This window comes from Mytilus trossulus, chromosome 2, assembly GCF_036588685.1.
Source record: "Mytilus trossulus isolate FHL-02 chromosome 2, PNRI_Mtr1.1.1.hap1, whole genome shotgun sequence".
NCBI lineage: Eukaryota > Metazoa > Mollusca > Bivalvia > Mytilida > Mytilidae > Mytilus > Mytilus trossulus.
In genome coordinates this window covers 50,902,380-50,964,112 of record NC_086374.1, presented here as the reverse complement: position 1 = coordinate 50,964,112, position 61,733 = coordinate 50,902,380, and the positions used below count along the sequence as shown (strand labels likewise).

Here is a 61,733-nt window from a genome sequence, read left to right as displayed (position 1 = left end):
CTCTTTTGTAGGGCGCCGGTTGCGTACGCTCCTACGGAGTTTAATGGGAGTTGAGGTCACACCCTTTGTTACCTGGACCTCTTTGCAAGTTTTGCATACTTATTCCCCTAGTTCTTCACCATCTTGCGGTGAAATACCCACACACCTCCCATGAAACCATTCGGTGCACCCGTCGCACCCAATCATAAAATCCCCTATATCTGGGCCCCTGCAGATGCAGTACATTTCTTCCTGAGAGCTTAAAAGGTCGGGTTCAAAATTATGTACCCCTGACGGTTTCCCCTCTATGCTCTGAGCAGGTCTACATATTTCAGTGCCCTCCCCACTTTGCCCTGCGTCTGAATCTTGTAAGGGGTCTGGTGCGGGTGGATTATCATCCTGGGTTTGTTTAGGGGATTGTTTAGGGTTTTGTTCTTGGTTATCTAAGGTATTCTTCTCTACCCCTTCGTTTCCCTGTTCCAGTCTCTTCTTTTCCTTAACTAACCAAGGAGGGAGTACGCGATCTTTACAGATCTTTAACCTATCGTGATTGGCGGTTACTAACGACTTTATATCTTCACCTTGTACAAGTATGCGGAGACCCTCTGAAACACAATTCCGGGGCCCTTCCATACAGGACAGAGCTTCTTGCATTTCCCCGGGGTTGTGGCAGTGTCCAATTGGTACACTAAGTCCCCTACATTGTACTGGCGTAGATTAACCCTCAAATCATAATCCCTCTTACTTCTAAGTTGGCTCGTCTTTATGTTTAGTCTGGCAACTTCATGAGCTGCCTGCATAGCCTCGACTAATTCTGCTACATACCCATCCAAATCTGGAGGGCTTCCATCCCTGGGGGGTCTAAACATCAACTCGGCCGGAGTGTTAACTTCCCGCCCTAGCATAAGCTTATTAGCCGTAAACCCCGTTGTTCTATTAACTGATGCCCTTATTTCTCCCGCCAATTGGGCAATGTTCTCGTCCCACGCCCTTTGAGTAGTTCCCACAAAGCACCTAACTGCGGCCATTAGAGTTCGATTGAACCGTTCAACCTGTCCATTAGCACAAGGACGATATGGGGTTGTTCGGGCCTTATGAATGTGCAGTAATTCACACACAGCCCTGAACAGTTGACTTTCAAAGTTTCTACCCTGATCGGTAAAGATTTCAAACGGGTACCCAAAGCGACAGAAAAACTCATTGACCGCTGCCCTTGCAGTCACTTCGGCAGTCTGCGATGGAAGGGGGACACACTCAACCCATTTGCTAAATTGGTCCACCATCATGAGCACATTCTCATTCCCCCTCTCAGTCTTGGGGAGGGGTCCGATAAAATCCAGATGGACTCTCTCCATCGGATAACCCGAGTGGTACAGGGTTTGTGGACACCTAGCAGACCTCGTAGCCTTCTTGTTCTGGCTGCACTGTCTACAACTTGCTACAAATCACTCAACATCCGCCCCAGCCCGTGCCAATAGTAACTTTGTTTTATTTTTTCCCTTGTCCGCTCGGCACCTTGGTGTCCCGCGGACGGAATGTCATGACACAACTAAAGAATCTCATTCCTCCATTCTATTGGAACAACTAAACGAGGGTTTTCTCCTTTCGTAGGAATGAGAATCACCTCTCCACTGTTTGTCAACGTGAATCTAGACCTATTCACCCAATAAAACTTTGCATGTGGACTACTTCTGAAAATGTCTCCTTGCGGTGGGTCACCTTCACCCTTCAGCCCTTTTACCAACCACTTAAGTTCTGGGTCCTTACCCTGACTCTCACAAATCTCATCCACTGCGTATTTCCCCAAACCAACGCCATATTCACCCTGAATGACACAAATGGACATTTCCCCTGTATCTGGAGAAACAACCACATTCCCGTCTGCCACAAGTATCATTACCCTAGAAACATGAATTTCATCCAAATCTTGACCTCGGCTATTGGCCTGGCCCTGAACCATCATGACTTCCGGTGCGGGTATAACCTTGGTAGCAAGAGGTACAACATAATCTACCTCCTCCGCAAACCCAGACCACTGCCTATGGGCTTTTGCACAGTATTTGCAACCTTTACATGGGAGATTGGACAATTCTACTTCCGTAGAGAACCCCGGGCATGGTAGTTCTGTCGGGATTCTGGAAAGTCCATCAGCGTTTCCATGTTTTACACCCTGCCTGTGTTGGACAGTCATATGGTACTGGCTGAGTTCTTCCATCCACCTAGCCAATTGTCCCTCTGGGTTCTTGAACCTAAGGAGCCATGTGAGACTCGAATGATCAGTTCGGACTACAAATGGACGTCCCGCCAAATAATGACGAAACTGGCGGGTAAACCTCACAATAGCCAATAGTTCTTTCCGTGTTGTACAATAGCGTTGCTGCTCTGGGGCCAGTGTTAAACTTGAATACGCTACAACTCTTTCTTTTCCTTCCTGGACCTGTATCAGCTCGGCTCCCAAACTTTTATCGGAGGCATCACAGTCCAAGATGAAGGGATCTGTGGCATTCGGTAGAGCGAGCACGGGGGCTGAGGTCAAGGCCATTTTCAATTTGTCAAAGGACTCTTGCTGTTCAGTTTCCCACCTGAATGGTCTTTTACCTGTGACCTCTTGGAGGGGGACAGCTATTTTTGAATATGCATGAATAAAGGATCGATGGTAATTAGCAAAGCCCAAGAACCTCTCGATATCTTTACTATTGTTAGGGGTAGGCCAATTTTTTACATCCTCAATATAGCCTGGACCTATCTCCATACCGCCTTCTCCTACTACTCTCCCTAGACACTCCACTTCCTTCTGAAACAATTCACATTTTTTTGGTTTTAGTTTCAGCCCAAATTCCCGGAATCTTTGCAACACCGCCCTAAGATTGGCGAAGTGGGCCTCAAGATTTTGACCTAATACCAAGATATCGTCTAAGAACGCCAAGACTATGTCCCATGTAAGCCCCCGTAGGACCAGATTCACAACTCGTGCGTACGTAGCCGGACTGTTGCATAAACCAAATGCCATCCTGGCAAATTCAAACAGCCCATACTTTGAAATGAACGCGGTCTTAGACCGATCTTGTTCCCTAATCTTAACCTGCCAATATGCAGAATTAGCGTCAAGTTTTGAATACCACTGATTTCCCGCCAAAGTATCTAGACATTCCCCAATCAGGGGTAAGGGGTACACATCTTTGATCGTACAGGAATTAACGGCTCTGTAATCAATGCACCACCTGACCCCACCATCTTTCTTTCGAACTAAGACCGGGGCAGAGCACCACTCTGACACTGAAGGTTGGATCACCCCTGCCTCGAGCATTCGCTTCAAGTGTGCTTCCTCCTCTTGAGCAAACCCCACAGGCGTTCGCCTCATTCTCTGCTTAATAGGCGGGTGGTCCCCTGTATCAATGTGGTGTTCAATGAGGGAGAAGTTGCCCAAGTCAAATTCATTGGCCGCAAAAACATCGCCAAAGTCCGACAACAGAGAAGCTAACTGTTTTTTGGCCATCTGTATCTAGATTGGCTTTTGACTTGTCAAACAGATCTTTCAAATGATTGGGCACACCCGCTTCAACCAATGAGTGACCATCCCCTTCAACTTTGCAAACCCAGGGGTCATTTGGGTCATTTTGGGCCAATTCCAACTCCGTGTCCGGAAGTATTTCAACTTCAATCGCCCGGGCTATCATCTCATTCTCTGGAATTGTCACGTGCTTATCCGAAATATTCATCAAACAAATAATAGGATGACGTCCCGGGGCCTGTAAAGTTCTTGGGACTAACAGTTCATCATGGGTGCAGGCCTCAACAACGTATCCTGATAACTCATCACTGAGGTTACACAATACCCTCATAACTGAATTCGGGGGCACAGTGACCGTCTTATCCAAGAGTACATTAGCTTCACGGGGGACTTGTCCCACCGCGCCAGATGTCATGGGGATTACTTCATCTCCGATTTTCAAATGCCCTTCTAACATATCCAATGCCACCCCCTCTTCTCTTAACAGATCAAAGCCCAAAAGCATGTCATCTGAGATTGGAGCTACATAAATATTTGCTTCCATCACTCGTGCACCCAACTGAATTTCAGTGGGTCCCACAATGAATCCATTCATTTGCATACCCCTACCCGCCGTGTGCATAATGACCTCCTTAAGAACTGGGGGAACAACCTTCAGGGACTTGTACACTTCCTCTGAAATAAGTGTCACCTCTGCAGCAGTGTCTACAACTGCAAACAAACTCTGCCCTTGAACCTTTACAGGCACCCTGAAAACTGAACCAGAACGAAGTCGACAGACTGTAACCACGCCCTCTTCATTCTCAGGGTCACCTTTTCTGTCTTGCATACCTTTCACCAGAGTGTTATCTAGGTCACTAGCTGAGGTTTCATCACCAGGTTCCCTAGTTGCTTCGCTATATCCAGGGGGAGGGTAATTTTCAATTTCAGAAACCCCATCCCCTGTAGAGTCTGACCAATTTCCAGACTGTTCAGTATTTGGACCAATTTTTCCCCATTCAGTCGACTTGCATGTGCTGTCAAAGAAATGTTCCTCAGGGTCTTCATTTCCAGTAGACTCTGGCTCACGTGCCCCGACGTCATATGAACCCTTTACCTGCTCTGAAACCTGTGGGGTATCTTGATGGACACACATAACCTCGTTCACACTATCACATGAAGAGCCTATTTCGCAAATTAGATCTGAATGTTCGGCTTCAATTGATTCGTCGTCATCATGGAGACTGACAGAGGGATCTAAATTCATGTATTCCCCTGTATCTAAATGCTGGGCAAATGAAATGTACTTTGCTGGAAGAGTACCCTCCTCATTCCCTGAACACAAAATAAGTCCACTGTGGGACCAGAAAAACTTGTAACCGTCCTGCTGCGCCTCCTTTATATCCACTTGAACGATAACTTCCCAATGAGGCTTCATTCTTTCTGGGACTTGGGTACTAAAATGAATGTGAACCCGGCCCATCTTATTGATTCCCATGCCAACTATCCCATCCCATCCCACCATACTGGTGCAGTGGTATGCTTTTGTTACCTCACCCTGCTTAATCAATAACAGGTCAGAATTATGTATGGGGATGGAGTGACCATGATTTGCCTTAATCTTTAGTCGACCTGTTATATCATCAGTTGACAATCTAAACCGATTGTTGTCGTCAAATCTTACCACCCTACAAATATCTTCGTCCGAGTACCCCTTTAAACCAGGTTGACAACTTAAGATTTCATCAACAAACAGGTACCCATCCGATTGTACATCATAATTGTATTTCTGGGCCCCATGCCTTAATGTATAGGCTAAAGTTTTAGACAAGTGGCGATCTGCCTGACGAGGGGCAACGCCCACTCCCTCATCCCCTGTTGAGTTTGAGTCAGATCCCACATTACCCCCTAGACTCCCTTCCTCCATACTACTTTCAAAAGCATCCCCTTCCCCTGTCGAGCTTCCCTTAACTTTAGGGGGCATATATGTAGGAAGCATTGGTTCCAGTAACTTTACATCAGATAAGGGTTCAGTCCCACTATCAACAATGTTGCCTCTAGATGTTACATCTATGGCTGGAACACCCTTGTCTGTGGGGTTCTCTACTACTTTCCTTACCCAACTATTTGTGGTTTCGCCCTTATTGAGACCTGTATCTATTTGGAACTGTCTCTGGTCTCCCGAGCAGCTCCGTTCATGTTTAAAGCCTCCTTTGAGGCAGATCTAACCTGGTCTGCGAACGTCACAGCTTTTTCTCTATTCCTCATGGGACAATCCCTCTTCATATGCCCAGGACGGTCACAATGAAAGCAATTTCCCCGTGACCCGGGGGATGGACTGCGGGAAGGCGACCTCCGAAGTCAACATTGCGTAGTATTCGCTGGCCTTACCCTCTAAGCACCAACAAATTTGATCCTTACACTCTTGAGGGGACCATTCATATACCTCTGCGTACCGTGAAAATTTCACATAAAAGGCTTTCCAATTTGATTTTCCATCATACTTCAAAGTTTTGGGTGCATGGTCAACTTTTTTATGTGGCTGGGACCCCTGCACCCTTGGCCTTGTTTGAATCCCTGATGGCAGCCCTGGATTGTATGGTGTGAAACCTACGTGTACCTTGTTTTGTGTTGCATTTGCCTGTAACTGGTTAGGATCTATGCCATACCTATAATCTTGCCCCCTGTCATTTTGTCCTGACTGTGGGGCCATATTGGGCCTGACTTGGGCTGAGCCTTCCTCATATGGGGTACCTGAATACTGCACCCTTGCCCGCATGGGCTGTTGCCTTACACGGTAAGGTGTTGTAGTTCTACTGCTTACCTGTGTATTCATCTGACCCACCTCATAATAGTTTATGGGTTGGGCTTCATTTAAATGTGGGAGTGGGGTCCTTATATTATTTTGATCCCTGTGTCCTCTTGTTTTCTGGCTGGCCCTCCCTTGTTGGTGTTTTTCATACCTACTTCTTGGCGTCTCACCAGGTCTCCACGAGGTCTGATCCCCACCATCTTGATGGTATGGTGCTGGGGAGAAGCCCTGGGACTCATCAAGATTAGCCCCGGGCTGATATGGACAACCATTACCTTGTTGTTGGTATCCAGTATTTGAATTTTGGGATGGTGGATACCACTCTGCTTTTATATTACCTGTGTACCCCTTTTCATACTCTTGGGTCTGGGACCTGTACCTGTTGTCCCTTTTGGCGGTGTTTAATTGAGGCTTACATTTGTATGGGGTATCCTGCCTGCCATATGCCCCCTGAGGCTCATTATCCCATGGGACACTGTCATCATCTGATTCTCCTAAAAAGGCTGAATTCATAAGACCAGGGTCCCCTGGGGTCTGTATGTCTGGCCACCCTTGTTCCTGTTTTACTTGAAAGGGGGGTCCCCTCATTGATGGTGTTCTCCCCATGGCCACCCTGTCTACCCTTTGCACCATTTCATCATACTCCCTACGGTCATGAGTGGTTTGGCCGTGGGGAGGGGGGCCTTGGTGGTAATTGACAGACCTAGAAAAGTCTACCCGGTCAAGGAGGTTGAATGTTACCCTCAAATAACTAATTCCGGATAGGTCATCCTCTCTGATGAACCCTTTCCCCTCTCTTATATCTATTATATGTTCCGCTATGCGGGGCCCTACCCCTGGGAGTGTCAACAACTCTTGGTAGGAGCACTGGTTTATAATTACCCGTGTCATTGTTTACCTTGTGGGCAAGTGTTAAAACAAATTTATTGATTTAAAAAAAATAAGTAATAACACACAACACTTGCTTACCTGCTGGTATATATCATGTATATGGGTGGGCAATTATTAGGACAAGTTTATTTTATTTCAAAGTAAACAACAATAATTATACACAAAGACAATTTGCAGTCGGTTGTTTATTGCAATAACTGTGATTTTCCGCCTTGTTTGACAAGTGGATGGCGTCAACAAGTACCTGATACTACTATCGGTGATGTTAAATAAGTTTAATTGGGCCTCAGTGTCGCGTACACTTGGCAAATTCAAAATTTTGTTGAAAAAGACAAAACAATGTTGTTTACCGGGAATTACTTCCGGTGATGCACTTCGGGACAAAAACTGGATCCACGGGAGGTAATTCTTGGCCCGGGAACCAGTTCAAACTCAAAGTGGAAATTTAAATTAAAAACAATTTCAAAATTGACAAACCGTCAATCGATTTGACCCTTGAATAGCTTTCTACCCCGAAAACTATTCAATTGTCCCTTTTTCCTTTTCTAAATTAAAATTTTCTCATCCCTGGATCAAAACCCGATCCCCTGATGCAGACAACTTTTTCAGAAAGAAAACTCAAAAAATACGTTTTATCAGGGCCCGCTTTTTGCCGCAGCGCCAATGATAGAATGTATGTCTATTAAGTCCGAGTTCGCTGTCAACGATGGCTGTTCCGATCTAAGTTATGTCTTAGATGGAACGGATTTACCGATTTCACTTACAAGGCTGTCTGTTTCTTTTTATGGTAGTTTTCGTTAAGAGAGTGCGCATGCACCGGTATTTCTGGACATCCGGATGAGAACCAGGTAAAACCGGGAACCAGCACTACAACAAAATGTTGGCATAGGTTGAATAATTTGTTACAGATTAAGTGTTATAAAAACATAAATTAATTAGGGGCTAATCAATTTACAACCAGTTTAAACCTACCGTTAAAGTATAAAGTTTAACTTTTTACAAGTACAAGTGAAAATGTAGGTATAATTGTGTGTGTTGAGGATCTCTATTTCATATAGAAACTAGTTAAAAATTAATATAATGAAATGATGAGGAAAAAAAAGAATTTTATCAATTTTTATTTAAGAAGCAATCATATTGTCATATTAAATATATATCAGTGTCATTCTCATGAATAATATAAAATGTATGATTAAAACATTCAATTTTATATAAAATAGTTTTCTTCAAATACGATGACATAATACACTAAAATTTCAGACCATGTTGAGATTTGTTAGTTTCTTAATTTCTTACAACACGACACTATTTATACTCATCATATAGTGTATTTAATAAGCACTGACTCATGTAGAATATCTATAATAAACATACCTGCCAACTTTTGAAAATGCCCATGGGGGTTTTAGCGCGCGACAACAATTTCAAAGTTTAAAATTCTTTGCAACGACTATTTTGCGCGTGCTGTTTTGTAGTCTAGAAAGAGTGTCATATTTGCATGATTTGTAAGATGAGCTTACATCCCTTTTTTTAAGTTTATTTGCATGATTCTAGTTATTATATCAGCAGAAAATATGAACATGTAGCTGTAAGACCAGGAATTATTTTCATGTGTAAGGATACTAAATAGTTGGTGACTTTTCTAATTTAAAATTATACACAAAGAAGGACCTTTATCAGGTTGGGAATAACACATAGGGATATCCCCTCAATGTTAGGACATTTAAAACCACTTTTTAAGTACAAATGAGAACACATTCATATGCATATTATTTGAAGAAACTTTTCTCAAAGAACTATACATCTTATGATTTATCTGGTATTATATGGTCAACACATGTCCAAGAATTTTGATATGTTCTTGGCCTTATATCTTCTTTATTATTCAAAATAATAGGACTCTTCATTTATAAAAGCTGTTCCAAATATAATGTCAGAATTTCCCATTTTAAAGTAAATAAATCTACATTTTTCTATTTTATTTTTTACAAGAGTGACCCCTTGACTTAAAGGGTAGTCCCTCATTTAAGGGATTCCTCATCTTGATGTGGGGGGGGGGGGGGGGGGGGGTCCATGTGAAAAATAATGGATAGTACATTATACTTTAAATGATTGAATACATAAATGAAATTATGTTACAGCAAGTGTATATGTAATGTCAATAAATCAGTGAATAAACTACTATTTATTATCATGATTATATTCATTATAGTACTGCATCATTGAAGTTTGTCAATCAGCCATGCTTTTATTCTTATTCTGTGTAAGAACCTCCTTGCAGTTGAAAAATCATTTGCCATGTTCACGTTTTTACATCAACAAACAGTGGAATACAACACAAGTTCAATATCTAGCATGTTAAAACAATCTTGAGAGAAAACGTTTTTGATTGGCTGATTAATTTGATCATGAGAAACACACAATTTGATGGGCTGAACACGATTTTCCTCCATTGGACACAGTTCAAAATCGGGAACAACAATATTTTTCGTGTAGATTTTCACCAAATCGTGTTTTAGAGGGTTTTTCAGGAACACGATCGTGCAATCGTGACAAAGGGTCAAAATCGTGTAGTACACGCCTAAATCGAGAAAGTAGGCAGGTATGAATAAATGTTCACTTAATTCCATCATATAGATACATGAAGATGTGGTGTCAGTGCCAAAGAGACAACTCTCCATTGAAATAAAAATTTATAAAAGTCCCCATTATAGGTCAATGTACGGCCTTCAACATGGAGCCTTGGCTAACACCGAACAGAAAGCTATAAAGGGCCCCAAAATTACTGGTGTAAAACCATTCAAACGGGAAAACTAACGGGATAATCTATATAAATAACAAGAAACGAGAAATACATACAAATTACATAAACAAACGACAACTACTGTACATAGAATAAGCCAAATTTCACTATTTCGATTGTCTCAAAAGTCATACTATAAGATTTGATGCTGCATCTGCACAATCAACTGGTATTATGTTATCCTTTGGTCTCTTAGTCAAGTTTCACAAAGATATCTCAGGAGTAAGACATGTCATAGGATGATTTTAAGGTATATTCTAGTCCTTAGTGGGATTCACAAAGTGGTCCTAAAGTTTGACATTTTCTAAAGTTGGTCACAAAGTAAGGACTACACAAGCGGTTTCTTATGATGGTCTTAGGATAGTCACAAGTTTGTTTTGATGGAGTTCCAAATTAGAGACACAAAATGTAATTATAAATATCAAAACTCAATATAATAAATGAAAACAAACACAGAGTACCTGAACTTTTTAAACTATTTGATATTTATTATAAAGTTTATATTGAAAAGTTTATTTGATTTTAAAAAAAATCTGTTGGAATTTGGTAAGTTCGTATATGTTGTTGCTTGTTTAAGTATGTTTCATATTAAAGACAACAAAAGAATGAACAAAAATTTTCATAAAGATTTGCACCAATAAAATAGCTTTTTATCTCTTTTTCCTCAAGTATTGTTATATTTAAGTGTTTAATTTCAGAAAGTTAGTCTATTTTTTTCATTATGATTTTTTGATTTTTTTCAACACTATTTGGCTAGTATCCAAGGGTTGAACTTCTATCTAACAATGTTTGTCCTGTTAGATTTTTTCTAATTATTCCATTTTTTACTACAACACAATTTTATAAATACTTTATTTCTGAATCTGAGTTTTCAAAGAGTAATATTTTAATGCTTAAATATACTGACTGTATTTTACCTTTTATTAATTAATAATAGCTATAGCAACACCTATTGTATTTTGTTTGTAGGCATAGGTTGAATATATTTTTATCAAATGTTGGCATAGGTTGAAGACACCGTAAGTGCATGTGCACTGTGACTATAAAATGGTGGATTACTAATTTTATCTCCTAATTATATAGAATGGTTCAAAGTTATATTTTTCTTGATACAGTTCTCTATGGGATTCGATATTTGCATGAAAATGTAAGACGAATGCACTTGTCATGTCTAACATACAATGTAATTGATAATAAGCTGCTAATTGTATAAAAAAAAGTTACAGATTCAGCTATCCTTTGTTAACTTAACTTACAAGTGTGGACACAGATGAGTGTGAATGGTACATTTGCTCTCGTATAATTAGTGCTTGTTTGATAGGCAGTGTTTCAGCATGTTAACTATTTATTATGCCTGACATACTGTACATATTTGTTATTCACATAGGATACTGTGTAAAACTGTTTGAGCAATCATTCTGGAATTCAGATCAGTACAAATAAAGTGCATAGTTTTAGTAAACATTTGGTTCTTTTGTCCATGACTGTTTTAGGATAAACTATTTGCATAAATTTCCAAGATGAAGTTATATTTAACTATATTCCTGAGTCGGACCTCAGGGATCTCAGTGTTTACATTTCTGGAAAAAGGAATTCATTATCACTTTCACTTGCAAGATAATAATCCAAACCAAATTGAATATGAAATAAAATTGAGAATGAATCCAAACCATTGAGCAGACAACGGTGGAAGGCCCCCAATGGGTCTTCAATGCAGCGAGAAACTCCCGCTCTCGGAGGCGTGCTACAGCTGACCCCTAAACAAAAATATATACATGTACTAGTTCACTCAAACCGGAACTGTTTTTGCTGTCGGATTGACGTGTACGACCACATCTGCTTTTATTTCTAGTTGCTATTTGTCATGAAATAGAAACGTGAGCGGGGTGAGAGCCTATTTTCATCTCACGCGTAGCTGTTGATTAGAACTTGCCTCCTCACCTACATCATGTATATAAATCATAAAATAATGAAATGAAAAATCAACTATCATGTTGTTAGACAATCGATTCATTTCATTTTAATCACTCATCGGTAAAGATAATATGTACAGGATATAAAAGAGTACGGAAAATTATAAGCGGGGTAGCATTGCAAGTTAGTCACTGCACCTTTAGTTAGAATTCGTAAATTTCAAAACTTCATAGTGTAATATTGTATTTCTGTATTGATCTTTCAACGGAAATGTTAGCCACGCATTTTTTATTCATTTTTTTTTTACAGTAAAAGCATAAAATTATACTTGGATTATTATGTAATCCCGTATTATAAATGTATATCGATACAGAGTTTTGGTAAAAGATCGCAAAAATCTGCGTCTCGTGTATGTTAATGAATATTTCGTGTTGTATTGACCATAAACATGAGATTTTAGTATCACGTGTAGAAAAAATCGGGTAATAATTGTGTTGAAATTAGTATTGTTTTATAACTTTGATAGAATTCAATAGCTGTTATTTTACGATAAAAAGCAACTAGCTTGCTGACGATCCTTACATAATCCATACATTATATTTCAGTATTGAATAACCCGTAAATATAAATACTATTATATTTAAGCTTAGTAAGATCAAATGCTGTGCCGTCGAATTTAATAAATAAAATATGTTTGAGTGACGACATGGCAGATGTGATAATGACTTTGATTTATCAAAATAAACCATAAATTAGATTTAAATTAAATATTGATCTGGATCTTGTTTTATGGGTTAAGTATGACAACGAGTGCAGGTTAACAAGAACTAAAACCTTATAAAGATCGAAACCCCCAATTTTACAGCAGACACTGGCATCATTGAAGATTTATAAAAGAAAAAAGGTTATATAATTACTTAATGAAGTATCAAGTACCAATGTTACGAATTACTCAAACCTTTGGATTGAAAATCTCTTAATATAATTTTGTTCTCTGCTCTTGTTATAAGAACAGAGGTAAGCGTCGGTCTGTAAGTACTCAAGTTACAACAGAACATGATAACCAGTGATAGAAACATCGTATCTTGGCAGCATGCCAATGGGGACCAAATAATTAGCAAGTTTATAATGCACAGAAGTACATCACATTTTGCCAGCACCAGTCTGTAAAAGGAATGTTCATGCGCATATTGTTGTGGCAAATGTGTTACCAAGACATACAGTTTACTATAGATATCCCATAGAAGGGATTATGTTTCACAAGTAACAAACAGTTAACTTAAGATTAAATAGTATCAATTATATTGCACTAGATTTGCGTAGACAATTAAATGTCACTTCAGTGATGCTCGAGGCCAAAATATTTGAAAATAAGACTCATTTATAAAAAAGGACCAAAAAAATAACCAAGCACGCGGACAAAACATCAGAACTATGAATGGGAGGCTAATTCCTTGATTTAAAATGATTTTCAAAATTTGTTAACATCAAATTATAACTTAAAAAATATCAACGAACAGTAATTCACGTCAGTATGCTGTTACACACTCGGAGACTTAATAGTTCACCAGCAGAGGTATCTAATCAGTAAAACAGTTGTAGTTACTCACCCTGTAATTGAATATCAAACATAAAAATAACGAATTGAAATGGAGAACATGCCAGAGACAACACCCTAACAAGTAATGAATGTAGAAAACTCCATTATCTTGTACATTACTAGTATAAGAGCATGAACCTGAAGCAAGGTTAGGCACTGTACTGTCTCCACAAGGCACTAAGACAAACTTTGTAAACAATTAAATTGAGAATGGAAATAGGGAATTAACCTATCAAATATATATAAAATCAAAAACTCCCTCAAGGATTCATCAGCTGTCAGTTATGGATATATGTGTGTATTACTGCCTGAAGACTGCAAAAGATTAAAATTTGTTTTCCATGAATACGCTAAGCTGTACAGATTCCAAATGCATTGAATATTTGAGAAATTTTGTATTAAAACAAGGGAGCACACGCTGAAATGTTTCGCGTTTTTTACTAATCATTGATATTATGTTGATAGTCCAAAATCAAAATATAAAGCCTTATTACAACTGTCATATAATCTTCACATTAACCAAGAAAACTAAACATTGACCAATGAACAATGAGGTCAAGATCAGATGAACCACGCAAGGCAGGCATGTACAGCTAACAATTCTTCAATACGACAAATAAAGTTGATCTATTTCTTATAGTTTAAGAAAACAGACCAAAACCATATACCTGCCAAATGTCACTATTTGTGGGGGATTTCCCCCATGGAGGCTCCCAAAATTTAATTTTGAAAGAGCAATTTTGTCCACAATTTAAACAAAACAATACATTTTACAATGACTTTCTGCTTATAAAAGTATGAAGAAGCCAAATTTAAATGTATTTGCAGGCCCCCTTGAAGGTTTTTTAGGGCTATGACGGCCATCTTGCACACAAAACCCCCATGGGGATTTTGAAAAGTTGGCAGGTATGACCAAAACACAAAAACTTAACACTGTGAACCGTGAAAATTATGTCAAGGTCAAATGACACCTTCCAGCTAGACATATACACTTAACTTAGTAGTCACTGAACTGAGAAAATGAGGTCAAGGATATTGGACATGTGACAGACGAAAACTTTGTAATCCATATACAAAGATTGAGGCATCCAGGTCTTCCACCTTCTAAAATATAAAACTTTCAAGAAGTTAACTAACTCCATCTCCTCATGATCACTATCCCTGTCAAGCTTTCTGCGACAATGCGACAAAGGTCGCAGACTCGACAAAAAACCATGTTAATTAAAATGAAGACAGTTAGCAATTAACCTAAATGACTGATTAAAACACAATTAGTAAATTCAAAATATCAAAAAAAGTTATATCAAAAGAAATCTACAGTGAATATAATAATGTTACATTAGCTGTATTATTTTATGTCCTACCATTAATCAGTTAAAAATTTCATAGCAGCCCTCCAATTGAAAATAGCAGATTTTTTATTGCTCTTCCTTGCTAGCTGATTATAATTAATGTTTTATGTATATTTTTAAATGTGATAACGCCACCATGCAGTCTGTATTTCAGAGGATCCCCTGCAACTACATAGCGCCACAGGTTTGCTAGCAATGAACAACCATTTTATACATGACGGTGACCAAAAAGCATGTGAGGTGAAAATGTTAGGTCTTTTTTGTTTTGTTTTGATGAACACATTTGAGAATTTTTTTTACGACCTGGCCATATTGTAATCTAGCATATTTAATCAACTGAAATACACAAGCGCTGAAGGCTGTGGTACATTTTTTTTGCGACTAATCTGTATTGAATTCGGCATATATAAAAAATCCTGCCATTGGTCAAGAATGGTGATGTTGAAATGGAGGTGACTTTTTAACTTGCGGTAGACGGCACAGCTTTGTAATCATGTATGCTGGCTTAATCTGCCAAGACTGGATTGTTACCCTTGGCTAGTGAAAAGATGAGCACTATGTAAGATGAGTCTAGATATTCAAATGAGAGTAGAGAAGAGGCAAACAGATCCCTATAAATATCAGATTTTCACCAACAATGGATTTTGATAAGATTAGACAATGGCATAGTATTTGCACTTTTTACTTTGTGGAACAGAAGCACTGAGACCATCCATGGTTTTTGGTCAATGTTGCCTATTTCTGTGTTTTGTTTTGCCTACTGTTGTTTGTCTTTTAGATGTTTTTTTGCTACAGCTTTGTCATTTTGCTTTCAACTTATTAGTTTGAATATTCCTTAGACATCTATCACTCTCTTTTGATCTGGGCACAAATGTATTAAGCCATTTCATTATAAAGTAGATTTTATTGTTGCTAAAAACAAAATTGATTTAAAAATTTTATTCAAACTAAGTTCTAATATTTGGTAAATCTGAATGTAGAACACTCTTTGGTAAAAAAAAATATAAACATAATACAAAATAAGATCCCTGTAAAAGAACCCATATCTAACATCAACTTAAATAATATACTAAAGACTCATTCATACAGATCATTAAACACATAGAATAAATAGGACAGTATTAACCAAACAGATATACTTTCATACTATTCCATCATTTTGTCATGTATATTAGACACTGGTTAAAGAGAATGCATTCCCTGACTGACACTGTTTTTGTCTATGTTATATGATGATGAATAGGTGTGTATCTCATATTTTCCAAGGTGAATGAAAATTAATTTCATTGAAAAGTTGAATTATATTTTTCTTAATTTCTTTTTAAATAAAAGTTATAATGACTCCAACTTTCCACATATTTCATTTGTCCAATGACTATAATCAAACAGCATTATTTTATTCTTTAAAAAAATGTTATTATTAATCTAAAGACATGTAGGCTTAAAAACATTTACAATGCATTTTTGTTATACTTGATATTAAGTTGATCAACACTGATATTCAAACTTGTTTGTGATATTAAAAATATAAATATTTGAAAAAAACTTGATAATAATCTGGCAAGTATTATACACATTAGAGCACTTTCAATGCAATGTTCAATAAAATTAGTATATCCAAGGACCAAAAATCTTTTCAAAATAGTTGTTAATAAGCATTGATTTTTCAAATTTTACAAGACATTGCGCCTGATATAAGTATGAAAAAATCTGGCAAGAAAGGTACATGTCAGAAAACATATAAGACCAGACAATCTGACAGACAGGCACATTCAGGAACCCCTTATATTTCTGCATCAGAAGACTAACAAAATTCGCCAAAAAAAACAAACATATAATAAAAAATCAATACAGGAAAAAATCATTCAACTCTAAAATAACAGTAAAATATATATAATAGATAAAAAAATTAAAAAAATTATCAACAAATAATATCATACTAAAGAATGCTTAACTCATATTTGGTTCTTTAAAAAAAAATAATAAAAGAAGTTGGTCTTCACAAAAATGTCACCTTCTAACATAAAGTATGGGGAAAATTTCTTCTTTATTTATCTTCTACTTTTATATTATTTCATATAGTTCAATCGATTATGTAAAAGAACATTAATTAACATACAACAAGTAAGAAAAGTATATTAATTGACCTACATAAACAGAAAATATAATTAATTGACCTACATAAACAGAAAAATTAATTAAATGACCTACATAATCAGAAAGGTACATTAATTGACCTACATAATCAGAAGATTTTGAACTATCAGAACTGACATATAAATCATTTGTTAATGTGGGAGTACTAACAAAAATCAACAAATTAAAATATCAATAAACAATCTTCCATTTAGAAGGCTGTTCACATTCTTCTTCGGATTCAGAACACAATCTATTAAATGTTGTTTCTGGATCAAATCCTAAAATCTCTCGCTCTTCCTGAATTCTGAATGAAAATGTTGACACATATGTTCCGACAAAATGTCTAAAATAGAAGAATGATGTATTGATTAATGAATGAAAACAATGGTTTCTAGAGTAAGAAAAAAACAATACATTAACACAAGCCAAAACCTGACTTTTAATAGCAAATAAAACAATGTTAAAACACACAGAAATTAAGATTGAACCTTTTATTTTAGGTTGGTTATAAGATTAGTGATTTCAAACACATTGGAGTTTATTGTATTCTCATTTGTTACACATTAAAAATAAAACTAGATCACTGTTATCTACTGAAAAAACAAAAAACACACATCTTTCTTATGCATGTAATAAATGTTACAAGGCACAATGCCTTTAGTTGCTTTAAAAGATTCATCTTTAGTCTATAGATGTATATTAATTATATAATTGTCCTGTATACATATGAAACATTACTCAGATGCCCTAGGGAACTGCATCGTTCAACAACTTTAAATTTACTTTTTAATCAGTTTTAAATCATCTCTTATCAAAAGAAGTCATTTATATCACAAAACATGAAAGTTTTTCTTATATTGAGAGTAAAACTTTTTTTTCAGCCTAGTTCAACATACCTAGCATGGGCTGCTATCCATTGGTCAATTATTGCCACACCTCCATCTTTATATTTTTCTCTGATTTCTTGTGTTGGCTTGTATCGATAAATCTCTGCTTTTTTAAAGAAACCTTTCAGCGTTTCAAAATCTAGAAAATAATAGGGTTATTTTAATTAAATTTTTCCTAAAAGTAATTGTAACTTAGAAATTAAACTGTAATTGCAACCTCATCTCATTTTGACAAGTGCTATTGCCTTGAAATTTAGTACTTAACAAAAGATAATCTTTAATTGTTTCAAGTTTCATGCTTTTAAATCTTTTATTTGATTTTTAGCAAACACTAGAGAAAGATCAAAAGAAGATTAATGAAACCTCAGCAATGATTTTGAGGAGGGACAAAAATTTAAAAATAAAAATTCAAACCTTCAATAATTTTGATTGATTCAGCTGACCAATTACCAAACTAGTCTATGTGTAGATTCAAACTGCTAAAACTTGTATGGAGGTCTAATATTTTATATAAATTCATGTATTCTGAAAAGTACCACATTTTAAGAATTGTTTTCAAAGTCATCAATTATTTAACAGATATTATAATGTTATTTACAGCAGAAAGTGTCTAAATCTTAAAAAATAAAAAGCTTATTTTTCTCGGAACCAACATGTCTAAATATCTCTTCAATAAAAAGTTTAAATTTTAGAACTTTAATCAAAGATTTCTGAAATACTTTCAGTCTAGATGAAATATTTTATCAATATTCTTACCATTTTCATCACAATCTGATGCTATAAATACTTTCTTCAGTTTATTCTTTTTCAGTAATTCTTTAATTTGTTTGGCAGCATATTTGAGACTTGGAACTTGTTCTTTATGTGCATACAGATAATCTTTCCTACGTAGATGTACACTCAAGTATGGACCGCCTTTTGCATCTCCATGATTTTTCTGTAACAATATATAAATCAATGTGATACAAATAAATAAAATTATTATGGTTTTGTTATACTGTGGATGCCCTTGTTTTCTTTCATATCAATTTTCATTCATATTTGAATTTATTGGTTTTGCCAAAAGCTGAATATGACAGCCTAATAAATAGAATTTCTAAAAATATTAGAAGTTTGGGTTCGCTTTTACCCCAAAAATCCAGAAAAATTGATATCCACTGAATACTGGTGAAACTTCAATATGTCACTTCAACAGTTTCATCAGTGTTTTTACACAAATAGCACCGCAATATGGACTGAAAAAGTATCCCATAAAAGTGATATCTACCTGATATCTATCTAAACTTTAAAAACAAGAAAAGATAAATATTGTGTATGCTGCTGATCAGTTATTTCATTGTAAAGTTATCATAAAAATAAACTAAAGGTTTATACTTATATTGTAATATTTCTGGAGCAACAAAGATGGGGTAAATATCAAAAGGGCACCAGCAGAAATTACTTCTGAGGAAATTGTAACATAATTGAGATTGTCTAGTTTATGTATCAAATTGACATAGAAAAAGTTATTTAATGTGAGAGTTATCTTAGGGATTATACTTTTTTTCTTAAAAGGAGTTTCAAGTCTGTCCTAAGTGTTCTCAATATGAAAGCTCCAATGAATGCTTACACATAATATTAAACAAGAGCTGCCTTAATGAGATACTTAGAACATCCTTGAATATCAGTGTCAAGAACAAATATATGATCAATAATAGAGGACAATCATATTCAAACCTTCATTTCTGGCCATTTACTAAGAATTGTTTTATCATTTTCATCAGTAGAATCAAGATATTCTTTTCTAAACTCATCACCAATATCTCTTAAATGCTTTGCAAAAACCATGCTCCTTCTGGCCTGAAAATATAATTTCTTATTCATTTTACAACAATAATGCACTAAATTAAACACTTATATTAACTATACACAATTTTGAATTTTAATCTTAGGAATATTTCACAAAATATATATCTGTATGTTTCCAAGAGTATGTCATTTATTATTTGTTCAATATTAAAATTTGATTATTGGTGTAAAATTGCTTCTCTCAGCACTATATGCTATATTGTGGCAGTAAGTTCTTAATGGTGGGTACAGGAAAACTGGAAAGCCTAGTCAAATAAGGTTGGAGTAAAATGTCGAGTGCAGGGTTGAATTCACAACCTCAGTGCTGACAACTTAGAGATACAGCAGATGAACTACTAAAACCAATATGCCATAAAGTCCCACATATCAAATTTGAGATCAGGAGTTTGTAAAAAGCAAATTCTGGTATTTTCAAACTGTTGCTTAAAATAAATATCCTGAAACCCATTTTTTCCTTTTTATTATTAGTTATGACTTTCATTAAGTTATCTTTGATTGAAAAGTGATGGCTCTTTTTAATGGTTGTCCTTCTAATGCATTTTTGTTTTCTCCCTTTCAAAAGTCTCAAGCAATAACTCCCATAACTACAACTATATTTGAAAAAATGCTTTAAATTTTGAAGACCAATTAATGAGACAGTTTTTTAAGCAAAGCCAAATGGGAATATTCACAGCATCAAAACTTATTTCTTACATCCCAAAATTTGGTGCTATGTTGTCCACTTCTTCCATGAATGAGCTGTTCTGCTCTATCAAGCATGACTGACCTAAGGGAGATAACCAGATATTGGCTGTTTGACAAATTCATCTTAAAAGTATAAATACTGTTATTTCGAATCCTATCATAGTTTCCCACAGATTCACCTGCAAGTTACCTGTCCATTTAAACTTTTGTAAGTTCTATTGTTCCATCTAACAAATACAACAGGTATTGTTCTCTGTATAGTTTATTCACTGGGACCTTTAAATTTCTTGCCAGAGAAATCTATCAGTCACTAATTAATTTACCTGAACAAAAAATTAAACTGTCAATAATAGAAATACATGTACAAATAAGTAATGATAAAACTGCATGTGGTGTTGTATTTATTCAACCAATAACACATTTTCAAATTGTTGGATATAAACACTGATTTAAAAATCAAAAGTTGATTTCTGATCAAATTTCAACATTTTATCTATTAAAATTTGCTATATTTTAGTCTGTTCACAAAAACAACTTTAAAATGAAAATGTTTAAATATAAAAGGTCTTCATAAATGAATTCTTTATAACTGAAGAACCATGAAAAACATGCAGATTCTTTGAAACATAAATGCATACAGTACTTAAAAAAAATCAGAAATAAACTTTTCATAATTTTTAATCAGTGCTTGTATTGAACAGATTGAACATATATTATTGTTATTAAATAAATACTGTATCACATGCAGTTTATGTGAGTTTATACATGTATTTCAATCAACAAAGAAGATATTTTTTTGGTCAGGCAAATTAATCAATGAGTGATAGATTTCTCCTAGAAGAAATTTAAATGTCCAAGTGAATAAACTACACAGAGAGCAATAGCTATTGTATTGATTCAATGGGACAGGTAAACTTGCAAAAGTTTAAATACCTTGGTAAAGAGCAGACCACACTGTGGAAAACTTTCATTTGGTTCGCTATAAAATATCCAGCTGAATAGAAAATTTGATATATTTTATTTGTTTTTTTACTTTAATAAACAAAGAATTTTTTATCTGAATAATAAAATCCAACCATATTTTAAAATACTATGAAGATCAACCTGTCAATTTTTTTTTAACTTTGATGAATGTAATGTTGTTCTAATAAAAAAGTGATTATGGTCAGTCAAAATAATTCATATCATTATCCAATTCAACTGGACATTTCTTAATATTGTTTTCTTTGCACTTACCTTATAATTGCCATAATAAATCAATAAAATATCAAATATATTAATATATGGACTAGATTGTAGTAACTTGTTTGTTAATATCTATAATATGCTGATTTTTATTGACACTTTGAGTACAAATGATAAACACAAATTATAAGTTATTGAAATATTGAAACATAAAAGTCTGTGAGAACATATATTATAGTGATTTATTATGGCAAAAGTAAGAAAAGACAACAAAAGATGATGACAAACCACATGTGGGAAAATGAATATGACTTACAATCCAAAACATAGAACTAAATTCACTGTACTGTCCATGTATAACTTGCTCAGCTCTTTCTAACATTACTGACCTGTAGTGGGATAAAATTACGTCAACACTTAGCTTTTGCCACAATAGAGAAAATTTATCAAATATTGAGATTCAAAAAAGCCTTAAACCTCACCTTTAACCAATTCAATGTGCAGTTTATTAACTTGTCTTGGGTACTAGTATATGTTCCAAAGTGGTAGATTACAACATTGTATACAACATTAATAAAAAAAAACCATTGTTTTGTATTTTCTCAGTTGTTTCAAAGATTTAAACTAAAATGACCAATCCTTACCATTAGATCCTAAAAACTAAATACTAAGATCATCATGATCACAGCAGACCTGTTTTGTGATTCGGTTCTCAGATGAAATTAGTGAGTATGATTGAAAGATGACATTGTCCTGAGACAAGCCTTCAAATTGTTGTTCATTTATTACTTATTTTGTTTTTTTTGTGTTTTAACAACAGATCGTACATTTTTTAGTTGTGGAAGATCTATAAAATAGTTGTTGTGGCACTATTGTGCAAAATGTCAAAAAAATATTTCTAGTGGTCACATCAGCTACGACATGTCCATGATGGGTACAAGACAGAAAAAAGAATTGTAATTGTACTATCGTGGGTTAGTCGTAAGTCGATCATGTGACAGTCGTACAACAGTCCTGCGATAATCGTACGACAACCTGGAGTTGTTTGTGGCTATTTTCAGGTTTTCATGTCATGGGATGCGCGTGTTACTGTCGTGCCACTGTGATGTGACTCTCAAAAAAAGCTCTTGAAACATGCCTGGCTCCATGATTCACATGAATCCAATGAAATCACCGGCAGATTCCCGCTCCAAACCTCACATCAGTGTACTATACTGCCCAAACATCAGGTGCTGTATGATCTTATTGTAGTCTGCTAAGGTGCCTTTTCAGCAGGGTCAAGCATAATCATTCTAATGAAATAGCCATCCTGTTTAACCGGAAGCCGTTATGTTTTTCCAAAGATTCATTCCCACCTAATTGTATTCTTCTAAGATGTTGGTCTACTGCTATTATTATTACATTGTTCAAAAAAGGCGATAGAAATGATTGTGGTAACTATCGTGGCATATCACTTTTATGTGTTATAAGTAAAATTTTTATGGGTATTATTTGTAATAGATTAAAAGTATGGTCAGATTTGAACGAGCATTTAATAGAAGAACAAGCTGGTTTTCGCAGTGGCTATTCCACAATAGATAATATTTTCATACTGTGTAGTATTATTATGAAATATTTATCAAAGAAAAAGGGTGTTCTGTACTGTGCATTCATTGATTTTAGCAAAGCCTTTGATGGCATCAATCGTTCAAAACTTTTTTATATATTGTTAAGTAAAAATTTACATGGCAGAATGATAAAGCTATTGCAAAACATTTATGGCAATGTCAAAGCAAAAGTTAAAACAACTGATGGATTATCAGAAACTTTTACTTGTAATTCTGGTGTGAGACAAGGTTGTACTTTAAGTCCTTGGTTATTTGCAATGTATATAAATGAACTTGCAACTGAAATTGAGAACAGTGGTGGAAATGGCATCTTTATACATGAGAACTTTCATAACGTTATGCTACTACTCTTTGCAGACGATCTTGCACTTATAGCCGATACACCAATTGATCTACAGAGAAGATTAAACAATTTAGAAAAGTATTGCGAAAAGTGGAATATGACTATAAACATGGACAAATCAAATATTGTTGTATTTAAAAATGGAGGTAAATTATCTAAAAACGAGAAGTGGTACTTCAATAATGAACCTTTAAAAGTTGTCAGTTATTATAAATATTTAGGAATATATTTTTCCAATAGACTGAAATGGACTTACTGTTGCAAAACATTACGAATGCAGTGTGAAAAGGCTCTGAACATGATAAAACATTGTATGTGTAAACTTGGAACTAGAGATATAAATCTTGGATTTAAGTTATTTGACTCTATGGTTGCTCCAATTCTTTATTATGGTGCAGAATTATGGGGAACAGAGAAAGTGAAAGACATTGAAACTGTTCAAAATAAATTCTGTAAATGGCTTCTTGGAATGGGCCAAAAGACTAATAATCACATAGCAAGAGGTGAATGTGGCCGTCATGAACTATATATAAATTATGTGTGTAAACCTATTAAGTATTTTCTACACTTACAATGCATGGATGATAACAGACTTCCAAAACTATGCTATCGTATGATGTATAAAATGAATGAAAATGGACGTTTAAATTGGTGTTCTAAAGTGCAAAGACTATTATTTTCAAATGGATTTGGTGTTGTATGGGAAAGTCAAAGTGTTGGAGATGCAAAATTGTTTTTACATTTATTTAAACAGAGACTTACAGATATAAACTTACAATCTTGGTCAGATTATATTGGCAACTCATCAAAGTGTGCTTTTTATTCAAAAGTTAAGGATTATATTTGTATAAATGAAAATATACAGAAACTGTCATATAATCTTAGATATGAAATTTTTTCAATTTTATGTTCAAACCATAAGCTAGCTATTGAACAAGGTAGACATGAAAACCAACCAAGGGAAAATAGGTTGTGTAAAATTTGTAATACAAATGAAATAGAAGATGAATTCCATTTTGTACTTGTTTGTCCAATTTTGGCTGACATAAGGAGAAATTTTTTACCATTATGGTGTCAAAGTAATTGTAACAGAGACACTTTAACTAGTCTTTTTAGAACAGAAAATTTAATTACTTTGAAAAATCTGGCTGTATTTTTGAAAAAAGCTAAATGCTGTAGAGAAGAAGTCTTGTCACTATGACTTGATAAAATGAATATACTTAATAAATAAATAAATAAATTTATTACAAATACAAGTTTATAAAACTTTTTGAAAATTAATAGATATATATATATATATGTTGGTAATATGTGTGTGTTGTATTGTTTAATATATGTTATTATTGAACTGTAGTTGATATTAAATTGTGAATTTATAAATGTACCGTGGGCTGGAGGCCTGTTTTTGTACAATAAACTTGATTTGATTTGATTTGATTGATTTGATTTGTATTCTTCTAAATACAACGAAAATATGTTGCACGACGAACCTTCCACTGCTGTACAACAGACAATCAATGTTGTGTGATCATTGTATCAGGAGTGTCTTGTGACAGTCGTGAGATAGTCGTATGACAGCTGTGCAACGATTGTTTGATTAAAATGCATTATATTAATACCCACGACAATGTGTTTATCGGACGATGATTGTAAGACACTTTCACGACAGCCACAAGACAGTGACACGATAAAAAATTGTAGAGCAAAAAAGGTGCATGTCCAATTTTGGTCCCATCACACACGCCAGTGCTAAAAATATCATACGACTGTGGTGCGATTGTTGTACAACGACCAGAGATGACCCGCTATTTGACCAAATTTCATGTTGTGGCACTGTAGATGTGTCTTAAGTTCGTTGTGACCAGGGCTTTAGTTTGAACTAGCAAATGATTTCCAAATGAATTGCATCAAAGGATATGGAAGTTTTTCACACTATTTCGGTCACTTTGAGATGACTTAAAAGTTGGTGCTCTTTTTTCAAATTGTTAAAATCACACTGGATTCATAGCAACTTACATTTGTACCTAACGTCCAACTTGGATTTATGTAGATAATTAGGTTTTCTTTAGATTATAAACACTTGGTTACAAGATCTATCTATACATATATACAAACAACAATGCACCAACATTTACATTGATATAAATATATGCATAATATATGGTAAAGAACGTAGTTAATGTTCATTCATTATCTGATAAGGGCTAACAGAGATGTGAAAATCATTATGCTTCAAAAACCAGAAGATACATGTATATATCTATATGTACCAGGCTTAAGATTTGTGCTTCAATACTGTAGAATCAGTATCATTTTTATCATGACCTTGAAACAAATAAACTCATTAAAATAGTTTATCAGTCATCTTTCAATTTGAAATAAGTTTTAAAAAAAAAGTTCAGTAAAAAAAGTACATGGTGCCCCGTGTTGAAAATATCACTTTGATTTCTGACCATACAAAAAATCAATTCTGACTAAAAATCGATCACTAGTATGTGAAATGATAAAAAAAGTCATGCAACATGTATATAAGGGAAAAACTGAACAAACTGAAAATCATTTACCTTTCTAAACAATAAATTGTAGATTTTGATTCCACCAGAATTACACATAAAATGTAGGGCCACCTTTCAGAACCCAAGCCTGTTATGCATGTCGACCATCTTTAGCATTTTATGTAAGTTTGAATCCATATTTGCATATGCTCTAACCTAACGAGCATTTCTTCTTTTTCCATTAAATTTTGCAATTCATGGTTTGGTTTTGTAAAAGTCACAGATAGACAAAGAGAGAAACTACACAGTGGTTTCCAGATAAGTTGTAAAGTAACCATGATGAAAAAAGATTCAGTATGGAACAAAAAGCAGTTGACTTCATGCAGTTAAACAAGTTTATAAGTGGCAAAGCTCAGCCTAAGTCAACAAAAATTGCATATCAAAGAAACAAATTGTATACATAGCCAAGACAGAATTATCTCATAAGCTTTATTCTAAAGAAAACTGAAGAGAAAAAATGTGATACAATACCTCTAACAATAAGATTTGATAGAGATTATAGAGGAATCTGATCATTTTTTTAATCAGTTTCCTAAAATTAAAAAAATGGAAATAAAATCATTCTTGAACTTAGAGTTTTTAATTTAGCATTCAAGTGTAGACAAAAAGCTTTGGGGAGACTTTGTCTGATCCATAAAGAGAGAAGAACTTTTTCAGCCCTTACAGTAACAACATGTCCTATGGAGTAACTTTTCATTCTTTATACCTTTACCACTAAATGTAATAGTATATATATATATACACCGGAAACCACTTCTAATTATCCAATGTACATGCACTTTATACAAGAGAATCATACCAAAAATGTTCATTGTACATTCCTATCTTACAAAATTTTACTCACTTCCCAATAAACAGAATTGCCAAATCTATCATGAAGTAGAGTTTCTGCTCTTGTTAACATCACAGACCTAAAATGTAATACTTGTAGAGGCTCATGTCATAGTGACCAGTTAGAGTCACGCATGTCTTATACTAAAATTACTAATGTGATAGAAGGGTCTTGACTGTTGGTGGGATAGTCCTAATATTCCAATCTGCTTCAACGACATCGGACATTTTGACTGAATCCTGAGATTATGGGAATCAACAATGAATACTTGTAATTAAAATAAAAAACAAAGCTGATCATGAATTTTCTTTACCTCCCAAATACTCTTCAAAACAAAACCAAAAGCCATTTACACATGTATTTACATTTTTTTAAAATAACTTTAAAAAAAAAAAACCCAACTTGGTTCTTCATAGAATGGCTTTTTATGAAAAAGAAAAGATATGTTATAAGATGACTCAGTAAAATAAACTACAGACATGACAGACAAAACTATTTGTAAAGAATAATTAGTAATTCAGAAATCATAGTGTCAAAGAGTGCAAATTTAATTTAATTGTAGAAAATATCAGAATGGAATTAAAACTAAACATAATTGATTTTGTAATTCAGGTAGGGTATTTATATGTTGATGAAATTTCAACCAATTATGTCATAAGAAACCATACCAAGGAAAGTTTGTAATTTGTCAGTTCATTAGCTTTTGGTATGTTTGGAAGCTGAGACTATTTTATAATTTCTTCCATTTTCACTCCACACATGTTGTTTTTATGGAACAGCTCTAAGCATAGCAAAATTATACAAACATAGCTACATAGAAAGAGAGATAACTCTTGCTTACCTTGATGTTGTATTTTTCATCAAAAATGATTTCATATTACCAGCCTCACTTTGTACAGAAAGGCAAGCAAACTTTTTGGCATAAACATTCTCATAGCCAAAAAACCATCCTCTCCATTTACCATTTTCATCCTGAAATATAATCATTGTGTGACATCATAGTTTTACTCTTTCATACAAGTACTATCAAATTTGACAAAACATGCATTTTGAACTGAATTTACCAATAACAAGAATGTGTCCTCAGTACACGAATGCCCCACTCGCACTATCATTTTCCATGTTCAGTGGACAGTGAAATTGGGGTAAAAACTCTCATTTGGCATTAAAATTAGAAATATCAAAGGGAACATGTGTACTACATTTGTAAGTTTGAAGTCGATTGGACTTCAACTTCATCAAAAACTACCTTGACCAAAACTTTAACCTGAAGCAGGACAGACAGACAAACGGAAGCACAGACCAGAAAACATAATGCCCCTCTACTATTGTAGGTGGGGCATAAAAATATTTACAGAAACCTGAATGCAAAATTCTAGAGCTATAATTCTTTTTTTTTAACAACAAAACAAAAATATTGATTAAAAAGAGTCATATATATATGGATTTATCAAGATCTTATTTTTTGGCAAATGGAATATATAAATAAACAGAGAAAGTGTCCATTGAACCCATGATTCCAGTACTGCTTGCATATAACTTTAAAACAGTTCATAACTATAGAACTGTTAAAGTAAATTTAAACTTGTCAAGTTGATCTGTGTTTTATGGTAGTGACCATTGTGTATAAGTTTCATAACATTTGGTTTAGGCAAATTACAGAAACTCATACCTGTCAACCTGTGACGATGAAAATGCAGGTCATGACCTGCATTGAAGAATCAAATCTCAGGTCATAACACGTACAAAGTTTTTCGAGCTAAATTTCAGTATTTATGGTACATTTTCTTACAATGTATATCAAAGATACCAAAACATCAATGCATGTTCACTTGGTTCAGTCATTTTAAATCTTATTAATTTTTGTTTCATTGCACTCTTAGAGATTTTTATAAATTTGTGTAACTCAGTCTTGTATCCCTTACTTTTTGTAATCATCAACCACTACCATTTAATATTCTAATGTAGTTTTAGAAAGTGTAAGGTTTCTATCTATTTTGTCTTTAAACAAATTCTTCCATATATATGGAAGTGTTTAACGACCTTGACTGGCTTTTCAGCCCTCCCACGGTCGAAATTCTTCCATTAAAGGGAAATTAGAGAATGATAAAATATAGTAATACAGTAAAAGGAAGTATAAATGTAAAAAATAATTTTCAACTTTTTTTTAAATATTGTATAAAGGTATAAAAATATTGAAAAGTTATTTTTCAATATGTATTTGAATTTTATATTTTTTATGATTTAATCTTTTTCACCCATAAAACTTAATTATAAGGAATAATTTTGAATGGTGACAAATAAGGGGAAGTAACTAGTTAAAATATGTTTGTTTATGTTTATAGTGCAATTTATTTAGGACCTAAAGCTTAGGTAATTGGTGTTAATGAACAGTGTGTTTGACACCAAAGCTGTCAAATGAAGCCATGCACTTAATGGGTCACTTAATTTGACAGTTTACATAGCTAGATGAACTTCCTGTTCATGGAAGATTTACGAATTTGCCGGTATTTCAAAGGAATATTACTTATGAAATCAATCTCAAGGCTAAGAAATACGGGTGAAATCGGGTCATTTTCGGAATTCCGGGTTATTTCAATGACCCGGCGGGTGTCCTGGGTGATCCCTCAGAATTGTGAAAATCTCGGGACACACCCGCAGAAAAAGGGTCAGTTGACAGGTATGGAAACTATAAATCTTGAGACATACATGTACATACTAACAAGGGTAACTCTTAATGCCCTCTTCATTGCAGAAAATAACAAATCTACAAAGAAGTATATATGTACCTCTATAGGAATGTATACCACCTATGATCTATTATTAACATTATTAGTTGCAGGTGAAAGAAACAAACTTTACCTTTTGATAAGGTACTCTATCTATACATTCTCTGATGTCCATTTTCTCTTCCCACTTTCCATTAGTCCATCCTTCTTTGTATCTTTGAAGGTAATAAATTTCGTCCACTACTTCTTCTCCCATTACTATAATTACAATAAGCAAAAAAATGTACAACTAACAAGTATATAAAAATTTGAATGATAAAAATATTAAACATAGATTTATCAATACAAAGCTATAACAGAACAGTAAGAGTTATTCTTCCTTGATGATTTTTTTTTATATGAAAGAGATTTGTTACCTTTAAAAGTTTTGAGCATGTTCTAATTAATACTCTTTCCTTTGCAGGATAAAACTAATAATCATGAACAGTAGATCAGTAATGTTTTAATGTTCCTGAGGAACTTATCTGTTAATATGTGGAATTTCTGCATCTTTTTCTACATCGGATTTTATTCAGGATCCCATTTTCTCATGATCATACTGTTGTGTTATGAATTTCTATTCTAGTGTGAAAAATTGTTACATGTACACTAACTTTTGTAGTGTGTCACAATTCAATGTGCATGATGTTTATGTTATATTGATCAGGTCACAACACTATAATTTTCAAAAAATAAAGAAATATAGCTAATGCAATGTGAATTCAGAAACTTTTCAAATGTATTTATTAAATAGAAAAAAATGTCTTGAGATGCATTATTGGGTTTTCAAAAAAATAAAAAAAATAAAAAACTTTTGAAGTTACAGTTTTTATCAAAAATGTGATACATTATAACATGTATATAACATGTCTAAATAAGCAAAATATTACTGCAATGTTTATTTGATATTGTAAAATTTGAAGAACTAAATACAAACCTGTCAAATAATCTTCAAATTCAATGACAGGGATATGTTCCCTTAGACTTGCAAGGTCAAAGAAAGTTGACCACCTGACCTTGATCTGGTTGAGATCTTGTGACTTCCAATGGTAAAGCCTTCCCCATGGAGGTAGTACAAGAACCCAAGGTTCATCTTCATTTAAAAGTTTTACTAGATTTGCAACTCTCATAAAAACATCACGTCGTAGATTAAACCCTTCTCCTGGGTTAACATCATACAGCAAGTACCTATTAATGAAAACGGTTCAAAAGCTAAAAATACCTGTATTCAAATTAGATGAAGACACCCAGACTCATGGTCATACATGTACATGTATGTACTTGTTTCATGGGTTGGGAAAGTCTTTTAGATATGTCCTATTTTTGGTGCAAAATATATACATTGTAGTAAGCATGCATTTTGTGTCCAGGGATAAATTTTTGTACATGGACACGTATCATGGTACAATGTATGTAGGACTTCAAAAAGAGTACAAATATAACAACTTTATATTTCAATAAATAGTGGATACAGTGCTATTTCTTATACAAGATTTAGGATTCAGACTGACACAGCTGGCCACAATGTCATTTCTTTATCAAACATATAAAAACTAGTGACAACAAGTGGACACAGTCATGACAGTGAAATTTCTATATAAATCTTTGTGAAACAGGGGGCTAGTGAGTCTACAGGTGGACACAACGTAATTAATGTCTTTATCAAACTAATAGAATCTGCTGGCTGCAGCGTACACAGTGTAATTTCTATATATAAAACTTTATGAAAGACGGGCAATAGGGGGGAAAATAAAGCCTTTAAATTAAATCATTATATTCAATATTTATAAGTTATCTTTGTGTCTGTGTGTCCAGCTACAAAATGCATGTCAACTATATTTCGCAGGCAGCACCAGAAACTTGCCACTAATACACCTTATCGCTAATCCCGACTGACCCGGCAGTTTGAACTTTTGACGCATACAACAATCGTTTTCCATTGTGGCGTCAGATATTTTGTTTTATGACGTCAAAATTTTACAGGAACCTGTGTGATATCCGGTAATGGCGGACAAATAGGGATAAGGTGTATGCAAATTCTGTTCCTTGTACTTTAGAGAAAGGCGGGTAAAGCAAAGGGCCAATACATTATTCTTACCCTTGAGCTCCTTTACTAATACAATGTACAAGATACCTTCACAACTTATGAAATAGTCTAAACTACTCTGGACTCAAACAGCTGTTTTGCCAGACAAGCTGGGGCCATGGGAACTGAGTAATCTCAAACTTCTTATGAAACAGATCACTACTGCCTCATATCATGATCTGATGATACGATCTACAGGCACTTGTTTCTATCTATTCGAAGACCCACTGACAACGTATATATTTACGTACGTGTATAGTGGATCTTCCAATGGATGTCATGGATAGAAACAAGTGCCTGTGATACGATTTTTACTCTTACAAAAGTTAGTCTAACCTCACAGATTTTGCCTCTCCAAATTCAACATGTGAATGAGTTTCTGGTTTGAAAATGTCTACTTTTTCATGAGCTTGTGATGCCAATATAAAAATATTTAATAAAACAATGCAGAACTGTGCATTGATATGCATTTTCTAATCCTGTGTTGCCACGAAAGCTTCCTTTCTAAACTGCTTCCGTTTGAAAGGGAGGTAACTCTATTTGAAAAAGTAATATTTCCCGCCATTATTTAAAGTGTTTTACAGATCACTGAGGGGATAGGACCTTTATCGGGACTCCGGGATCGGGTGTTTTCAAGCTCGGGATTTCAGGATTGACCCTTTCGGCATCTGGGAATTCTTTTTTTAATTTCGGGACCTCGGGATTTCGGAATTTCGTGTTTTTAAGGAGGCTCGAGGGTATAAAAATTTCAGAAAAAAATTAAACATTTGTTTTTCTTTACAAATTTTATTTGTTACCATTTGTAATTGTTAGTTTATCATATGGTACAAAAATCATTCAAAACAATCAATTCGTGTTGGCCCCAGATGACTTTTAAAATGTATCAATCATTCCCCAAAAATGCCGGCCTGTGATATGAAAAAAGGAAGACTGAAAAGACCCCCCCCCCCTGAAGATGTCCTGTCCAGAACAGTTTTAGGAGTATGACATGCAGTTAGCATCCCTTATTTCACCGCGTTAAATTATTTTGAAGGATACACACATAAGATTTATTTAATGACTAACTGAATTAGGAAAGTATTCGAATATTAAGCTAGTGAAATCAAAAGACAATTATAAGTAACGTTGGTTCTTTATTAATATTCAATTGTAAATTTAAAATGTTGAAATACCGCAAGTTATTGTATATCTCATAATGACATTTAATGTTTACTTTCCATCACTTAGATATTTAGTCCTCCGAGTAACCTAACTTCGAAGGTAAACTGAAGGATAGAGATAAAAAAAAAAGTAAACTGAAGGATAGAGTAACAGTCGAATAAATTGCATAAATAATACAACTACGATAATCTCCTATACATGCCTATAGCTACTGGAGAAGGAGAACACTTATATCGTGAGAGCCTCTTAAAACGAGATGCGCTGTAAATGAGTGAGTGAGTGAGTGAAAAAGCGAGAGAAAGATAGAAAGAGTGCGAATGAAAGTCATGTTTAATTTGTAGTTACAAGTACGATTCATATGGCTTCAAGGGGTCAGACAATCAAATGACAATACTGGAAGGTCTGAGGTCAAAGTTTTTCGAAAATAGACAGATTGTTCTTTACACTTATAGGTAAAGCTCAAAAGAATATTCAGAATATTTTAGATTTCTTTTGTTTTCTTCCTGTTTTAAGGTTACCTCTGAAAGGAGTGCTCCATGTTTTAAATTGCGATAAGTTTACATTTAGAGCCACAGCAATGATTGGTTACACTAGGTCTTGTATATGATAGTGTTGCATACTAGTATTACATTGTATTACTATTTCGTGAGGGTAAAATATTAATACACAAGTTAACGGATTCATACTATGAAATTAAATACTGAGTGTGTGAATTATTTTGAAGATAATAACTTGTATTCCCATTTAATGTATTGTTTTAGTACACATTCATTCTCTTTTTTCTTAGATTTTGTTTACACATTATCTGAAAAATTGCATTCCCGAATGACAAAAAGATGGACGCCGTTCACAACCCATCATCCAACCGAACCCAATCCACCCACACACATATAGATACATATGTTACCATGCTCACTTCTGTTTTAATCTTACACAAAGTAAACAATGCTTAACGTACCAAAAAGTTTGATTAATCTTAAGATTTGTGTTTGTGAATTTATTGCCGATCATGGTTTAACCATGTTAGAGTTATGCACGTATATTTGTCTCTGACTAAACCAAAAAAAACAACACTCCATCTTTCATTAATTCATCTCTTTCTAGTATTTGTCCATCCTTTATTCTATATTTTGATATCTGAAACTATTTGTTCTAATGGTATGACATATTAGATCAAATCAGTAAAGAACTATTTAAATAAACACAGATATATGCATACGAAAATGCGGGATCCCGACTTATGATTAACAAATAGAGATGAAAATCGCTATATTATGCACATAGATAAATTATTCATAGGCCTCATATATTCTTTGTAAGGATCTAACTGTCTTTATATGGTTGAAATATTGCCAGGGAATTGCATCGAAAATGTCATTAAACATCATCCGAAGTAATAAATCTCGATCCTATACAGTCTTCGTCTGTAAATTAATTGTTTTGATTAACTCGTCTGTAAACAAGAGTCCCAAGTACACGGATGCCCCATCTGCACTATCATTTTCTATGTGCAGTGGACCGTGAAAATGGGATAAAATAATTAATTTGGCATTAAAATTAGAAAGATCATATTATAGGGAACATGTGTACTAAGTTTCTAGTTGATCGGACTTCAACTTCCTCAAAAACTACCTCGAACAAAAACTTTAACCAAACCTTTAACCTGAAATGAGAGGCCGGACGGATGGACGAACGGACGGACGAACGTACAGACGAACGAACGTACGGACGCACAGATCAGAAAACATAATTCTCATAAATGGGGCATAAAAAGCCAACAAAAAAGACGATTTTTTATGTCTACCCATCATAATTTTTGAGGATACAAAATCTGTTTCAAAATCAGATACAATGATATAAATACCTATTATTACTCAGGTACACAAAAGAGCAATATAGAGAAGTTACCGAGTCACGAATGTTTTTTTTCTTTCAATTTCTTACTCTTTTATAAATGAGAATTTAGAATTAGATTGTAAGGAATGACTGTAATATTTCTTTCGAACTACCTTTAAAATGTGGTGCGCACTTTTAAATTTTCTATGTTCTTTCTTTATAGACAGAAAAAATATTACAGTCATCCCTTAAATAAAGATAAAAAAATACCGGAACAAGCCGTTTCATTAAAATCTAACCAGCAATGAATTGTCGTAGTTCTATTTTATCATGCTACTGGATCTTGCATAAAAATCTAACGAAAAATAAATGCACATTTATACCCGAGGGATTAAAGGTATATACACAATACAATACAAATATATGCATATATTTTTTTCTATTAACAATTTTTTTTTATGGTTTCAAATAATTAGCGGATAGAAGATACTATAGAAATGGGTTTCTCCTGGAGATTCCATCTGGTTACTCAAGTTATTTAAAGGCATTGGCTACTTAGCGGATTGATCTATTCATCATGCACTTCAATTCAAAAACATTGTTCTTAAAAAATAAATTAAACCTACTTAATAATCAATTTAATGTTAGACAAAGCAGCTGCGTTTCTGAAGTGTAAGAACGAAATCGCATTGATGTTAGTACGTTAGTACGTTCGCACCTGATGTGCTCCTTCTCTAGATTAAAAAAAAGCAATGCAATATGTCATATCTAAAACATCCATGAAAAGACCACTTCAATGTAACAAATAAGAAACATAAAATAATTGTAAAGTATATAGCAATCTTTACAAGTCGAAAATAATCTCTGCCAAAAGTAACTGACTATTAGTTACAATATTCAACGTCATTTAAGAAAGATTTATGAATGCAAGGTTAACATTTTAAGGTGTACAGTTTTAAAATAATCCGTAGAATTACCAAAAAAAAACGGACTACAATTGTCAAGACAGCGAGAAAAAACTGCATAATCAGAAAAGACAAAATTGAATTCTATACCTCCCCTATAGAGCTGGTCGAATACCCTGTCAATCATTTAGGCTTTGGTAACAAGCTGGCATTGCAGTCAACGGTGGACTATTTTACACGTATATTTGAAATAAATATTGAAACCAAAATAATCCAATGTTGCGTTTTTAAAGTCAATAAGTATATATCATTTATTCAATGAAATATAGATTATGGTTTCAAATACCTCGTTGCAAGTTGATACTTAAAGACGTTGTATTTTTATGCCACACCTCGGGGAATTAACTTTTTCGGTCTGTGCGTCCGTCCATCTATGCCGTTTCAGGTTAAAGTTTTGGTCAAGGTAGTTTTTGATGAAGTTGAAGTTCTAGTAACTTGAAACTTAGTACACACATTCTCTATGATATGATCGTTCTAATTTTAATGCAAAATTAGAATTTGAGCCCACAATTTTACGTTCCATTGAAAATAGAAAATGAAGATTCGAGTGCGACATCTATGCACTATGGAAACATTCTTGTTTCTTTAAGATTCCTTCTGATTCCGGTTTAAAATTTTGTGTATAATTTAATTACAAAACAGTTCTGGTATCAAGCTTATCTAAAGGAATTAACTACAGAAAGCACGAGCATTTGAATTGAGTCCATATGCGTACATATGTTTATGACTGACAAAGAAGATGTTTTGAAAATTGAAATAAACGTTTATGAGAGAGCAACCCATTAACACATTTTCACATCTGAGATTACCATATACAATTATGCTTTTCGCCATGAATCTTCCAGGAACTTTTAAGGAAATGTATCATTTTTATCGTTCGAGGGTCCAGTCTGTATAAGCCAGTCAAGGTCGTTAACATTCCCCAAATCATAATTTTTACTGAACAAACAAAAATTTTGATTTTAAGTAAAGGAACTTGATACATACTACACAATAATTATCATATTTTGTGTAAATATTCAATTTACATTGATTTTTTGTCAACATCCAAATGTGCCAAGACCTTATCTTTGCAAACCGATATATCAATTAGTGTCGGCATTTGATATGAAATATATTGTGAATTTTCTTGACCTTTACATATATAAAGATAGACATGGAGCACTAGGTTATATGTTATAGAAGGTAAGACCAATTAAGATTAATATACGATGTGCGCACTATAAGAAATCGAGTCTTAAATAATATAACAGTTGCAATATACATTTTTAGTATTCGACTCTTATGTTGAAAGAGACGATTTTAGTTTAATAATAATATTCAAAAATAATAACAAATAAGGTGTGGTATGCTTGCCAACGAGACAGCTCTTCACAAGAGACTTAATGACACTGACATTAACAACTTAAGGTTACCGTACGGCCTTCAACAATGAGCAAAGCCTATTATATAGCATACCACATGTATGCTACTAGTAATTGTTTTAAAAGAAAGTCGTGTTTAAAACAAGAATTATCTAAATATTTGTTTCGGTCTAAACGTATGATAATGTAAATAGATCTTTCATATATGTGAATTCTTTGACATTTAAAGCGTTTAAACATTAGGGCTTCCTTATGCTATCAACTTTTCTTTATCATACAGTTTATATTATATTGTTTTTGCATATATATGTTTTAAATTTACTGTGTATTAATTCATATCATCACATCAACTCTAGATGTGAATGAAGACGCGAGTTCAACTCGGATATAGAAAAGTCATAATATTAATTATACATGAAAGTTGAAAAAGTGATCTGATAGAGTTTCAAAATTTTAAAATTGTCGTTTAGTGGCAATTTTCGATTTTGAAAATTATATACGGAATCTACTTCATTTGTACTACAAATATGTTTAACCTTTATAAGACATATTTGCGTGTATATGATTGTGAAACAGGAATACGAATTCTGTCTTTGTGATAAAATACTAGTACAGGACAATCTATAAATACATTTGTGCAATACCATTTCTTATTTAACACAAGACAATGATTGCTAGAAGGAAAAGAATAGCAAGTACCAGAACTCAAATTTCTGTTCTGTTTCAGCAATGGATTGTTTAATGACATATTACCATTAATTTAACATGTCTCTTTTCCTAACGAATCCTAAACTGAACGTATAATTATCAGTTTAGATCGATTTTCTTCAACTCTCTATAGCCATGGTATCTCCAGTAATTTACAGTTTTAACTAATGTCTTGTCAGAACGTCTATCAAAGATGTCACTAGGGGACGTTTAACTTTTACAGCATAAGGAAGTTCAAATACAAGTGCAAAAAAACTTTATTACAATCAACTGTTGTGTCATCACTCTCCTCTGATCTCGTGCACTATGACTTCGGGTTACAACTAAATCAAATATAAAAATAGTATATTTCATCATCTAAACATACACCCACAAACAGGAGAGGGAGAGCGAGAGAGAGGTCAAACGTATATAATTTTATTGAATATACAAAATCAGAAAACTATCAATGAATAAATGATATTATACAAATATTCATGTTACATCTGAACACTGCAACGTCATACACCTGACACCTTCGCAAAAATGCAACCTAGCATGACAGGGTATAGCCGTACATTGTGGTTATTGAATACTACGTTAAACTAAGATTTTGTGTGTGTGTCTTTCTTCTGACTTGGATGGTGAGTTGTCTCTTTTGCGCTCTTACCATATCTTCTTATATCTATGGAACAACTATCTCTCAACAGTAGCAGGATACTTGAGGACTATATATGCATACACTCAGTGTGTTGTACATTCATGCTTCTTATTCCGGAAAGTTACCCCAAAATAAGTGACCATATCTGTTCTTTGTTTAAAGTTTTTGAAACAAATGCCAATTGCGAAAAATAATTCTGCGCAAATGATATCAAACAGATTGCCATTTGTATCTCGCATTATTTGTCAATATATAATTGTCAAATTCCTGGATACAAGCCTTGAAGATAATAAAAATGAACAGTTACTGTACTTCTAAATCAAATGAATGTTGAAACACTTGTATTTATTTTACTTGATACAAGACATATCCAGAAGCGCCAATTAGACGCCAACCGAAGCAATGAAACCTACTAGTCAATTAGCTAAACAGAGTTTTTGACATTAATTTCTTTCTTTCAAGAGCAGAATTGCTTCATAATAAAGATCCATCTCAACAAAAGAACGAGCCTTAAAAGCAGTGTAATGCTAAAAGTGTCTCTAGTGATATTGATTATTTCCAAACTAATGTTATTTAGCAGTTTTTTGTTACTATGACAGTTTGACATTCGTATGGATATAACAAATTTTAAACATTGATTATTACAATAAATTGTAGAAGGTTGATCTTTTATGCTGCGTCTTTTAAAGAAAACCATACTTGTATTTGTCATTCAATATTTTATAAACATTAAAATTGTATACATAATGTTTTCCGATTGAATATGTGAGATTGAGATACTACTCGTAGAAACATACAAACAAATTGCTAGATTTTTTCATTTGCGTGCCCATTTTTAGCAATTTGACATCGACATACGTTTGTGCTTTTGTACCTCGACTTTAACAGTCAGCACAATAGTTAAATTTACGAGAGTGCCTTTTTCTCTTGTAAACTTTTACGTATATTATTACCAGTTATATATAAGGTGTGACCAAACCGTTGGAAACTTTTGCATATTGTATGCCGTATACTCGTTGTTGTGTCCAGTTGTATATTAAATACAAAGGAGATAGATAAATGAATTGATTCCATTATTCAGAAACAAATCCTTAAATGTATACAATATTCAACTTCATTAGGGTAGTTAATATTTCCAGCACATTTACGTTTGTCCCATGAGAGCACATTTCTGGTACAAAGAGCTAAAACATTAGGCTGTACAAATACTCGCACTCAAACGAAGTCTGGCAATTTTAAGATCAATATCAAACGAAAAAGTAATTTAAACACATTGAAGTTTTCCCAAACGTGTTCCAGATATCATCATGAATATTTCTACAAAATACAATGCACTTCCATTTTTTATTCCGTATCATTTATCACCAATATGATGGGGAATGATTAGAAATTTAAAACACAATTTAGTCTGTGTTCAAAGAAGGTTGATTGCAAAGAACAATTTGTTATCAAATGTAAAATTTTTAAAAGCAATTATATATGTAAATATTCAATTTGATACATGATTGTATATGCTAGTTGTCTGTAACTTGTCGTCTGGTAAAATCAATTACGTTGAGAAAGAAATGCGACGTCAACTCGGCGGTATAATTAGAGGGTAACAATTCGACGGCAGACCTAAAGGAGACCGGGAACGACAGATTACTTTGTAACTCGTTATTCAAACATCAAAGAAAAATAAACATAAAATTACGCAAATATCAAATATGTTGAGACTATTAAACAACTTGAATCATATATATTATAAAATTACAATTATGGCTATAAATTCACACCCAGGCGGGAACCCATACAAGCCCTATGTAACGTCAGGTGGTTGGGTTGATATGGGGCTATTAGCCTTGGTGCGTTCGTTTATCAGTAGTATATGATAGAAAAAAAATTAAATACATATCCTTTTTCATATCGACACAGGCATTATCCTCCGACCAATATGATCAGCCCTCGCTTATTGTTTAATCTGGAAAAAGTAAAATGAACTATCAAATTTTATTTTCATAATGGCCTAAAGTTACCTGAAATATTACATTATTTAAGCTAGCAGTCAGTTTATCTAAATAAACAAATATCGAAGATATTATTTTAAGACTTTCATCCAATGCCGTGTTATTTTTGTAATTTTTTACCAAGTGTGTTATAGTAGAAGGTCATTATGCAGATTTGTTATTCAGTCAATTATAGTTCAAAACATTATAACAATTTGCACATGTGTTTCAGGTGTTTCAATAAGACTTTTAATTTTATGATGTCTATAAGAGTAACTATCCATTTGTCAGAAAACGAAGATAATTATAACACATTTAAACACTATAGATTGAAGTGACAAGTTTATTTGATCTTTGTTAGTTATTACGTACCTCATTTTGAATTATTCATTAAACACAAATGGTACTATTCTATTATAAGTGGAAGACTTCAATGGCTGCAAAACACTTTTTGTGTATCTTACTTATGATCTTTTCATTTCTGCAACACTTCAATAACAATTTTTAAAAGAACACTTGCAACAACTGTAAGAGGTTCGTGAACATATGCAAGGGTGGCCAGGTGCAAAGCAACATTTTTAACTGCATCTAGAAATCTATCATAATTCTCTTTTTTTCATTGATAGTCTAAATTATATCTTCTTTAACTCGGTAGACTCATTTTGCTTTATCTGCCTTTTCAATTTATTTCTAATTTGTCCTAAAGTGCATGCATTAAATATTTGCTACTGAATCAATCGCCATTTAACCATATATTTGTTTGCCTTTATAACTCGATATTGCTTATTGATTTTAGTACTCGTAATTCATCAACGTACAGTCGTTTAATTTTCAGTCAATTCATTTCCGTTGCAAAAAAAGAAATTAATTCCTAAATGCATCATGGAATCTTCTTTGATTAGACCACACCAAACTGCTGATTAATTCCTGATATATATACATTTGTATCTCCGGGTTTTATGTGCTATAAAAGAATGAAGATGAAGGAATATCGAATATTGTTTTCCTGATAAGTTATATTTTGACTTTAATATATTTTAGAAAGAAAGTATATCTTAAAAATTAGCAATATCCATCAATTAAGATGACCCGAACTTGTCTAATTATCTTAACAAATAATGAATCAAATTTAAGAAAATAGGGAAACAACCGTTTATTAAGGACAATAAGTATGCAGGTTACAAGAGCGCAATGATTTGTTTACATTTTACCGGCAAGTTGTTAACCCCCTCCACCTCTACCCCCCCCCCCAAGATTGTACTCAGAATAGAATCCTATACGACTTCTGACTTCTGATTGGTTGGAATTACATTAAATCGAAAGCTTATCCAATTAGATTTAAAAATTGCCGAAAATCATTTTCACATTTTACGAAGTTTAAAAAAGAACTTTTATTTCTGCACGTCGGAGCCATTTTGACCTGTACTGTTCGTCTACACTTCTTATATATCAAGAACATCGATAGAATATCCAATTAGAGAAACATATCATGGAATTATTAGTAAGGAAGAAAATGGTTACTAAGATCATCTATGGTGCATACTGTTTGGAGACCATAGACAGTTTGACTTTAAGGACAGCAAACCAGAACTGAAAGAATTATACTGGCTGCTTTGGGTTAAGGTCTCTTAAGGTCATTGGTCATAACAGACCATAAAATGATAATTGAAAGACACATTGCTAGACATAAGTGCTCTTCAACTTAATCTATAATTACGGATACAGATGAATCAATTTCTAAAGTCATAAATAGCTATAGCGCTCCTTGTAGTCCAAACATACGTCAGTACTCGAAATATAAATATAATAAAATTTAGAATGTAAATTGGGAATGTGTCAAAAAGACAACAACCCGACCAAATAAAAAACAACAGCAGAAGGTCACCTACAGGTCTTCAATGTAGCGAGAAATTCCCGCACCCGGAGGCGTCCTTCAGCTGGCCCCTAAACAAATATATACTAGTTCAGTGATAATGAACGCCATACTAATTTCCAAATTGTACACAAGAAGCTAAAATTAAAATAATACAAGACTAACAAAGGCCAGAGGCTTCTGACTTGGGACAGGCGCAAAAATGCGGCGGGGTTAAACATGTTTGTGAGATCTCCCCCCTCCCCCCATACCTCTAACCTATGTAGAAAAGTAAACGCATAACAACACGCACATTAAAATTGAGTTCAAGAGAAGTCCGAGTCTAGTCCGAGAATAACATTACTTTTAATTAATTTAATTAGGGATGTAATGCATCTTCTGATAGGCTGACGTTGTTTTGTTTATCAGCTCATATACATAATTTTGGTCATGTGATCTTGACGTCATCAACGTTTTTTCATAGCAAATCCGGTTTAAAATGAAATTTAGAATTGAATTAAAAAGAAATGACTAAAAATATTTCGAAATAACATAAAAATGTGGTGCATTTTTGATGTTATTTCTCTATAGACCGAAAAAATATTACAGTCATTCACTTAGAATCTCGGGATTTCCAAAGTTTGGTATCGATCCGAAGTTAAAAAGTTATCCGAGAAACCCGTGTGGTACGTACTGCATTCTGCATCATTTAATATGTCTTTTCTTTTTTACAAGTTGTCACTTTACTGTGAACACCATATAGATCTTTTCAACTATTTGGTTGACATTGCACACATAATCAATCACAAACTAAATGATGTACCTGATTAGACTGCTTTATAATTACAGGAAGCTGCGATTGATTAAACATCGAATCATTCAAGTCAGCTTGATAATGGGAACATGATACAGATGAGATAGATTAAACGGAATATTGAAATTTCTACGTTTGATTACATCTATATGTATACCAGCAGATGTTAGAATAGATGGTTTGTATTTTAATATCATCTTTTCAGATAGTATGGAAGTGAATATGAAAATATGTAGCTGTTATTTACTATATATATCGTGATTACGGAGAGGTCAGGAAGGAGGTATGTTCTCTTTTATTTCATTTCATTCTTAAGATTAATTAATTCAGTATAGATGTTCTTGTCTATAAGACAGAATAACTAAAGCAGTTTCAATTATGTATATCATTATTGTCTTGTTTTCCGTCTCTTCATACGGTGTTCATAATTACAAAAATAAATGTTACATGCTTGTGTTTATTATGTACGCTGTGTGCATCTTTTAGAAGAAAACATTAAAGAAATTAAATGATGATAAAGATTTGCCACACGAATCGATTGGACAAAGATGTCAAATATTATGATCCATCGACTCAGATAATTAAAGACAGTGGGTGTTTAATGTTAATTCTAGAAAACAAATCATATTTATTCGGGTATTGTGTTCTTATATTCTTCATCTTTTTGTATATATTATTTATATATACCATTTTGTACATCCTGGACAATGATTGTGTTGCATTCATCTCAAAAACCTACACTTAACGTTCTTTGAATTCCATAATTTTAAAAACAAATTCATTAAAATTTAGAAACACAAACAAAATGACTTGAAATAAAAGCCACTTTTTCTGAGATAATTTGTTTAAAACAATATAACACAGACAAACAATAATTGTCTTTAAAAACCTGTACATCAGCATATCATATCTATAAAACTCCCCTAGAGGTTTATATCCATCAAGCGATTTTTGCGTTCTGAAGTATTTTCATTAATACCTGTGCTGGTAAAGACATTTTGTTTACAAAACAATCTACACGATATTTTTCCAAAGTACAAGTAATCTCAAGGATCTTTCACAAATATTCGAACTCCGCAGAGTGTAATTTATAAAAAAAGATTCATCATTTTTGATATACAGTAGAATTCATTGCATATTTTTAACAATCTGAGCACCTGTCTACGACATTTGCTTGATGTAAGCAGAAAAGAATCATGGATGTGTACGGCATCTTATTATATTGACTTTTGAAATATCTAAACAAGTATCCTTCAGAAAAGTTAGCCCGCTGGTTCTATGAAGATATAAGTGCTATGTTTATCAAAGGTTACTGTATCCATACCAATTAACAGTCTTTATTGTTGGTTGTTTATTAAAAAAAGGGATGTTTATTTTTAATCTTTTTATTTATGAAATGCACATTTATACTTCGAGGGGTTGAGGGCATATAAACAACACAATACAAATAGTCCTGTCAATCTAGCATAAATTGGACCCTAAACCGAAAGTAATTGCAACAGAAGGTTTTTAAGTTTTAATCTTTAGCATTATACCCCAAATATACACAGAAAAAGTCCCATAAAATCTAACTTGAGAAAGACTAAAAAAATCACCATTTCTTGAATGAAAAATGCATGAAAAAAACTACCCATAACACTTTGTACATTTCATGAGCAGAAGATTATATAATTTAGTCAAATACAAACTAATAACCCCATCAAAGTATCATACTTTACATAAATTTAAAAAAAAAAAAAAAATGACAAAAAAGACTAATTTTTGCAAGAGTTATCTCCCTTCCAACGTTAATTTCCAAAGGAAATTAAAAATGCTGATTTTGAGTTTTCCTCAAGTTAGATTTTATGGGACTTTTTTATATGTATATAAAGGACATAACGCGATAGATTAGAACTAAAACATTTTCTGTTGCAATTAGTTTGAGGTTAAATCTTAGTTTGACTGTTCTAACATATATTATACACAATGCAAAAAAAACCCAAAACAAAACCATAACATATTAAACATTTATTTACACTGCTGATCGTTTATTTGTCATGATTTCTCAATATATCAATATTATTTTGTTATTATTTTTTCGTCTACGTCAATTGTAACATATGGTACATGTATTGAACACATCTGATTGTATGCTAGTTTTTATAACAAAGCAACAAGATATTTTTAATGCATGAGGGTTAATTATCTTAAAAATATTTATTAGAAAACACAATTGATAAATGCTGCTACAGTATCATCGCACAGTGTATACGCGAAGCTTCCGTTTAATAGCAGACATTTATTTTGGTTAATATCAAGATTCTTGTTTGATTCCGAAGATAAAACTGGCCAAAAATGAACCGCTGTTTGTATGCTTTTATTTTTGTTGTTGATGTTTTGTAATATAAATTCAAAAGAGGAAATTTACTCATGGGAATGTATAAAAAAGATACAATATTCAAAAGAATTTCATTTGTATCAGTATTAACGTTTTATTTGTATTTGTAAGATTACCTAAGTGTCCATCTAATATAAGGATTTCGTCGTAAAATAACTAACCGACTTGTATTGAGCATTTTCTGTAACAAACATCATATCTACATTTCATCTTTCTCGTTTTCTATAGAACTCACTTAGGTCTAACATTTGTACTGCCTTAGGAATTGACAATATAATGTTGATCTTGGTATCTATGATGAGTTTTTTTGTATGCATATAATTTCAGATTGATTCAATATACTCAGTGCAGTTAATACATGTTTTTGCTGGCATGAAACTGTTTTTATCCCAGAATACATTATGATTAAATAAAGTAACGTATGTGGCAATTCTCTAAGAAAACGCAGAGTTAAAGCTAAATAAATGAACTCAACATAGATACCAGGTTTGATTTTTATTTACGTCAAACGTAAAAAGTAAAGCTCTAACAATTAATTTTTAAAAAGGCCACCTAGGGTGAAATGCATATTTCTAGTTTTGCTATATACAGCCAAAGTTCTATTTCTGATGTAGAAAAGTGTTTAAAACTTTCACAGTTTTGTAAACAGAAGTTTTTACTCTATGACCATGTCAATGATAATTCATTTCAACACTAAAGTGCAGACTACTGAACTGTTGATACCCTCGTTGATAAAAATAACCCCTAGAACTCCACCAGCGGTTGCATCGACCAAGTAGTTGTAAAAATGTATGTGGAATCTTCTCGCTGCATTGAAGACCCATTGAACCTTCGGCTGTTTGTTGTCTCATAGACACATTCCCAATTTCTATTCTTAATTCTATTGTCATAGATATGTTGAAATGTTGTATGCAAGATGCGCGATTCGTCTATTAAATAAAACCATTAACATTCGAATAAAAATATTAAGTCCAAATAGAAACTGAAAAGAATTGAGGACCAAAATTCACGTATCGTTTTATCTCGTATTTGAAACCTTCTCTTACAGACGCAAAATGTCTTCTGTTTTATTTACATTTGTATTTAGTATGCCCTTTTGAATTAGGAATTCTTTTTTAAACAGAAGATCATTGTGAGACGTTGTTAATATTCATACTTCAGTGCTTGGATAAAAAGACAAATCGAACTGTGTATGAAATTCAATGATAAAGTAAATATTTGATATACCACTGGTACAGCAAGAAACTTCATTTATACATATGAAAATAGAACAATAACAGTAAAATAAATAAAAACAGTCATATATTAGAAGTTTGGCGCTAATTCTACTGGAAAGCGATATTACCCTTTTTAAGCACATACTCGTAGGACATCGACACCAACTTGTGCAAATGTATGCATCTGTTTTATACCATTAGAAGAAAAACACACTACATCAGTTTAAGTGCAGCTTGAGAATTGTGTTTTCTATATTTCGAATAAATTTACTATTTCATTAAAAAAATAAGCAGTGTCTGAACCCGTATGTCTTACAATATAAGAATCTAAGAGTCTCCAGCAAAGGCATTTACTTGGTTTGAATGTTTTTGAAATTTAAGAAAATCTCCTGGTTTAAGTTCTAGCGCTTGTAATTTGATAATGTTCTAATTGTTTTGCAGATTTTCAGATAAACATTTATATCTATGCCACACGGTAACTGACGGGACAATAAGTGAAACCTTGGTTCGTTCATCCTTCCGTCGTTCTGTTCTTCTGTCCGTTATAGTTTCGTTAGTTTGACATGTTTGAAGATTAAGCGGGTGCATTCGTGTCCTCATACAAATTATTCTTTTATTTTATGTTAAGTAACTGTTTGAAATTTCTTGTTCAATAAGTTCAATTTGTACAAACAAAAATTGTAAAATATAGATATATTGAGGAGACTGCCACTTTTCTCTAGATTAAGTTCATTTTAAACTACCAACTTTACTTTCATTACAATTAACTATTATGGCGAACGGTTTATGACAGTTTATATAACATATTTAGCGCCGATAATATTGAATTAAGCACTTATATGTTATTGCAGTATCATGCGTTTTGAATTTTATATTCTTATATGTCTAACCGAATTGATACGTTAGAGTTTGATTTTTATTTAATTCCCTGAATCACGTTATCGTGTTAGCCAAGGTTTGTTTTAGAAGGAAGTTGATTCCGAACCCTGCTGGTCTTTGAAAAAATGACTGTCAATAGGTGTCATGTTTGTTCTTTCGTGATAAAAGCGGTCGTTACCACTAGCCACACTATTCAGCTATGTGATGGTTCTTCTTGTTTGACTTTAGAGGTAAATGGGATTTTTAAGTGCAAATAATATTTTCTGTTCCTTAACATATAAAACACAAAAAGTGACTTCAACCAACTTTACATAAGCTATAAGACATATAACAGGAAAACAATTGGTCGTTAACAATAAAAAAAAAAAATCGTCTCATATTCAACAAAAGTCTCGTAAAGTTGTGCATGAAATGCAATTACGATATATGTTTGCCGTTTTTCCGAAGTCATTGCAAAAATTAATATGAATGACATTCTTAGCCAAAATCAAAATTATATCAGAATTTGTACTTTCAGATATAAAGTATATCGTTATGTAAGGGATGTCTTGCAATGCAAACTTTTTTTACCCAAAACATTGTATGTCAAAAGTGCCTTTCAAAACAATGCATACAAATCTGACTGAATAATATTTTGATTATACGAATTTATGTTAAATCACTTTGAAGCCTTTACTGAGTGTATTATCAAAACTATTTCATATTTGAATACCAATTCTGTGTGTGAAAGAAATTCAGGAGTTTTTGAACATTACATTATTGATTCTATGTGGATCTACAATATGATGAATTGAACACCCGATACACACTACTAATATATGATACTTTTTCCACTTTACTTTATTAGAATAGATATGATGTATTACTGATGGAATAGATAGTTTGTCACATCTGCTGTATATCACCTTAATCAATGTTTCAGAAACTAATTCGAACAAACACTTTGTCCTCGATATGAACTAATATTTTATATGTTGATATGTCAATATTTATTTTAATTTCAGATCTGAATGAGGGACACCCACCTAAAACATGCATGGTGCTTACAAATGTTCATTAGTACACGTGCTTTGTCTTCTTGGCTTTCATCTACATAACACAGGCAGTATGAAATTATATCCTTTTATTTAAGTTGAAATGTAAAATATGAAAAATTAAATTTGCAGACATTTCTCTAACTTTAATTCATAAATAGAGTGTAATCAACTTTCATATTCAAAATGATCTGATGTACAACTAATGTATTATTCATGAATAGCGATTTGTTCAAAACAGTATTCCTTTTTAAACTATCATAAAAATCACTTATTAGTAAATGTGGCACAATTGAAACGCAGCACTTGGATGAACTTATTAGTTTAAAAACAAAATTTCGATTGCAAACTACTCGATAAATCATAAGCACTATCATCGAATAGTATTATTATAGATTAGCGTGTAACAATAAGAATGAATACCTTCATTATTCATATTATTCATATATGAATAGAACCTAACATTTAGATTGTTTATCGTGTTCGCTTGGTTGTCAAATACATTTTGTACTAAAAGCTTCAATAGTCAATACTCAGAATAATCTTAAAGTACTGATTATGCAAACCAGAGACGTATTAGATGTCACTGTGTAAACTGAATAAAGATTTAGGTTTACCCTCAGACTAACTGATTGATGAAGTCTGTTAATCAATTGACAAGTGATCACTCAGGAGTAATAGATGGGGATGTTTCTGTCTACTTTACCACCCCTGACTGTTATGCATGGTTTTAAGTAAAGATTATTTATATATTGGTTCAAATATGGGATGTATATCTATACCGATTATCTATTAAAAAACTAATTATCTCACCCAGGTAATCGAGTTCCAGATGAGCAGTTGTTATTCCAAGACTTGATGGTAGGATATGAGAAGTCGGTTCGTCCAGTTGTCAACTCTTCGTCTGTCTTAACTGTAACAATAGGTCTAAAGCTCAATCAAATTGTAGACTTGGTAAGATGATAAGTATACTAATATGTGTACCTTTTTAATTTTGGAATATGAAAAATATGTCAAAAATGAAATACATTTAAGAATAAAACGTTAATACAACATTATGCTGTTATATGTAATATTGAAACACTTGTAATCTACGACACAATTACCCTTGAAATTATCCTTAGATGTTCTTAAAAGTTCCATTAGTTGAATCACCGTTTTGACCAGTGGTAAGTCATTCGTTGTTTAAGGTCTAAATAGTTGTCACAGGTACCAGATTTATAATTTAATACGCCAGACGCACTTTTCGTCTACACAATTCTCATCAGTGACGCTCAGATCAAAATAATTATAGTTAGAAAGCCAAACAAGTACAAAGTTGAAGAGCATTGATGACCAAAAATACCAAAAAGGTGTGCAAAATCCAGCTTAGGTAATCTATTCCTGTGATAAAAAACAACTAAGTATTTCGAATGCCTATTTAACAATTTTAGTGACATAATAAATATCTGCATACCAAAATCTGCTATTGTTCGACTCAGTCGGACACACGGAATTGAAAAATATCAAAACAATGAATCATTTATTTCAAAGAACCAGGCTTATAATTTAATACACCAGACGCGCGTTTCGTCTACACAAGACTCATCAGTGACGCTCAGATCAAAATACTTATAGTTAGAAAGCCAAACAATTATAAAGTTGAAGATCATTGAGGACCCTAAATTTCAAATCATGGTGCCAAATACAGCTAAGATAATGTATGCCTGGGATAAGGAAACCTTAGTATTTCGAGTAATTCATACTTTTGCAAACAGTTAATTTGAATAAATAACAATATAATTGATATTCATGTCAACACCGAAGTGCTGACTACTGGGCTGGTGATACCCTTGAGACGAAATTTCCACCAACAGTCTCAGAAAAACATGAATATCTTTTGATGCCAAAACTGATAAAATACATTTGTATTGTTGTTGTGTTCGTTCTATTTATAAGAGGTATTTGATCTTTTTTAGACTTTACACCTTGTTTTTTTGAAGAAAACAAACATTTCCGTTATCGTTTGAAGGATTATCATACTTTTATATCCGTGAAACTCTATTTATAAATAAACTGTATTAAGGGGGCTCCTGGGTATAAATGATTTTTTTTTCTAATATAGGATTTCGCTATATTTTTTCATAAATGAACTTTATCAAATACTTAAAAGAAAAATGAAATAAAAAAATGGGGTCACCGTTCGATTAAGCTAAAATCTGCATCTGGAAGAAGCATACATTTTTGTTAATGTCCTTTTTGTCTGTTGAACTAATAGGAGAAAAAGAGGAAATATCGAAATAAAAAAATAACCTAATATAAGAAATCGCTTAAATTTTACAATTAATTAGTTTATGTACAGCTTATTTGAAACCATTATAAAAAATATAGGTCACCGATGAGTTAAAAAAGATATTTCAAATTTTAGGCCAAAAAATGGCATTTTTGCACCAAAGGGAGATAATTTGGAGTTTTTTCAATTTTTAAAGTCATCTGGGGCCAAACCAAATAATTTTTTGAGGTTGTTTTTTGTACCATATCATAAAGTAACAACTAATAGTGTAACAAATAAAATTTGTAATTAAAAAATAAAGGTTTAATTTTTTGCTTAAATTTTTGTACCCACGAGCCACCTTAAACGACTATCTCAATGAATCTGTAAGACAATTTTTATATATTATTTGTAGGATGAAAGATATCAAGTCTTAACAACGAATGTATTCATTGATCAGGTAAAGTTATCAGAATTTGATTAAAAAGAGAAAAGAAAAAAAAACGAGAAATGATTATCGCGCTTTAGATGTCGAACGTACAGTAAAACTTGATTGTATATTGGAATTATGATATCCGACAAAATGCAATCAAATTAAAAAGTCAAATATCAAAATACCGAACTTCAATGATTATTCAGAACGAAAAGTCCGTTGTGAAATGTCAAAATCAAAAATTAAAACACATGTAACAAATGGAAAACAACTCATATTCCTGACATGGTACAGGCATCCTTAATTAGAAAAAAGATGGGTAAAACTAGTTTATAGCTAGCTAAACCTATAACTTGTATGACAGTTGCATACGATTAAGTCACATTAAGTCACTCTTTTAAAGCTAAGCTTTCTAGAAAACGCATCTTATATATTATTACTGGACAAGGATTTGAAATTATATAGCGATTGGTGCAATCATTACAGGGGATGCCTATCCTGTCGATACCGGCCCGGTTTCAATCCGTCTGAAGTTCATGCGACTCCAATGCTTACACTCGTATCTATTTATATTTGAACGGCTTGACATAAAACATGTTACCTTTATAAATATAGTCAATACTCGATGGGAGCACTAAAAGTATCACCTTAATAATATTACAGGAATGGAGAGATGAACATTTAATGTGGGAGCCTAATCAGTATAACAATGTAAAGTCGTTACGAATACCAACTAAACAAGTTTGGTTACCAGACACGTTTATATATAACAAGTATGTAAAACTTATTATATACAACTCCAACTCGTCTCAACATCAATCCAACAATGTTAGATCTGTAAATTAACCTTCGCAACTGTTTTGTTCTTCCCTCGCCGGTATTCGAACCCATGCTACTGAGATAACTTATTATATATATATATTCAAAGTACAATTTGAAAAATATAGATATACCAGAAATTCTGATATTTAACAATTTGTTTACTTATAGTATTATGATTATGCAAGTATCAGTATGTTACATACGGTATTATAACACACAAAACTGAAGGTTTCCGATCTGAAATGACACCAAGAAAATAACATAAAAAGAGAGTGAAAATACCAAGAGATCAACTTAAAGTCCAATAAAAAGGGACACCATAATGTTAAAAAACAAAAATAACGAAAAGCAATCAATAATAACAAAATCTTACACGGTAAATACAGATTGAGTGGCACGAACCCTTTAATAAATCAGTGAGAAAAATCATGATGAGGTAAACCGTTATCCAAAATGTGCTATTTTACATCAGATCATCAACTGGAAAAGAGTAATACACTTCTAAAAAAAGAAAAAAAGTCTTCTGTTTTTTTTTTTTTTTTTAAATATGTTTATTTTCTATAATAAAGCGCTGATGACGGATCCACCGGATTTATGCAGGGAACATACATACTAGTGACTTATGATGGGACTGTCTTGTGGCCAGTTCCAGTTAAACTAAAGAGTTCCTGTAAAGTTGATATAACATATTTCCCTTTTGATGACCAAGAATGTATACTACGTTTTGGTTCATGGATTTATAGCGGAAAGTGGATGGACTACCAGTCTACAAGTAATGCTACTCCGATAGACCTTACCTCCTATGTTAACAACAGTGAATGGGACCTGTTATCGGTCACACTACGTAAAAATATCCGGCGACATTCCTGTTGTCCGGATCCTCATCCAGATTTAACTTACATTTTACATATCAGACGTAAAACATTTTACTACATATTCAATATTATTGTTCCATGTGTTATGCTATCAATTTTGACATTATTGACATTTTGGCTACCACCTACTTCCGGTGAAAAGATCACACTTGGTCTATCTGTTTTCTTAGCTTTTTCCATGTTTATGCTTTTAATAGCCGAGGAAGTACCTGCAACATCCGAAGCTGTACCACTCATAGGTTTGTAGGAGTGAAGTTTTAATTTTCCAAATATTTTTTTTTAATATAAATCAACAAATAAATGAATATCATAAATAAAAACTCCAGATTTTATAGAAATGTTTTAAAGTGAAATTAAAAAAAATATTGAACATCGAGGAAAATTCAAAACGGAAAGTCCCCAATCAAATGGCAAAATTAAAAGCACATTGATCAAACGAATGGACAACAACTGTCATATTCCCGACTTGGTTCAGACATTTTCTTAAGTAGATAATGGTTGATTACACCTGTTCATATAGCTAGCTAAATATCTCACTTGATCGCTAGTCACATAAAATACAATTATATCGACAATGATGTGTTAACAAAACAAACAGACGTAATAGGTATAAATGTAAAAACAAAAGGAATACAGCAGTCAACATTGTGTTATCATCTTAATCACTATAATAATAGAAATATGCAAACACACATTTACCATGGCACAATTACACAATGAGGGGTTGTATAAGTACAGAGCCGTGTCTTATGTTATAAAGAAACACTAAAAAACATACAGACATTTTGAAAGCATATAAGAAAAAGTAAAAGATAGGAATACATAAATTATTATTGAACAATAACACAATGATGGGAAGTATAAGTGCAGAGCCATGTCATATATAACACACAAAAAAAACCTACAAATTTCAACTACATTCTATGTCAAATGTCTTTGTAACCTACATGCGTTTGCTTCTTTATCACACCATATCATTTTAATATCTTTTCAGGAATATACCTTTGTGTTGTTATGACAATGACATCATTGTCTGTAATAATGGCAGTTATGGTTATCAACCTTTACAATCGTGGAATAAAAACCAAACGAGCGCCTATGTGGTTAAGGATATTTGCTTTGAGATGGATGTCAAAACCATTATTCCTGAAGCATGATCTGTATAAGATTGCCAGCACCATTTCTCTTGTAAGATATTGTTTTAAAAAATGAATAAGTTGCAATAACATACAAAATGTACTATTTTACCGTGTCAATAACATATTTTTGACTCTTGAGTTGTCAACGTCTTTCACATATCTACAGTTTTCAGCTTTCACCAATAACAAACAAGGGAGAAGTCCTATAACTCAATAAAAACACAGGTAAATAGCCCAAAACAGAGATTCATAGAAAACTAAGGTAAAGTCAATTTAATTCATTTTTGTTGAATATTTCCTCAAAGAAAATGAAACTTCAGAATCATTCTTGATAAGGTTAAAACAAAACATATATATCTATTAGCATATTTGACAGTCAATTCATACAATTTGTTGTCTTTACAGGAAGAAGAAAAAGAGGGTTTATATCTATGTAAAAAACATAAAATTCAAAACCAAAAACCTTCAAAATGGAAATCAGTATCAGATGATAATCAAATGATGGTTCCGTCATCGTCCTCCGTAAGATTTAGGAATAGAGGCAAGTCAGACACAGCATCAAACGAAGCAGACGTTGAATTAGAAGAAACAATCTGGCTCAAGAATGACGAAATTCACGAACATTCCAGTCAGTTGAGAGAAACAGAGTATACCACAAATCGGTCAATAAACAATAATAAGAAGGAATCAAAATTTATTGAATCAAATACACAAATAAAGGAAGTTGTTATTAGACCAGATGCTGAGGTTGAACTTAATCTAAACGCTATTCAGTGCAAAACCCGTAACGAGTTAGTGAAACGAAAATTCATTGTAGCAGAATGGCAGAGGATAGCCACCGTTGTCGATAGAGTATTATTTTGGTTCTATTTCCTTGGGACGCTAGCATCATATCTTATAATACTCGTTTTTGTTCCAAACTCAAAATATTCAGAATGGAGTGATGCCATAGATGATGTCAATGATATTGATATTGAAACGAAGTGATCGACAGTTTATTCGTACGCTTTATACTATAAATCGAAAGATAAACCAATTAAAGATATTAAATTTCTTATTTGTCGTAATTTTCTAATGAATTGGTATAGATTTGTGGTATACGTCATTAGATATATAGCTACCTAACGAAACAATAAAGACATCTTGTGGACTGTATAGGAGTGTCAACAAACATCACTAGTCAATATTTCAATATCAAATTTACCATTTGAAAAGAAAGTTGTCATAGACAATAAGAAAGAGAAGAACCAAAACGACCCCATACAAAGCGTTATGAAAATTGACAGTAATCGCAATCATATGGCAGATTTTAACCTATTAAATGAACATGCAGTTAATCCCATTTGTTAAAACCAAAATAAAGGGAAAATGAATACAAAGTAGGGAAACTGGTAAAAAAAAGTTTGCTTATTAGTTGCTGATTACTAACTTTGGTAGTTTCTGTTATTTCTTGACAATAAAACTATCGTATAGTATGTCGTATATTCGATCTTTACTTACAAAAATGTAGCTAATAGTTTCATCATGTGTAACCCAACTTCAAGTAGTCACTTATGATTATATTGTCATCCGGTTTTTGCTGAAGAACTTTGGCATGGATTATTTCTAACAACACTTAGTCTTATTCATTTCAATTATATCTGTCGATCAATCCAAATAAGAACAAAGATCATAGTTTGGCCACCCCCTAACGGCTTGACAATGTAAGAACACAATGAATTGACATTTTAATGCTCACTTCCTTCTTTTTATAAAGTTTATTCATTCGATATAAACACTTAAGTGTGAAATGGCAAACCTTCACCAGGTACTAAAATATACTTTTTAAGTGAATGATTTCTTACAATTTATTTTGTTCATCAAAGGCCACAGAAAGTTCCAGCACACGAAGAATTGACGTACAAAAAGACAAAGAACAACGTTCAAAGTCCTACTGGTTTAAATAACCGAATTTTGTGCAGGCAGAACACTTGCTAGGGTTAACTCAGTTTTAAATGCAAACATAATTACTTCCCTAGGACTGTAAAATGTCGTATGTCGTAAAAGGGAATCCCACAATAAAACAACTTACACAATACTGCTACCATTAACTTAAATTTAAGGAAAGAAAACGTCAATGAATTGTTTGTAATTGGAAAGAAAAGTCAAAATATACTCGTTTCTACAGAGGCTATATAGAATCATATTCAAAACAGTGTGATCCCGGCCATTAATGACGACCTAAATTATCCCATTGACTAGGACATATTAGGTGAACGTTTGTCGGTAACAATCACTGCTCACTATGTACCTGTTAAAGAAACTGAAACTGTGGGGTCACCAAAGGTTCTCAACACTTAAATAAAGCAATTCGAAAAACGAATCTGGAGTAATACGATGTGTTGATTTATATTAATAAAGGTTATTCCTGAATAATTTTTCGAATTATTTTATTATTAAAGGCGTTAAGAACCTTTGGTGACCCCACAGTTTAAATTCTATAATAAGTAAGAAGTGAGCAATGGTCGTTACAGACAAACGTTCACCTAATCTGTCCCAGTCAATGGGATAATTTAGGTCGTCAATCAATGGCCAAGACCACACTGTTTTGAATATGATTCTAATACGTTTTCATGTGTTTGACCAAACGAACAAGTTTGCAAAGTTCTTCGGCAAAGTTGACCTGACCGATTTGGCTGACCTGTTACCACAAAAGGTAGACGATACAAAGAGAGCTTTTAATATGATAAATCGTAGTAAAACAGACAACCATGACCAAAATGGAAGATGACGAAAGGGCAAACAATTCCACAATAAACAGCATAATCTGGATTGAGTAGCAGTTAACTTAAATCATGCTCTACTAGCTACAGACGTAGTTTTGCCCAAAGCAAATGCCTAAAGCAAGTACTAGTTAATATCAACATAGGGTATACTATGCTAAAAAGTAAAAATTTGGTGATCTGAAATGTGGATAACTTAATTGAAACTCGTAATTATTCAAGTATTTGGCATACATTTTAGGAATTTTGGTCCTTTATTCTCTTCAACTTCGTAATTTATTTGGCCTTTTGAACTTTTGAATTCCAGCGTCACTGATGAGTCTTTTGTAGACGAAACGCGCGTCTGACGTGTATACAAAATTAGTCCTGGTATCTATGATGAGTTTATTTTATTGAAACTCGTATTAATTCAAAATTCTTTTAAATGTGACTTTATTTTGAGTTAATATGTTAAAACATGCACATGTAATATATATGTCCAGAGGCTTTAACTATATATCGTGCAACCCTGTTGTTTTATTTTATTCCAGTATCCAATGGTGTTAGGGTTTGTACATCCTCTTGGACCTCCATTGTGAATTCGAGCATAGCTTTCACAATTTTTAGGACATCCACTGTGACCAATGTACCTCGCCATATAAGTCTGAATGCAGTTATAGGCACATGCATAGTCGTTGGCACATGTCTTGTAGTCTGAAATGATATAACCAAGTATTATTATCATCATGTTATTATTTTGAAGATAGAAAGGTTTTTTTTTATAAGTGAATGATCATGGGTAAACAGACTTAAAATGACTGCAATAACTGATCACTTACCAACAGACCGAGTGCACTTTTTATTGCCGTACAGAGGTCCTAACAATTACGTATACCGTAGCAAGTTAATAGATCGTAGGAATCAAAATAGATAGATTTTATTCGTCGACAAGGTCAAAATAGGTGCATTTCTTTTCTTGTAAATTTTAATGTTACCTCCTTTGGGTTGTCCACAGTCGATCCAATATGCCTTTTTAATCTGGAAAGGTCCACAGGACAAAGAACCAACATCCATACGGCATCCTATATTGTTGTTGCAATGAGACTCTACCTATAGACAGAATGGGGAATAACATGATCATTTTTACATATAATAAAACTAGTGGTAATAACAGCAGAACAAAATAAAATCACAAAAATACTGAACTCTGAGGAAAATTCAATCGAAAAGTCCCTAATCAAATGACAAAACACATCAAACGAATGGACAACTGTCATATTCCTGACTTAGTACAGCCATTTTCAAATGTAGAAAATGTTGGATTGAACCTTGTTTTAGAAGCGCTAAACCTCTCACTTGTACGACTGTCGATTCACATTTCATTATATTGACAATGATGCTTGAACAAAATGTCACAAATTACACTAAGGGTAATTTTTATGGTTTAAGATGGGGTAGGAAAAATTTAATAAATGTATCAGAAAAGAGGAATACCGGTACATTAAATCATGGGAATGCAATAATGTTGAAAAATAATCATTTTGTTCTATCGCTTTCAGTTATTAAATTGCACAATGCTACGCTTTTTAATCATATTTCCGTGCTCATTGATAAACAAAACACGGAATAAAACACCAACATATATTACAGGTTATAAAAGTTAATACACATCAACCTGTGTAATCAGTTTTGAAATGATGCGATCACAAAGTCATGGGAAACTACCTTTTTATCAAATTCAAAGCTAACATGATACATGATTGACAAACGGACACACAGATCGGAAAACTTAATGCACCCAATGTTGTTAGTTGGCATACGAATATATGTACATCATTTACAGTTCAAAGGCAACCATGTTACCATTTCATTAAATTAGTGCAACTTACCATGCAAATACATCTCATGCATTTATCAGAGACCAGTCCATTCGAGTCAACTGAATTACCAGAAACAGGTCCATCAGATTCAACTAAAATAATCAGATATCCAAATGTTAATGCATCATAACAGGTTTTATAGCTACATGTTGATAAATTGCAAAAGGTAAAATATTAATGATTTGTGTTTCTTCTAAATTCGTTTCTTCATTTTTCGTGTCGAAATTTCGTTTTTTTACAAAGAAACACTAATATAATGGGTTTCCACTAGTTAATCTTGAAGCCATTAATAGCTTACTGTTCGGAGTGATCCATCATGGCCTCGTGTTGAGGGCCGTTCTTTGACCTGTAACTGTTTAACTTTACAGATTGTGACTTGCATGGATAGTTTTCTTATGGGTACTTATAAAAATGTGTATCACCTCTTCTTATATTCAAATACTGTCTTTATTTGTTAAAAAATTAAAAAAAAATGTTATAGCTAAAAAGTGAGGATACCCACAAGTAAAAACTGTAAAGAATCGTAGAAAATGAAGAGATAAGTATACAGAAAAGAATTTATTATAATAGTACATTACATAAATACATGTATGTTTTCATTCCACACCTTACCTCATTCAGGCTATAACTTTCCAAATTAAATGAATGTTGTCCCTTTGACACATTCCCCATTTCCATTCTCAATTTTATCATTGAAAAAAATCTCTTTTAAAACTCTAATAAGACATTTATCTTTTAATTCAACATCAAAATGGGGATTGTTACTACATGTATGTGTCAAGTTGATGTGACTACAACTTCATTGTAAACTACCTTAAACAAAGAGGTTGATGTATAATAATTAAATCAAGACTGGACTTGATCAACGAAATCATGGACAAAACCATAAATTGACAGTTACTATACAGCTTTCTCATTACAATGAACATGTGAACCAAGTTTCAATTTGACATGACCTTACACTAAAACATAAGCAAGAAGAACTACAAGACAAACTTGCGGACAAAGAAGAACATATATACAGATAAACACAAATTTAAAGCCGATTATTTTCGTCGAGGAATAATCAGCAATCATTTTTCATTGTAACATCGATTGTCAAAACGAAGAAAATTTTAAACCAAATCATCTTTCGAAAAGAAGACAGTATTTTTGTTTGTTGCAGATTGATTTCTATTTTGTACAAACCATCTACTTCACGTTGTTCAAATTCCACTTTATAGGATTCCACAATCTCCTTCAGTCCGCAACAAACTATAATATAACGCATTGAGTATTGAGTTTACATCCACTATTTCGCCGTATTATTTTTGTTGTCTTTTTTTTTTTTAACAATTTCAAGAACTAAGTTAAAAGTAAAAGAACACACGGTGAACAATTTGAAACTCACATTTTTTCCTTCTTAATACAAATACGTCTTATTTTTATTTAAAACTATTATTAATTGCGCATTCTATTTTGAAAAATCATTTTCATTACAATTGTTCTGATAAAACTAAAAAATTGATTAAAGCACATAATCAGAGATAATTCTTAAATTAAAAACTTACAATTCAATCCGCAAAGCAATGCAAAGAATAGTGCGACAGTCATTTTGAGCTCGGTCATCATGGATCTTAAAGGAGGGAAAATAAATAACTTTAGATACTAGTATGATCTTATATATAATAGTTAAAACAAGCGGGGAACAAGGACACAATTTTCTGTAAACACGAATTTCTATAAATATTTTGTCTTTCCGGTCATGAGTGATAATAGAAAGTAAAGTACTTATTGTGAACAAAGTTTAAATAAAAAACCAGTTTAAATGCACTATAAGGAAGTAATGATAGGGCCAAGTAAGCATCTATTAAGTATGTAGGACATAATTGTTTTTCGTTTGTTTTTCCAAATAAAATAGAGAATGGAAATGGGGAGTGTGTTAAAGAGACAAAAACCCGACCAAAGAGCAGACAACAGCCGAATGCCACCAATGGGTCTTTAAATAGAATATATTTATATATACGAATATGTTTGACTGATCAGTTTATTATTATTATATTGCGGCTTATCAACTTACTAACTACATGTTACATGTCCAACACGGTTTATAATAGAACCTAAATGTATGACTAAAATGTCGAAGCCCTAACAGATAGACTAGATAAAAATGATCAGAATGTCTAGATCTGATAACATTCTACGACTCGATCTTCATCACGTGTAGCTTAGTCTTTAATTTTCTAAGGTGTATTGTGTTGTATTATTTGTCTGTTTGTCTTTTTCTTTTTTAGTCATGACGTTGCCAGTCTGTCTTCGATCTATGCGTTTGACTGTCCCTCTGGTATCTTTCGCCGCTCTTTGCACTAGGATTTATTCAAGTTGCTTTCAAATTCACAGTTTTGACCCATCTTAACATTTTTTGTTTTAATTTTAAACCAATTTTTATAGGCTAAGTTTACCAATTTAAAGTTTCTATGAAAAATACTATGAATAAATAGAAGCTATAAATGATATGAATGATGAATTATTTCTGCATCCTTGGCTATATGTCGAGCTTTTAGCGTTTCCAGAAAAGCGTTCCGGAAACATTTTAATTCATGACGAGCTGTTTTCATTTTCTTTCACTTGGTCAGTACCGCTGCTGGTGAACTGCATGTGCTCGAGGAGAACACCATTTGCAGGAAAAAGTTTTATGTTTTGTCAACCATAAAGTGTCAGAGATAGATAGCTACATTGTACAATGTATCAAGTGTATATTTAGAAATTCCTTAATACCTACGACCTCTTTGTTTAAAAAAATTGTTATCTGGAAAACAAAATTACTGATTTTATTACATTTCATTGTCCCTCAACATTTTTGTTAACCAGTACAGTATCCAAGTAGTGTTTATGTGATTGCGTTTTTAATTAAATATCTGAGTCAATATATCCGGTACCGGAAATTAGATTGCTAGATGGGGTATAATATACAGTCATGGGACAAAAGTGAGTTCCCACTCAAAA

At 33.1% G+C, this 61,733-nt stretch overlaps 3 protein-coding genes across 8 annotated transcripts; 1 reads left to right on the top strand and 2 right to left on the bottom strand.

Moving 5' to 3' along the window:
* Positions 1-15,724: 15,724 nt before the first annotated feature.
* On the bottom strand, positions 15,725-32,301 carry LOC134707513 (GDP-fucose protein O-fucosyltransferase 2-like). Of its 4 annotated transcripts, XR_010105720.1 has the most exons (10): positions 32,112-32,301; positions 30,627-30,877; positions 29,784-29,908; positions 27,763-27,893; positions 21,901-21,973; positions 19,584-19,706; positions 18,624-18,804; positions 17,877-18,006; positions 17,019-17,323; positions 15,726-16,988 (listed from the first exon to the last, which is right to left on the bottom strand). XR_010105720.1 is itself a non-coding variant. In XM_063567321.1 (9 exons), the coding sequence occupies exons 1-9, from the start codon at positions 32,243-32,245 to the stop codon at positions 17,170-17,172; spliced, it is 1,296 nt and encodes a 431-aa protein (XP_063423391.1). In that variant the 5' UTR covers positions 32,246-32,301; the 3' UTR covers positions 15,725-17,169. The 4 variants fall into 4 exon arrangements, 3 of the variants coding, with proteins under 3 accessions (XP_063423391.1, XP_063423389.1, XP_063423390.1); XM_063567321.1 differs by lacking the exon at positions 21,901-21,973 and adding an exon at positions 26,934-27,000 and having other exon boundaries at positions 15,725-17,323; XM_063567319.1 differs by lacking the exon at positions 21,901-21,973 and adding an exon at positions 20,409-20,481 and having other exon boundaries at positions 15,725-17,323.
* Positions 32,302-36,844: 4,543 nt separating this feature from the next.
* Positions 36,845-55,181, top strand: LOC134707512 (neuronal acetylcholine receptor subunit alpha-10-like). Of its 3 annotated transcripts, none has more exons than XM_063567317.1 (9): positions 36,845-36,922; positions 43,136-43,278; positions 48,578-48,678; positions 49,425-49,561; positions 51,274-51,318; positions 51,955-52,064; positions 52,683-53,227; positions 53,983-54,176; positions 54,533-55,181. In XM_063567317.1, exons 3-9 carry the CDS (start codon positions 48,606-48,608, stop codon positions 55,112-55,114), a joined length of 1,686 nt encoding a protein of 561 aa, XP_063423387.1. In that variant the 5' UTR covers positions 36,845-36,922; positions 43,136-43,278; positions 48,578-48,605; the 3' UTR covers positions 55,115-55,181. The 3 variants fall into 3 exon arrangements, with proteins under 3 accessions (XP_063423387.1, XP_063423385.1, XP_063423386.1); XM_063567315.1 differs by having other exon boundaries at positions 43,136-43,383; XM_063567316.1 differs by lacking the exon at positions 36,845-36,922 and adding an exon at positions 40,952-40,968 and having other exon boundaries at positions 43,136-43,383.
* Positions 55,182-57,304: 2,123 nt separating this feature from the next.
* On the bottom strand, positions 57,305-60,449 carry LOC134707514 (lysozyme-like). Its single transcript, XM_063567322.1, has 5 exons — positions 60,299-60,449; positions 59,937-60,002; positions 58,758-58,840; positions 57,864-57,978; positions 57,305-57,582 (listed from the first exon to the last, which is right to left on the bottom strand). The coding sequence occupies exons 1-5, from the start codon at positions 60,357-60,359 to the stop codon at positions 57,377-57,379; spliced, it is 531 nt and encodes a 176-aa protein (XP_063423392.1). The 5' UTR covers positions 60,360-60,449; the 3' UTR covers positions 57,305-57,376.
* Positions 60,450-61,733: the final 1,284 nt, after the last annotated feature.

Excerpts from the sequence above, each read along its gene's own strand:
- LOC134707513 (XM_063567319.1), bottom strand. The coding sequence starts at position 32,245 with ATGCATATCAATGCACAGTTCTGCATTGTTTTATTAAATATTTTTATA. Across the intron at positions 20,482-27,762 it reads ATGAAAAATACAACATCAAG|GTCAGTCATGCTTGATAGAG; the intron begins GTAAGCAAGAGT and ends TATCTCCCTTAG. Across the intron at positions 18,805-19,583 it reads GTAAATGGCCAGAAATGAAG|AAAAATCATGGAGATGCAAA; the intron begins GTTTGAATATGA and ends ATATTGTTACAG.
- LOC134707512 (XM_063567317.1), top strand. The coding sequence starts at position 48,606 with ATGCATGGTGCTTACAAATGTTCATTAGTACACGTGCTTTGTCTTCTT. Across the intron at positions 53,228-53,982 it reads CGAAGCTGTACCACTCATAG|GAATATACCTTTGTGTTGTT; the intron begins GTTTGTAGGAGT and ends ATATCTTTTCAG. Across the intron at positions 54,177-54,532 it reads TTGCCAGCACCATTTCTCTT|GAAGAAGAAAAAGAGGGTTT; the intron begins GTAAGATATTGT and ends TTGTCTTTACAG.
- LOC134707514 (XM_063567322.1), bottom strand. The coding sequence starts at position 60,359 with ATGATGACCGAGCTCAAAATGACTGTCGCACTATTCTTTGCATTGCTT. Across the intron at positions 57,979-58,757 it reads GCATGAGATGTATTTGCATG|GTAGAGTCTCATTGCAACAA; the intron begins GTAAGTTGCACT and ends TTCTGTCTATAG. Across the intron at positions 57,583-57,863 it reads CTGTGGACAACCCAAAGGAG|ACTACAAGACATGTGCCAAC; the intron begins GTAACATTAAAA and ends ATATCATTTCAG.